Consider the following 72,089-nt stretch of genomic DNA (forward strand, 5'->3'; position numbering starts at 1 on the left):
TAAACTATCCCAAGCAAAGTCACCATCGGATTGGAGGTTACATTCGGGAAAAGCTTCAGGGTTACATTCGGGACTTTGTTTTACGAGTGTAACCTCCAAAAGGTTACAATCAATAATTTTTTTCCGAATGTAAATTCCAAAAAGTAACATTAGGAAAAATAAAACAGTATACTCGGAAAAAAAGGTATATCAATCTATCGAGCGCTATGCTCTATGTTAGAATCTACTTAATCAAGTTATCCAAGGAATCTAGTTAGTTCTTGTGTGCATAAAATATGTACAGGATCCTGAACAAAGCATGAGCACATCAAAGATGCTGAGAGTACATAAAAATGTCCCTATACCTTCTTTTTATGTCATGACACACCAAGAACAGTATAATTAAGTATCGATATTTAAAAAAAAATAATAAAGAAAAACAAAATAGGCTATCAGCGGGAATCGAACCCGGGTCGCTGCGTTAGTAGTCAAGTGCCCGCAACGAAAGACTAACGTGGCATTGCTGAAGGGAATTGTAATGAAAATTACTTTTAATACTATTGGTATCGTAAACTATCCCAAGCAAAGTCACCATCGGACTGGAGGTTACATTCGGGAAAAGCTTTAGAGTTACATTCGGGAATTTGTTTTACAAGTGTAACCTCCAAAAGGTTACAATCTATAATTTTTTTTCCGAAGGTAAATTCCAAAAAGTAACATTAGGAAAAATAAAACAGTATTCTCGGAAAAAAAGGTATATCAATCTATCGAGCGCTATGCTCTATGTTAGAATCTACTTAATCAAGTTATCCAAGGAATCTAGTTAGTTCTTGTGTGCATAAAATATGTACAGGATCCTGAACAAAGCATGAGCACATCAAAGATGCTGAGAGTACATAAAAATGTCCCTATACCTTCTTTTTATGTCATGACACACCAAGAACAGTATAATTAAGTATCGATATTTAAAAAAAAATAATAAAGAAAAACAAAATAGGCTATCAGCGGGAATCGAACCCGGGTCGCTGCGTTAGTAGTCAAGTGCCCGCAACGAAAGACTAACGTGGCATTGCTGAAGGGAATTGTAATGAAAATTACTTTTAATACTATTGGTATCGTAAACTATCCCAAGCAAAGTCACCATCGGACTGGAGGTTACATTCGGGAAAAGCTTTAGAGTTACATTCGGGAATTTGTTTTACAAGTGTAACCTCCAAAAGGTTACAATCTATAATTTTTTTTCCGAAGGTAAATTCCAAAAAGTAACATTAGGAAAAATAAAACAGTATTCTCGGAAAAAAAGGTATATCAATCTATCAATCGCTATGCTCTATGTTAGAATCTACTTAATCAAGTTATCCAAGGAATCTAGTTAGTTCTTGTGTGCATAAAATATGTACAGGATCCGGAACAAAGCATGAGCACATCAAAGATGCTGAGAGTACATAAAAATGTCCCTATACCTTCTTTTTATGTCATGACACAACAAGAACAGTATAATTAAGTATCGATATTTAAAAAAAAAATAAAGAAAAAAAAAATAGGCTATCAGCGGGAATCGAACCCGGGTCGCTGCGGTAGTAGTCAAGTGCCCGCAACGAAAGACTAACGTGGCATTGCTGAAGGGAATTGTAATGAAAATTACTTTTAATACTATTGGTATCGTAAACTATCCCAAGCAAAGTCACCATCGGACTGGAGGATACATTCAGGAAAAGCTTTAGGGTTACATTCGGGAATTTGTTTTACGAGTGTAACCTCCAAAAGGTTACAATCGATAATTTTTTTTCCGAATGTAAATTCCAAAAAGTAACATTAGGAAAAATAAAACAGTATACTCGGAAAAAAAGGTATATCAATCTATCGAGCGCTATGCTCTATGTTAGAATCTACTTAATCAAGTTATCCAAGGAATCTAGTTAGTTCTTGTGTGCATAAAATATGTACAGGATCCTGAACAAAGCATGAGCACATCAAAGATGCTGAGAGTACATAAAAATGTCCCTATACCTTCTTTTTATGTCATGACACACCAAGAACAGTATAATTAAGTATCGATATTTAAAAAAAAAATAAAAAAAAAAAAATAGGCTATCAGCGGGAATCGAACCCGGGTCGCTGCGGTAGTAGTCAAGTGCCCGCAACGAAAGACTAACGTGGCATTGCTGAAGGGAATTGTAATGAAAATTACTTTTAATACTATTGGTATCGTAAACTATCCCAAGCAAAGTCACAATCGGACTGGAGGTTACATTCGGGAAAAGCTTCAGGGTTACATTCGGGAATTTGTTTTACGAGTGTAATCTCCAAAAGGTTACAATCAATAATTTTTTTCCGAATGTAAATTCCAAAAAGTAACATTAGGAAAAATAAAACAGTATACTCGGAAAAAAAAGTATATCAATCTATCGAGCGCTATGCTCTATGTTAGAATCTACTTAATCAAGTTATCCAAGGAATCTAGTTAGTTCTTGTGTGCATAAAATATGTACAGGATCCTGAACAAAGCATGAGCACATCAAAGATGCTGAGAGTACATAAAAATGTCCCTATACCTTCTTTTTATGTCATGACACACCAAGAACAGTATAATTAAGTATCGATATTTAAAAAGAAATAATAAAGAAAAACAAAATAGGCTATCAGCGGGAATCGAACCCGGGTCGCTGCGTTAGTAGTCAAGTGCCCGCAACGAAAGACTAACGTGGAATTGCTGAAGGGAATTGTAATGAAAATTACTTTTAATACTATTGGTATCGTAAACTATCCCAAGCAAAGTCACCATCGGACTGGAGGTTACATTCGGGAAAAGCTATAGGGTTACATTCGGGAATTTGTTTTACGAGTGTAACCTCCAAAAGGTTACAATCGATAATTTTTTTTTTCCGAATGTAAATTCCAAAAAGTAACATTAGAAAAAATAAAACAGTATACTCGGAAAAAAAGGTATATCAATCTATCGAGAGCTATGCTCTATGTTAGAATCTACTTAATCAAGTTATCCAAGGAATCTAGTTAGTTCTTGTGTGCATAAAATATGTACAGGATCCTGAACAAAGCATGAGCACATCAAAGATGCTGAGAGTACATAAAAATGTCCCTATACCTTCTTTTTATGTCATGACACACCAAGAACAGTATAATTAAGTATCGATATTTAAAAAAAAATAATAAAGAAAAACAAAATAGGCTATCAGCGGGAATCGAACCCGGGTCGCTGCGTTAGTAGTCAAGTGCCCGCAACGAAAGACTAACGTGGCATTGCTGAAGGGAATTGTAATGAAAATTACTTTTAATACTATTGGTATCGTAAACTATCCCAAGCAAAGTCACCATCGGACTGGAGGTTACATTCGGGAAAAGCTTTAGAGTTACATTCGGGAATTTGTTTTACGAGTGTAACCTCCAAAAGGTTACAATCTATAATTTTTTTTCCGAAGGTAAATTCCAAAAAGTAACATTAGGAAAAATAAAACAGTATACTCGGAAAAAAAGGTATATCAATCTATCGAGCGCTATGCTCTATGTTAGAATCTACTTAATCAAGTTATCCAAGGAATCTAGTTAGTTCTTGTGTGAATAAAATATGTACAGGATCCTGAACAAAGCATGAGCACATCAAAGATGCTGAGAGTACATCAAAATGTCCCTATACCTTCTTTTTATGTCATGACACACCAAGAACAGTATAATTAAGTATCGATATTTAAAAAAAAAATAAAGAAAAAAAAATAGGCTATCAGCGGGAATCGAACCCGGGTCGCTGCGTTAGTAGTCAAGTGCCCGCAACGAAAGACTAACGTGGCATTGCTGAAGGGAATTGTAATGAAAATTACTTTTAATACTATTGGTATCGTAAACTATCTCAAGCAAAGTCACCATCGGACTGGAGGTTACATTCGGGAAAAGCTTCAGGGTTACATTCGGGAATTTGTTTTACGAGTGTAACCTCCAAAAGGTTACCATCGATAATTGTTTTTCCGAATGTAAATTCCAAAAAGTAACATTAGGGAAAATAAAACAGTATACTCGGAAAAAAAGGTATATCAATCTATCGAGCGCTATGCTCTATGTTAGAATCTACTTAATCAAGTTATCCAAGGAATCTAGTTAGTTCTTGTGTGCATAAAATATGTACAGGATCCTGAACAAAGCATGAGCACATCAAAGATTCTGAGAGTACATAAAAATGTCCCTATACCTTCTTTTTATGTCATGACACACCATGAACAGTATAATTAGGTATCGATATTTAAAAAAAAATAAAGAAAAAAAAATAGGCTATCAGCGGGAATCGAACCCGGGTCGCTGCGGTAGTAGTCAAGTGCCCGCAACGAAAGACTAACGTGGCATTGCTGAAGGGAATTGTAATGAAAATTACTTTTAATACTATTGGTATCGTAAACTATCCCAATCAAAGTTACCATCGGACTGGAGGTTACATTCGGGAAGAGCTTCAGGGTTACATTCGGGAATTTGTTTTACGAGTGTAACCTCCAAAAGGTTACAATCGATAATTTTTTTTCCGAATGTAAATTCCAAAAAGTAACATAAGGAAAAATAAAACAGTATACTCGGAAAAAAGGTATATCAATCTATCGAGCGCTATGCTCTATGTTAGAATCTACTTAATCAAGTTATCCAAGGAATCTAGTTAGTTCTTGTGTGCATAAAATATGTACAGGATCCTGAACAAAGCATGAGCACATCAAAGATTCTGAGAGTACATAAAAATGTCCCTATACCTTCTTTTTATGTCATGACACACCAAGAACAGTATAATTAAGTATCGATATTTAAAAAAAAAATAAAGAAAAAAAAATAGGCTATCAGCGGGAATCAAACCCGGGTCGCTGCGTTAGTAGTCATGTGCCCGCAACGAAAGACTAACTTGGCATTGCTGAAGGGAATTGTAATGAAAATTACTTTTAATACTATTGGTATCGTAAACTATCCCAAGCAAAGTCACCATCGGACTGGAGGTTACATTCGGGAAAAGCTTTAGGGTTACATTCGGGAATTTGTTTTACGAGTGTAACCTCCAAAAGGTTACAATCGATAATTTTTTTTCGAATGTAAATTCCAAAAAGTAACATTAGGAAAAATAAAACAGTATACTCGGAAAAAAAGGTATATCAATCTATCGAGCGCTATGCTCTATGTTAGAATCTACTTAATCAAGTTATCAAAGGAATCTAGTTAGTTCTTGTGTGCATAAAATATGTACAGGATCCTGAACAAAGCATGAGCACATCAAAGATGCTGAGAGTACATCAAAATGTCCCTATACCTTCTTTTTATGTCATGACACAACAAGAACAGTATAATTAAGTATCGATATTTAAAAAAAAAAATAAAGAAAAAAAAATAGGCTATCAGCGGGAATCGAACCCGGGTCGCTGCGTTAGTAGTCAAGTGCCCGCAACGAAAGACTAACGTGGCATTGCTGAAGGGAATTGTAATGAAAATTACTTTTAATACTATTGGTATCGTAAACTATCTCAAGCAAAGTCACCATCGGACTGGAGGTTACATTCGGGAAAAGCTTCAGGGTTACATTCGGGAATTTGTTTTACGAGTGTAACCTCCAAAAGGTTACCATCGATAATTGTTTTTCCGAATGTAAATTCCAAAAAGTAACATTAGGGAAAATAAAACAGTATACTCGGAAAAAAAGGTATATCAATCTATCGAGCGCTATGCTCTATGTTAGAATCTACTTAATCAAGTTATCCAAGGAATCTAGTTAGTTCTTGTGTGCATAAAATATGTACAGGATCCTGAACAAAGCATGAGCACATCAAAGATTCTGAGAGTACATAAAAATGTCCCTATACCTTCTTTTTATGTCATGACACACCATGAACAGTATAATTAAGTATCGATATTTAAAAAAAAATAATAAAGAAAAACAAAATAGGCTATCAGCGGGAATCGAACCCGGGTCGCTGCGTTAGTAGTCAAGTGCCCGCAACGAAAGACTAACGTGGCATTGCTGAAGGGAATTGTAATGAAAATTACTTTTAATACTATTGGTATCGTAAACTATCCCAATCAAAGTTACCATCGGACTGGAGGTTACATTCGGGAAGAGCTTCAGGGTTACATTCGGGAATTTGTTTTACGAGTGTAACCTCCAAAAGGTTACAATCGATAATTTTTTTTCCGAATGTAAATTCCAAAAAGTAACATAAGGAAAAATAAAACAGTATACTCGGAAAAAAGGTATATCAATCTATCGAGCGCTATGCTCTATGTTAGAATCTACTTAATCAAGTTATCCAAGGAATCTAGTTAGTTCTTGTGTGCATAAAATATGTACAGGATCCTGAACAAAGCATGAGCACATCAAAGATTCTGAGAGTACATAAAAATGTCCCTATACCTTCTTTTTATGTCATGACACACCAAGAACAGTATAATTAAGTATCGATATTTAAAAAAAAAATAAAGAAAAAAAAATAGGCTATCAGCGGGAATCAAACCCGGGTCGCTGCGTTAGTAGTCATGTGCCCGCAACGAAAGACTAACGTGGCATTGCTGAAGGGAATTGTAATGAAAATTACTTTTAATACTATTGGTATCGTAAACTATCCCAAGCAAAGTCACCATCGGACTGGAGGTTACATTCGGGAAAAGCTTTAGGGTTACATTCGGGAATTTGTTTTACGAGTGTAACCTCCAAAAGGTTACAATCGATAATTTTTTTTCGAATGTAAATTCCAAAAAGTAACATTAGGAAAAATAAAACAGTATACTCGGAAAAAAAGATATATCAATCTATCGAGCGCTATGCTCTATGTTAGAATCTACTTAATCAAGTTATCAAAGAAATCTAGTTAGTTCTTGTGTGCATAAAATATGTACAGGATCCTGAACAAAGCATGAGCACATCAAAGATGCTGAGAGTACATAAAAATGTCCCTATACCTTTTTTTTATGTCATGACACACCATGAACAGTATAATTAAGTATCGATATTTAAAAAAAATATAAAGAAAAAAAAATAGGCTATCAGCGGGAATCGAACCCGGGTCGCTGCGTTAGTAGTCAAGTGCCCGCAACGAAAGACTAACGTGGCATTGCTGAAGGGAATTGTAATGAAAATTACTTTTAATACTATTGGTATCGTAAACTATCCCAAGCAAAGTCACCATCGGACTGGAGGTTACATTCGGGAAAAGCTTCAGGGTTACATTCGGGAATTTGTTTTACGAGTGTAACCTCCAAAAGGTTACAATCGATATTTTTTTTCCGAATGTAAATTCCAAAAAGTAACATTAGGAAAATAAAACAGTATACTCGGAAAAAAAGCTATATCAATCTATCGAGCGCTATGCTTTATGTTAGAATCTACTTAATCAAGTTATCCAAGGAATCTAGTTAGTTCTTGTGTGCATAAAATATGTACAGGATCCTGAACAAAGCATGAGCACATCAAAGATTCTGAGAGTACATAAAAATGTCCCTATACCTTCTTTTTATGTCATGACACACCAAGAACAGTATAATTAAGTATCGATATTTAAAAAAAAATAAAGAAAAAAAAATAGGCTATCAGCGGGAATCGAACCCGGGTCGCTGCGGTAGTAGTCAAGTGCCCGCAACGAAAGACTAACGTGGCATTGCTGAAGGGAATTGTAATGAAAATTACTGTTAATACTATTGGTATCGTAAACTATCCCAAGCAAAGTCACCATCGGACTGGAGGTTACATTCGGGAAAAGCTTCAGGGTTACATTCGGGAATTTGTTTTACGAGTGTAACCTCCAAAAGGTTACAATCAATAATTTTTTTTCCGAATGTAAATTCCAAAAAGTAACATTAGGAAAAATAAAACAGTATACTCGGAAAAAAAGGTATATCAATCTATCGAGCGCTATGTTCTATGTTAGAATCTACTTAATCAAGTTTTCCAAGGAATCTAGTTAGTTCTTGTGTGCATAAAATATGTACATGATCCTGAACAAAGCATAAGCACATCAAAAATGCTGCGAGTACATAAAAATGTCCCTATACCTTCTTTTTATGTCATGAATGACACACCAAGAACAGTATAATTAAGTATCGATATTTAAAAAAAAAATAAAGAAAAAAAAAAGGCTATCAGCGGGAATCGAACCCGGGTCGCTGCGGTAGTAGTCAAGTGCCCGCTCGAAAGACTAACGTGGCATTGCTGAAGGGAATTGTAATGAAAATTACTTTTAATACTATTGGTATCGTAAACTATCCAAAGCAAAGTCACCATCGGACTGGAGGTTACATTCGGGAAAAGCTTCAGGGTTACATTCGGGAATTTGTTTTACGAGTGTAACCTCCAAAAGGTTACCATCGATAATTGTTTTTCCGAATGTAAATTCCAAAAAGTAACATTAGGAAAAATAAAACAGTATACTCGGAAAAAAAGGTATATCAATCTATCGAGCACTATGCTCTATTTTAGAATCTACTTAATCAAGTTATCCAAGGAATCTAGTTAGTTCTTGTGTGCATAAAATATGTACAGGATCCTGAACAAAGCATGAGCACATCAAAGATTCTGAGAGTACATAAAAATGTCCCTATACCTTCTTTTTATGTCATGACACACCATGAACAGTATAATTAAGTATCGATATTTAAAAAAAAATAAAGAAAAAAAACTAGGCTATCAGCGGGAATCGAACCCGGGTCGCTGCGTTAGTAGTCAAGTGCCCGCAACGAAAGACTAACGTGGCATTGCTGAAGGGAATTGTAATGAAAATTACTTTTAATACTATTGGTATCGTAAACTATCCCAAGCAAAGTCACCATCGGACTGGAGGTTACATTCGGGAATTTGTTTTACGAGTGTAACCTCCAAAAGGTTACAATCGATATTTTTTTTCCGAATGTAAATTCCAAAAATAACATTAGGAAAATAAAACAGTATACTCGGAAAAAAAGGTATATCAATCTATCGAGCGCTATGCTCTATGTTAGAATCTACTTAATCAAGTTATCCAAGGAATCTAGTTAGTTCTTGTGTGCATAAAATATGTACAGGATCCTGAACAAAGCATGAGCACATCAAAGATGCTGAGAGTACATAAAATGTCCCTATACCTTCTTTTTATGTCATGACACACCATGAACAGTATAATTAAGTATCGATATTTAAAAAAAAAATAAAGAAAAAAAAATAGGCTATCAGCTGGAATCGAACCCGGGTCGCTGCGTTAGTAGTCAAGTGCCCGCAACGAAAGACTAACGTGGCATTGCTGAAGGGAATTGTAATGAAAATTACTTTTAATACTATTGGTATCGTAAACTATCCCAAGCAAAGTCACCATCGGACTGGAGGTTACATTCGGGAAAAGCTTCAGGGTTACATTCGGGAATTTGTTTTACGAGTGTAACCTCCAAAAGGTTACAATCGATATTTTTTTTCCGAATGTAAATTCCAAAAAGTAACATTAGGAAAATAAAACAGTATACTCGGAAAAAAAGCTATATCAATCTATCGAGCGCTATGCTTTATGTTAGAATCTACTTAATCAAGTTATCCAAGGAATCTAGTTAGTTCTTGTGTGCATAAAATATGTACAGGATCCTGAACAAAGCATGAGCACATCAAAGATTCTGAGAGTACATAAAAATGTCCCTATACCTTCTTTTTATGTCATGACACACCAAGAACAGTATAATTAAGTATCGATATTTAAAAAAAAAAAAAATAGGCTATCAGCGGGAATCGAACCCGGGTCGCTGCGTTAGTAGTCAAGTGCCCGCAACGAAAGACTAACGTGGCATTGCTGAAGGGAATAGTAATGAAAATTACTTTTAATACTATTGGTATCGTAAACTATCCCAAGCAAAGTCACCATCGGACTGGAGGTTACATTCGGGAAAAGCTTCAGGGTTACATTCGGGAATTTGTTTTACGAGTGTAACCTCCAAAAGGTTACAATCAATATTTTTTTTTCCGAATGTAAATTCCAAAAAGTAACATTAGGAAAAATAAAACAGTATACTCGGAAAAAAAGGTATATCAATCTATCGAGCGCTATGCTCTATGTTAGAATCTACTTAATCAAGTTATCCAAGGAATCTAGTTAGTTTTTGTGTGCATAAAATATGTACAGGATCCTGAACAAAGCATGAGCACATCAAAGATGCTGAGAGTACATAAAAATGTCCCTATACCTTCTTTTTATGTCATGACACACCAAGAACAGTATAATTAAGTATCGATATTTAAAAAAAAAATAAAGAAAAAAAAATAGGCTATCAGCGGGAATCGAACCCGGGTCGCTGCGTTAGTAGTCAAGTGCCCGCAACGAAAGACTAACGTGGCATTGCTGAAGGGAATTGTAATAAAATTACTTTTAATACTATTGGTATCGTAAACTATCCCAAGCAAAGTCACCATCGGACTGGAGGTTACATTCGGGAAAAGCTTTAGGGTAACATTCGGGAATTTGTTTTACGAGTGTAACCTCCAAAAGGTTACAATCGATAATTTGTTTTCCGAATGTAAATTCCAAAAAGTAACATTAGGAAAATAAAACAGTATACTCGGAAAAAAAGGTATATCAATCTATCGAGCGCTATGCTCTATGTTAGAATCTACTTAATCAAGTTATCCAAGGAATCTAGTTAGTTCTTGTGTGCATAAAATATGTACAGGATCCTGAACAAAGCATGAGCACATCAAAGATGCTGAGAGTACATAAAAATGTCCCTATACCTTCTTTTTATGTCATGACACACCAAGAACAGTATAATTAAGTATCGATATTTAAAAAAAAAATAAAGAAAAAAAAATAGGCTATCAGCGGGAATCGAACCCGGGTCGCTGCGTTAGTAGTCAAGTGCCCGCAACGAAAGACTAACGTGGCATTGCTGAAGGGAATTGTAATGAAAATTACTTTTAATACTATTGGTATCGTAAACTATCCCAAGCAAAGTCACCATCGGACTGGAGGTTACATTCGGGAAAAGCTTCAGGGTTACATTCGGGAATTTGTTTTACGAGTGTAACCTCCAAAAGGTTACAATCGATATTTCTTTTCCGAATGTAAATTCCAAAAAGTAACATTAGGAAAATAAAACAGTATACTCGGAAAAAAAGCTATATCAATCTATCGAACGCTATGCTTTATGTTAGAATCTACTTAATCAAGTTATCAAAGGAATCTAGTTAGTTCTTGTGTGCATAAAATATGTACAGGATCCTGAACAAAGCATGAGCACATCAAAGATGCTGAGAGTACATAAAAATGTCCCTATACCTTCTTTTTATGTCATGACACACCAAGAACAGTATAATTAAGTATCGATATTTAAAAAAAAAATAAAGAAAAAAAAATAGGCTATCAGCGGGAATCGAACCCGGGTCGCTGCGTTAGTAGTCAAGTGCCCGCAACGAAAGACTAACGTGGCATTGCTGAAGGGAATTGTAATGAAAATTATTTTTAATACTATTGGTATCGTAAACTATCCCAAGCAAAGTCACCATCGGACTGGAGGTTACATTCGGGAAAAGCTTCAGGGTTACATTCGGGACTTTGTTTTACGAGTGTAACCTCCAAAAGGTTACAATCGATATTTTTTTTTCCGAATGTAAATTCCAAAAAGTAACATTAGGAAAATAAAACAGTATACTCGGTAAAAAAGGTATATCAATCTATCGAGCGCTATGCTCTATGTTAGAATCTACTTAATCAAGTTATCAAAGGAATCTAGTTAGTTCTTGTGTGCATAAAATATGTACAGGATCCTGAACAAAGCATGAGCACATCAAAGATGCTGAGAGTACATAAAAATGTCCCTATACCTTCTTTTTATGTCATGACACACCAAGAACAGTATAATTAAGTATCGATATTTAAAAAAAAAAATAAAGAAAAAAAAATAGGCTATCAGCGTGAATCGAACCCGGGTCGCTGCGTTAGTAGTCAAGTGCCCGCAACGAAAGACTAACGTGGCATTGCTGAAGGGAATAGTAATGAAAATTACTTTTAATACTATTGGTATCGTAAACTATCCAAAGCAAAGTCACCATCGGACTGGAGGTTACATTCGGGAAAAGCTTTAGGGTTACATTCGGGAATTTGTTTTACGAGTGTAACCTCCAAAAGGTTACAATCAATAATTTTTTTTCCGAATGTAAATTCCAAAAAGTAACATTAGGAAAAATAAAACAGTATACTCGGAAAAAAAGGTATATCAATCTATCGAGCGCTATGCTCTATGTTAGAATCTACTTAATCAAGTTATCCAAGGAATCTAGTTAGTTCTTGTGTGCATAAAATATGTACAGGATCCTGAACAAAGCATGAGCACATCAAAGATGCTGAGAGTACATAAAAATGTCCCTATACCTTCTTTTTATGTCATGACACACCAAGAACAGTATAATTAAGTATCGATATTAAAAAAAAAATAAAGAAAAAAAAGTAGGCTATCAGCGTGAATCGAACCCGGGTCGCTGCGTTAGTAGTCAAGTGCCCGCAACGAAAGACTAACGTGGCATTGCTGAAGGGAATAGTAATGAAAATTACTTTTAATACTATTGGTATCGTAAACTATCCCAAGCAAAGTCACCATCGGACTGGAGGTTACATTCGGGAAAAGCTTCAGGGTTACATTCGGGAATTTGTTTTACGAGTGTAACCTCCAAAAGGTTACAATCAATATTTTTTTTTTCCGAATGTAAATTCCAAAAAGTAACATTAGGAAAAATAAAACAGTATACTCGGAAAAAAAGGTATATCAATCTATCGAGCGCTATGCTCTATGTTAGAATCTACTTAATCAAGTTATCCAAGGAATCTAGTTAGTTTTTGTGTGCATAAAATATGTACAGGATCCTGAACAAAGCATGAGCACATCAAAGATGCTGAGAGTACATAAAAATGTCCCTATACCTTCTTTTTATGTCATGACACACCAAGAACAGTATAATTAAGTATCGATATTTAAAAAAAAAATAAAGAAAAAAAAAATAGGCTATCAGCGGGAATCGAACCCGGGTCGCTGCGTTAGTAGTCAAGTGCCCGCAACGAAAGACTAACGTGGCATTGCTGAAGGGAATTGTAATGAAAATTACTTTTAATACTATTGGTATCGTAAACTATCCCAAGCAAAGTCACCATCGGACTGGAGGTTACATTCGGGAAAAGCTTCAGGGTAACATTCGGGAATTTGTTTTACGAGTGTAACCTCCAAAAGGTTACAATCGATAATTTGTTTTCCGAATGTAAATTCCAAAAAGTAACATTAGGAAAATAAAACAGTATACTCGGAAAAAAAGGTATATCAATCTATCGAGCGCTATGCTCTATGTTAGAATCTACTTAATCAAGTTATCCAAGGAATCTAGTTAGTTCTTGTGCGCATAAAATATGTACAGGATCCTGAACAAAGCATGAGCACATCAAAGATGCTGAGAGTACATAAAAATGTCCCTATACCTTCTTTTTATGTCATGACACACCAAGAACAGTATAATTAAGTATCGATATTTAAAAAAAAAAATAAAGAAAAAAAAAATAGGCTATCAGCGGGAATCGAACCCGGGTCGCTGCGGTAGTATTCAAGTGCCCGGAACGAAAGACTAACGTGGCATTGCTGAAGGGAATTGTAATGAAAATTACTTTTAATACTATTGGTATCGTAAACTATCCCAAGCAAAGTCACCATCGGACTGGAGGTTACATTCGGGAAAAGCTTTAGGGTTACATTCGGGAATTTATTTTACGAGTGTAACCTCCAAAAGGTTACAATCGATAATTTGTTTTCCGAATGTAAATTCCAAAAAGTAACATTAGGAAAATAAAACAGTATACTCGGAAAAAAAAGGTATATCAATCTATCGAGCGCTATGCTCTATGTTAGAATCTACTTAATCAAGTTATCCAAGGAATCTAGTCAGGTCTTGTGTGCATAAAATATGTACAGGTTCCTGAACAAAGCATGAGCACATCAAAGATGCTGAGAGTACATAAAAATGTCCCTATACCTTCTTTTTATGTCATGACACACCAAGAACAGTATAATTAAGTATCGATATTTAAAAAAAAAAAATAAAGAAAAAAAAATAGGCTATCAGCGGGAATCGAACCCGGGTCGCTGCGTTAGTAGTCAAGTGCCCGCAACGAAAGACTAACGTGGCATTGCTGAAGGGAATTGTAATGAAAATTACTTTTAATACTATTGGTATCGTAAACTATCCCAAGCAAAGTCACCATCGGACTGGAGGTTACATTCGGGAAAAGCTTTAGGGTTACATTCGGGAATTTGTTTTACGAGTGTAACCTCCAAAAGGTTACAATCGATAATTTTTTTTCCGAATGTAAATTCCAAAAAGTAACATTGGGAAAAATAAAACAGTATACTCGGAAAAAATGGTATATCAATCTATCGTGCGCTATGCTCTATGTTAGAATCTACTTAATCAAGTTATCCAAGGAATCTAGTTAGTTCTTGTGTGCATAAAATATGTACAGGATCCTGAACAAAGCATGAGCACATCAAAGATGCTAAGAGTACATAAAAATGTCCCTATACCTTCTTTTTATGTCATGACACACCAAGAACAGTATAATTAAGTATCGATATTTAAAAAAAAAACAAATAAAGAAAAAAAATTAGGCTATCAGCGGGAATCGAACCCGGGTCGCTGCGTTAGTAGTCAAGTGCCCGCAACGAAAGACTAACGTGGCATTGCTGAAGGGAATTGTAATGAAAATTACTTTTAATACTATTGGTATCGTAAACTATCCCAAGCAAAGTCACCATCGGACTGGAGGTTACATTCGGGAAAAGCTTCAGGGTTACATTCGGGAATTTGTTTTACGAGTGTAACCTCCAAAAGGTTACAATCGATATTTTTTTTCCGAATGTAAATTCCAAAAAGTAACATTAGGAAAATAAAACAGTATACTCGGAAAAAAAGCTATATCAATCTATCGAGCGCTATGCTTTATGTTAGAATCTACTTAATCAAGTTATCAAAGGAATCTAGTTAGTTCTTGTGTGCATAAAATATGTACAGGATCCTGAACAAAGCATGAGCACATCAAAGATGCTGAGAGTACATAAAAATGTCCCTATACCTTCTTTTTATGTCATGACACACCAAGAACAGTATAATTAAGTATCGATATTTAAAAAAAAAAATAAAGAAAAAAAAATAGGCTATCAGAGGGAATCGAACCCGGGTCGCTGCGTTAGTAGTCAAGTGCCCGCAACGAAAGACTAACGTGGCATTGCTGAAGGGAATTGTAATGAAAATTACTTTTAATACTATTGGTATCGTAAACTATCCCAAGCAAAGTCACCATCGGACTGGAGGTTACATTCGGGAAAAGCTTCAGGGTTACATTCGGGACTTTGTTTTACGAGTGTAACCTCCAAAAGGTTACAATCGATATTTTTTTTTCCGAATGTAAATTCCAAAAAGTAACATTAGGAAAATAAAACAGTATACTCGGTAAAAAAGGTATATCAATCTATCGAGCGCTATGCTCTATGTTAGAATCTACTTAATCAAGTTATCAAAGGAATCTAGTTAGTTCTTGTGTGCATAAAATATGTACAGGATCCTGAACAAAGCATGAGCACATCAAAGATGCTGAGAGTACATAAAAATGTCCCTATACCTTCTTTTTATGTCATTACACACCAAGAACAGTATAATTAAGTATCGATATTTAAAAAAAAAAATAAAGAAAAAAAAATTGGCTATCAGCGTGAATCGAACCCGGGTCTCTGCGTTAGTAGTCAAGTGCCCGCAACGGAAGACTAACGTGGCATTGCTGAAGGGAATAGTAATGAAAATTACTTTTAATACTATTGGTATCGTAAACTATCCAAAGCAAAGTCACCATCGGACTGGAGGTTACATTCGGGAAAAGCTTTAGGGTTACATTCGGGAATTTGTTTTACGAGTGTAACCTCCAAAAGGTTACAATCAATAATTTTTTTTCCGAATGTAAATTCCAAAAAGTAACATTAGGAAAAATAAAACAGTATACTCGGAAAAAAAGGTATATCAATCTATCGAGCGCTATGCTCTATGTTAGAATCTACTTAATCAAGTTATCCAAGGAATCTAGTTAGTTCTTGTGTGCATAAAATATGTACAGGATCCTGAACAAAGCATGAGCACATCAAAGATGCTGAGAGTACATAAAAATGTCCCTATACCTTCTTTTTATGTCATGACACACCAAGAACAGTATAATTAATTATCGATATTTAAAAAAAAATAAAGAAAAAAAAGTAGGCTATCAGCGTGAATCGAACCCGGGTCGCTGCGTTAGTAGTCAAGTGCCCGCAACGAAAGACTAACGTGGCATTGCTGAAGGGAATAGTAATGAAAATTACTTTTAATACTATTGGTATCGTAAACTATCCCAAGCAAAGTCACCATCGGACTGGAGGTTACATTCGGGAAAAGCTTCAGGGTTACATTCGGGAATTTGTTTTACGAGTGTAACCTCCAAAAGGTTACAATCAATATTTTTTTTTCCGAATGTAAATTCCAAAAAGTAACATTAGGAAAAATAAAACAGTATACTCGGAAAAAAAGGTATATCAATCTATCGAGCGCTATGCTCTATGTTAGAATCTACTTAATCAAGTTATCCAAGGAATCTAGTTAGTTTTTGTGTGCATAAAATATGTACAGGATCCTGAACAAAGCATGAGCACATCAAAGATGCTGAGAGTACATAAAAATGTCCCTATACCTTCTTTTTATGTCATGACACACCAAGAACAGTATAATTAAGTATCGATATTTAAAAAAAAAATAAAGAAAAAAAAATAGGCTATCAGCGGGAATCGAACCCGGGTCGCTGCGTTAGTAGTCAAGTGCCCGCAACGAAAGACTAACGTGGCATTGCTGAAGGGAATTGTAATGAAAATTACTTTTAATACTATTGGTATCGTAAACTATCCCAAGCAAAGTCACCATCGGACTGGAGGTTACATTCGGGAAAAGCTTCAGGGTAACATTCGGGAATTTGTTTTACGAGTGTAACCTCCAAAAGGTTACAATCGATAATTTGTTTTCCGAATGTAAATTCCAAAAAGTAACATTAGGAAAATAAAACAGTATACTCGGAAAAAAAGGTATATCAATCTATCGAGCGCTATGCTCTATGTTAGAATCTACTTAATCAAGTTATCCAAGGAATCTAGTTAGTTCTTGTGTGCATAAAATATGTACAGGATCCTGAACAAAGCATGAGCACATCAAAGATGCTGAGAGTACATAAAAATGTCCCTATACCTTCTTTTTATGTCATGACACACCAAGAACAGTATAATTAAGTATCGATATTAAAAAAAAAAATAAAGAAAAAAAAAATAGGCTATCAGCGGGAATCAAACCCGGGTCGCTGCGTTAGTAGTCAAGTGCCCGCAACGAAAGACTAACGTGGCATTGCTGAAGGGAATTGTAATAAAAATTACTTTTAATACTATTGGTATCGTAAACTATCCCAAGCAAAGTCACCATCGGACTGGAGGTTACATTCGGGAAAAGCTTCAGGGTTACATTCGGGAATTTGTTTTACGAGTGTAACCTCCAAAAGGTTACAATCGATATTTTTTTTTCCGAATGTAAATTCCAAAAAGTAACATTAGGAAAAATAAAACAGTATACTCGGAAAAAAAGGTATATCAATCTATCGAGCGCTATGCTCTATGTTAGAATCTACTTAATCAAGTTATCCAAGGAATCTAGTTAGTTCTTGTGTGCATAAAATATGTACAGGATCCTGAACAAAGCATGAGCACATCAAAGATGCTGAGAGTACATCAAAATGTCCCTATACCTTCTTTTTATGTCATGACACACCAAGAACAGTATAATTAAGTATCGATATTTAAAAAAAAATAAAGAAAAGAAAATAGGCTATCAGCGGGAATCGAACCCGGGTCGTTGCGTTAGTAGTCAAGTGCCCGCAACGAAAGACTAACGTGGCATTGCTGAAGGGAATCGTAATGAAAATTACTTTTAATACTATTGGTATCGTAAACTATCCCAAGCAAAGTCAACATCGGACTGGAGGTTACATTCGGGAAAAGCTTCAGGGTTACATTCGGGAATTTGTTTTACGAGTGTAACCTCCAAAAGGTTACAATCAATAATTTTTTTTCCGAATGTAAATTCCAAAAAGTAACATTAGGAAAAATAAAACAGTATACTCGGAAAAAAAGGTATATCAATCTATCGAGCGCTATGCTCTATGTTAGAATCTACTTAATCAAGTTATCCAAGGAATCTAGTTAGTTCTTGTGCGCATAAAATATGTACAGGATCCTGAACAAAGCATGAGCACATCAAAGATGCTGAGAGTACATAAAAATGTCCCTATACCTTCTTTTTATGTCATGACACACCAAGAACAGTATAATTAAGTATCGATATTTAAAAAAAAAAATAAAGAAAAAAAAAATAGGCTATCAGCGGGAATCGAACCCGGGTCGCTGCGGTAGTATTCAAGTGCCCGGAACGAAAGACTAACGTGGCATTGCTGAAGGGAATTGTAATGAAAATTACTTTTAATACTATTGGTATCGTAAACTATCCCAAGCAAAGTCACCATCGGACTGGAGGTTACATTCGGGAAAAGCTTTAGGGTTACATTCGGGAATTTATTTTACGAGTGTAACCTCCAAAAGGTTACAATCGATAATTTGTTTTCCGAATGTAAATTCCAAAAAGTAACATTAGGAAAATAAAACAGTATACTCGGAAAAAAAAGGTATATCAATCTATCGAGCGCTATGCTCTATGTTAGAATCTACTTAATCAAGTTATCCAAGGAATCTAGTCAGGTCTTGTGTGCATAAAATATGTACAGGATCCTGAAGAAAACATGAGCACATCAAAGATGCTGAGAGTACATAAAAATGTCCCTATACCTTCTTTTTATGTCATGACACACCAAGAACAGTATAATTAAGTATCGATATTTAAAAAAAAAAATAAAGAAAAAAAAATAGGCTATCAGCGGGAATCGAACCCGGGTCGCTGCGTTAGTAGTCAAGTGCCCGCAACGAAAGACTAACGTGGCATTGCTGAAGGGAATTGTAATGAAAATTACTTTTAATACTATTGGTATCGTAAACTATCCCAAGCAAAGTCACCATCGGACTGGAGGTTACATTCGGGAAAAGCTTTAGGGTTACATTCGGGAATTTGTTTTACGAGTGTAACCTCCAAAAGGTTACAATCGATAATTTTTTTTCCGAATGTAAATTCCAAAAAGTAACATTGGGAAAAATAAAACAGTATACTCGGAAAAAAAGGTATATCAATCTATCGTGCGCTATGCTCTATGTTAGAATCTACTTAATCAAGTTATCCAAGGAATCTAGTTAGTTCTTGTGTGCATAAAATATGTACAGGATCCTGAACAAAGCATGAGCACATCAAAGATGCTAAGAGTACATAAAAATGTCCCTATACCTTCTTTTTATGTCATGACACACCAAGAACAGTATAATTAAGTATCGATATTTAAAAAAAAAACAAATAAAGAAAAAAAATTAGGCTATCAGCGGGAATCGAACCCGGGTCGCTGCGTTAGTAGTCAAGTGCCCGCAACGAAAGACTAACGTGGCATTGCTGAAGGGAATTGTAATGAAAATTACTTTTAATACTATTGGTATCGTAAACTATCCCAAGCAAAGTCACCATCGGACTGGAGGTTACATTCGGGAAAAGCTTTAGGGTTACATTCGGGAATTTGTTTTACGAGTGTAACCTCCAAAAGGTTACAATCGATAATTTTTTTTCCGAATGTAAATTCCAAAAAGTAACATTAGGAAAAATAAAACAGTATACTCGGTAAAAAAGGTATATCAATCTTTCGAGCGCTATGCTCTATGTTAGAATCTACTTAATCAAGTTATCCAAGGAATCTAGTTAGTTCTTGTGTGCATAAAATATGTACAGGATCCTGAACAAAGCATGAGCACATCAAAGATGCTGAGAGTACATAAAAATGTCCCTATACCTTCTTTTTATGTCATGACACACCAAGAACAGTATAATTAAGTATCGATATTTAAAAAAAAAAAAATAAAGAAAAAAAAATAGGCTATCAGCGGGAATCGAACCCGGGTCGCTGCGTTAGTAGTCAAGTGCCCGCAACGAAAGACTAACGTGGCATTGCTGAAGGGAATTGTAATGAAAATTACTTTTAATACTATTGGTATCGTAAACTATCCCAAGCAAAGTCACCATCGGACTGGAGGTTACATTCGGGAAAAGCTTTAGGGTTACATTCGGGAATTTGTTTTACGAGTGTAACCTCCAAAAGGTTACAATCGATAATTTTTTTTCCGAATGTAAATTCCAAAAAGTAACATTGGGAAAAATAAAACAGTATACTCGGAAAAAAAGGTATATCAATCTATCGTGCGCTATGCTCTATGTTAGAATCTACTTAATCAAGTTATCCAAGGAATCTAGTTAGTTCTTGTGTGCATAAAATATGTACAGGATCCTGAACAAAGCATGAGCACATCAAAGATGCTAAGAGTACATAAAAATGTCCCTATACCTTCTTTTTATGTCATGACACACCAAGAACAGTATAATTAAGTATCGATATTAAAAAAAAAAAAAATAAAGAAAAAAAATTAGGCTATCAGCGGGAATCGAACCCGGGTCGCTGCGTTAGTAGTCAAGTGCCCGCAACGAAAGACTAACGTGGCATTGCTGAAGGGAATTGTAATGAAAATTACTTTTAATACTATTGGTATCGTAAACTATCCCAAGCAAAGTCACCATCGGACTGGAGGTTACATTCGGGAAAAGCTTTAGGGTTACATTCGGGAATTTGTTTTACGAGTGTAACCTCCAAAAGGTTACAATCGATAATTTTTATTCCGAATGTAAATTCCAAAAAGTAACATTAGGAAAAATAAAACAGTATACTCGGTAAAAAAGGTATATCAATCTTTCGAGCGCTATGCTCTATGTTAGAATCTACTTAATCAAGTTATCCAAGGAATCTAGTTAGTTCTTGTGTGCATAAAATCTGTACAGGATCCTGAACAAAGCATGAGCACATCAAAGATGCTGAGAGTACATAAAAATGTCCCTATACCTTCTTTTTATGTCATGACACACCAAGAACAGTATAATTAAGTATCGATATTTAAAAAAAAAAAAAAGAAAAAAAAGTAGGCTATCAGCGGGAATCGAACCCGGGTCGCTGCGTTAGTAGTCAAGTGCCCGCAACGAAAGACTAACGTGGCATTGCTGAAGGGAATTGTAATGAAAATTACTTTTAATACTATTGGTATCGTAAACTATCCCAAGCAAAGTCACCATCGGACTGGAGGTTACATTCGGGAAAAGCTTCAGGGTTACATTCGGGAATTTGTTTTACGAGTGTAACCTCCAAAAGGTTACAATCGATAACTTTTTTTCCGAATGTAAATTCCAAAAAGTAACATTAGGAAAAATAAAACAGTATACTCGGAAAAAAAGGTATATCAATCTTTCGAGCGCTATGCTCTATGTTAGAATCTACTTAATCAAGTTATCCAAGGAATCTAGTTAGTTCTTGTGTGCATAAAATATGTACAGGATCCTGAACAAAGCATGAGCACATCAAAGATGCTGAGAGTACATAAAAATGTCCCTATACCTTCTTTTTATGTCATGACACACCATGAACAGTATAATTAAGTATCGATATCTAAAAAAAAATAAAGAAAAAAAAATAGGCTATCAGCGGGAATCGAACCCGGGTCGCTGCGTTAGTAGTCAAGTGCCCGCAACGAAAGATTAACGTGGCATTGCTGAAGGGAATTGTAATGAAAATTACTTTTAATACTATTGGTATCGTAAACTATCCCAAGCAAAGTCACCATCGGACTGGAGGTTACATTCGGGAAAAGCTTCAGGGTTACATTCGGGAATTTGTTTTACGAGTGTAACCTCCAAAAGTTTACAATCGATATTTTTTTTCCGAATGTAAATTCCAAAAAGTAACATTAGGAAAATAAAACAGTATACTCGGAAAAAAAGGTATATCAATCTATCGAGCGCTATGCTCTATGTTAGAATCTACTTAATCAAGTTATCCAAGGAATCTAGTTAGTTCTTGTGTGCATAAAATATGTACAGGATCCTGAACAAAGCATGAGCACATCAAAGATGCTGAGAGTACATAAAAATGTCCCTATACCTTCTTTTTATGTCATGACACACCATGAACAGTATAATTAAGTATCGATATTTAAAAAAAAAATAAAGAAAAAAAAATAGGCTATCAGCGGGAATCGAACCCGGGTCGCTGCGTTAGTAGTCAAGTGCCCGCAACGAAAGACTAACGTGGCATTGCTGAAGGGAATTGTAATGAAAATTACTTTTAATACTATTGGTATCGTAAACTATCCCAAGCAAAGTCACCATCGGACTGGAGGTTACATTCGGGAAAAGCTTCAGGGTTACATTCGGGAATTTGTTTTACGAGTGTAACCTCCAAAAGGTTACAATCCAAATTTTTTTTCCGAATGTAAATTCCAAAAAGTAACATTAGGAAAATAAAACAGTATACTCGGAAAAAAAGCTATATCAATCTATCGAGCGCTATGCTTTATGTTAGAATCTACTTAATCAAGTTATCAAAGGAATCTAGTTAGTTCTTGTGTGCATAAAATATGTACAGGATCCTGAACAAAGCATGAGCACATCAAAGATGCTGAGAGTACATAAAAATGTCCCTATACCTTCTTTTTATGTCATGACACACCAAGAACAGTATAATTAAGTATCGATATTTAAAAAAAAAATAAAGAAAAAAAAATAGGCTATCAGCGGGAATCGAACCCGGGTCGCTGCGTTAGTAGTCAAGTGCCCGCAACGAAAGACTAACGTGGCATTGCTGAAGGGAATTGTAATGAAAATTACTTTTAATACTATTGGTATCGTAAACTATCCCAAGCAAAGTCACCATCGGACTGGAGGTTACATTCGGGAAAAGCTTCAGGGTTACATTCGGGACTTTGTTTTACGAGTGTAACCTCCAAAAGGTTACAATCGATATTTTTTTTTCCGAATGTAAATTCCAAAAAGTAACATTAGGAAAATAAAACAGTATACTCGGTAAAAAAGGTATATCAATCTATCGAGCGCTATGCTCTATGTTAGAATCTACTTAATCAAGTTATCAAAGGAATCTAGTTAGTTCTTGTGTGCATAAAATATGTACAGGATCCTGAACAAAGCATGAGCACATCAAAGATGCTGAGAGTACATAAAAATGTCCCTATACCTTCTTTTTATGTCATGACACACCAAGAACAGTATAATTAAGTATCGATATTTAAAAAAAAAAATAAAGAAAAAAAAATAGGCTATCAGCGTGAATCGAACCCGGGTCGCTGCGTTAGTAGTCAAGTGCCCGCAACGAAAGACTAACGTGGCATTGCTGAAGGGAATAGTAATGAAAATTACTTTTAATACTATTGGTATCGTAAACTATCCAAAGCAAAGTCACCATCGGACTGGAGGTTACATTCGGGAAAAGCTTTAGGGTTACATTCGGGAATTTGTTTTACGAGTGTAACCTCCAAAAGGTTACAATCAATAATTTTTTTTCCGAATGTAAATTCCAAAAAGTAACATTAGGAAAAATAAAACAGTATACTCGGAAAAAAAGGTATATCAATCTATCGAGCGCTATGCTCTATGTTAGAATCTACTTAATCAAGTTATCCAAGGAATCTAGTTAGTTCTTGTGTGCATAAAATATGTACAGGATCCTGAACAAAACATGAGCACATCAAAGATGCTGAGAGTACATAAAAATGTCCCTATACCTTCTTTTTATGTCATGACACACCAAGAACAGTATAATTAAGTATCGATATTTAAAAAAAAATAAAGAAAAAAAAGTAGGCTATCAGCGTGAATCGAACCCGGGTCGCTGCGTTAGTAGTCAAGTGCCCGCAACGAAAGACTAACGTGGCATTGCTGAAGGGAATAGTAATGAAAATTACTTTTAATACTATTGGTATCGTAAACTATCCCAAGCAAAGTCACCATCGGACTGGAGGTTACATTCGGGAAAAGCTTCAGGGTTACATTCGGGAATTTGTTTTACGAGTGTAACCTCCAAAACGTTACAATCAATATTTTTTTTTCCGAATGTAAATTCCAAAAAGTAACATTAGGAAAAATAAAACAGTATACTCGGAAAAAAAGGTATATCAATCTATCGAGCGCTATGCTCTATGTTAGAATCTACTTAATCAAGTTACCCAAGGAATCTAGTTAGTTTTTGTGTGCATAAAATATGTACAGGATCCTGAACAAAGCATGAGCACATCAAAGATGCTGAGAGTACATAAAAATGTCCCTATACCTTCTTTTTATGTCATGACACACCAAGAACAGTATAATTAAGTATCGATATTTAAAAAAAAAATAAAGAAAAAAAAATAGGCTATCAGCGGGAATCGAACCCGGGTCGCTGCGTTAGTAGTCAAGTGCCCGCAACGAAAGACTAACGTGGCATTGCTGAAGGGAATTGTAATGAAAATTACTTTTAATACTATTGGTATCGTAAACTATCCCAAGCAAAGTCACCATCGGACTGGAGGTTACATTCGGGAAAAGCTTCAGGGTAACATTCGGGAATTTGTTTTACGAGTGTAACCTCCAAAAGGTTACAATCGATAATTTGTTTTCCGAATGTAAATTCCAAAAAGTAACATTAGGAAAATAAAACAGTATACTCGGAAAAAAAGGTATATCAATCTATCGAGCGCTATGCTCTATGTTAGAATCTACTTAATCAAGTTATCCAAGGAATCTAGTTAGTTCTTGTGTGCATAAAATATGTACAGGATCCTGAACAAAGCATGAGCACATCAAAGATGCTGAGAGTACATAAAAATGTCCCTATACCTTCTTTTTATGTCATGACACACCAAGAACAGTATAATTAAGTATCGATATTAAAAAAAAAAAATAAAGAAAAAAGAAATAGGCTATCAGCGGGAATCAAACCCGGGTCGCTGCGTTAGTAGTCAAGTGCCCGCAACGAAAGACTAACGTGGCATTGCTGAAGGGAATTGTAATGAAAATTACTTTTAATACTATTGGTATCGTAAACTATCCCAAGCAAAGTCACCATCGGACTGGAGGTTACATTCGGGAAAAGCTTTAGGGTTACATTCGGGAATTTGTTTTACGAGTGTAACCTCCAAAAGGTTACAATCGATATTTTTTTTTTCCGAATGTAAATTCCAAAAAGTAACATTAGGAAAAATAAAACAGTATACTCGGAAAAAAAGGTATATCAATCTATCGAGCGCTATGCTCTATGTTAGAATCTACTTAATCAAGTTATCCAAGGAATCTAGTTAGTTCTTGTGTGCATAAAATATGTACAGGATCCTGAACAAAGCATGAGCACATCAAAGATGCTGAGAGTACATCAAAATGTCCCTATACCTTCTTTTTATGTCATGACACACCAAGAACAGTATAATTAAGTATCGATATTTAAAAAAAAATAAAGAAAAGAAAATAGGCTATCAGCGGGAATCGAACCCGGGTCGCTGCGGTAGTATTCAAGTGCCCGGAACGAAAGACTAACGTGGCATTGCTGAAGGGAATTGTAATGAAAATTACTTTTAATACTATTGGTATCGTAAACTATCCCAAGCAAAGTCACCATCGGACTGGAGGTTACATTCGGGAAAAGCTTTAGGGTTACATTCGGGAATTTATTTTACGAGTGTAACCTCCAAAAGGTTACAATCGATAATTTGTTTTCCGAATGTAAATTCCAAAAAGTAACATTAGGAAAATAAAACAGTATACTCGGAAAAAAAAGGTATATCAGTCTATCGAGCGCTATGCTCTATGTTAGAATCTACTTAATCAAGTTATCCAAGGAATCTAGTCAGGTCTTGTGTGCATAAAATATGTACAGGATCCTGAACAAAGCATGAGCACATCAAAGATGCTGAGAGTACATAAAAATGTCCCTATACCTTCTTTTTATGTCATGACACACCAAGAACAGTATAATTAAGTATCGATATTTAAAAAAAAAAAATAAAGAAAAAAAAATAGGCTATCAGCGGGAATCGAACCCGGGTCGCTGCGTTAGTAGTCAAGTGCCCGCAACGAAAGACTAACGTGGCATTGCTGAAGGGAATTGTAATGAAAATTACTTTTAATACTATTGGTATCGTAAACTATCCCAAGCAAAGTCACCATCGGACTGGAGGTTACATTCGGGAAAAGCTTTAGGGTTACATTCGGGAATTTGTTTTACGAGTGTAACCTCCAAAAGGTTACAATCGATAATTTTTTTTCCGAATGTAAATTCCAAAAAGTAACATTGGGAAAAATAAAACAGTATACTCGGAAAAAAAGGTATATCAATCTATCGTGCGCTATGCTCTATGTTAGAATCTACTTAATCAAGTTATCCAAGGAATCTAGTTAGTTCTTGTGTGCATAAAATATGTACAGGATCCTGAACAAAGCATGAGCACATCAAAGATGCTAAGAGTACATAAAAATGTCCCTATACCTTCTTTTTATGTCATGACACACCAAGAACAGTATAATTAAGTATCGATATTAAAAAAAAAAAAAAATAAAGAAAAAAAATTAGGCTATCAGCGGGAATCGAACCCGGGTCGCTGCGTTAGTAGTCAAGTGCCCGCAACGAAAGACTAACGTGGCATTGCTGAAGGGAATTGTAATGAAAATTACTTTTAATACTATTGGTATCGTAAACTATCCCAAGCAAAGTCACCATCGGACTGGAGGTTACATTCGGGAAAAGCTTTAGGGTTACATTCGGGAATTTGTTTTACGAGTGTAACCTCCAAAAGGTTACAATCGATAATTTTTATTCCGAATGTAAATTCCAAAAAGTAACATTAGGAAAAATAAAACAGTATACTCGGTAAAAAAGGTATATCAATCTTTCGAGCGCTATGCTCTATGTTAGAATCTACTTAATCAAGTTATCCAAGGAATCTAGTTAGTTCTTGTGTGCATAAAATCTGTACAGGATCCTGAACAAAGCATGAGCACATCAAAGATGCTGAGAGTACATAAAAATGTCCCTATACCTTCTTTTTATGTCATGACACACCAAGAACAGTATAATTAAGTATCGATATTTAAAAAAAAAAAAAAGAAAAAAAAGTAGGCTATCAGCGGGAATCGAACCCGGGTCGCTGCGTTAGTAGTCAAGTGCCCGCAACGAAAGACTAACGTGGCATTGCTGAAGGGAATTGTAATGAAAATTACTTTTAATACTATTGGTATCGTAAACTATCCCAAGCAAAGTCACCATCGGACTGGAGGTTACATTCGGGAAAAGCTTCAGGGTTACATTCGGGAATTTGTTTTACGAGTGTAACCTCCAAAAGGTTACAATCGATAACTTTTTTTCCGAATGTAAATTCCAAAAAGTAACATTAGGAAAAATAAAACAGTATACTCGGAAAAAAAGGTATATCAATCTTTCGAGCGCTATGCTCTATGTTAGAATCTACTTAATCAAGTTATCCAAGGAATCTAGTTAGTTCTTGTGTGCATAAAATATGTACAGGATCCTGAACAAAGCATGAGCACATCAAAGATGCTGAGAGTACATAAAAATGTCCCTATACCTTCTTTTTATGTCATGACACACCATGAACAGTATAATTAAGTATCGATATCTAAAAAAAAATAAAGAAAAAAAAATAGGCTATCAGCGGGAATCGAACCCGGGTCGCTGCGTTAGTAGTCAAGTGCCCGCAACGAAAGATTAACGTGGCATTGCTGAAGGGAATTGTAATGAAAATTACTTTTAATACTATTGGTATCGTAAACTATCCCAAGCAAAGTCACCATCGGACTGGAGGTTACATTCGGGAAAAGCTTCAGGGTTACATTCGGGAATTTGTTTTACGAGTGTAACCTCCAAAAGTTTACAATCGATATTTTTTTTCCGAATGTAAATTCCAAAAAGTAACATTAGGAAAATAAAACAGTATACTCGGAAAAAAAGGTATATCAATCTATCGAGCGCTATGCTCTATGTTAGAATCTACTTAATCAAGTTATCCAAGGAATCTAGTTAGTTCTTGTGTGCATAAAATATGTACAGGATCCTGAACAAAGCATGAGCACATCAAAGATGCTGAGAGTACATAAAAATGTCCCTATACCTTCTTTTTATGTCATGACACACCATGAACAGTATAATTAAGTATCGATATTTAAAAAAAAAATAAAGAAAAAAAAATAGGCTATCAGCGGGAATCGAACCCGGGTCGCTGCGTTAGTAGTCAAGTGCCCGCAACGAAAGACTAACGTGGCATTGCTGAAGGGAATTGTAATGAAAATTACTTTTAATACTATTGGTATCGTAAACTATCCCAAGCAAAGTCACCATCGGACTGGAGGTTACATTCGGGAAAAGCTTCAGGGTTACATTCGGGAATTTGTTTTACGAGTGTAACCTCCAAAAGGTTACAATCCAAATTTTTTTTCCGAATGTAAATTCCAAAAAGTAACATTAGGAAAATAAAACAGTATACTCGGAAAAAAAGCTATATCAATCTATCGAGCGCTATGCTTTATGTTAGAATCTACTTAATCAAGTTATCAAAGGAATCTAGTTAGTTCTTGTGTGCATAAAATATGTACAGGATCCTGAACAAAGCATGAGCACATCAAAGATGCTGAGAGTACATAAAAATGTCCCTATACCTTCTTTTTATGTCATGACACACCAAGAACAGTATAATTAAGTATCGATATTTAAAAAAAAAATAAAGAAAAAAAAATAGGCTATCAGCGGGAATCGAACCCGGGTCGCTGCGTTAGTAGTCAAGTGCCCGCAACGAAAGACTAACGTGGCATTGCTGAAGGGAATTGTAATGAAAATTACTTTTAATACTATTGGTATCGTAAACTATCCCAAGCAAAGTCACCATCGGACTGGAGGTTACATTCGGGAAAAGCTTCAGGGTTACATTCGGGACTTTGTTTTACGAGTGTAACCTCCAAAAGGTTACAATCGATATTTTTTTTTCCGAATGTAAATTCCAAAAAGTAACATTAGGAAAATAAAACAGTATACTCGGTAAAAAAGGTATATCAATCTATCGAGCGCTATGCTCTATGTTAGAATCTACTTAATCAAGTTATCAAAGGAATCTAGTTAGTTCTTGTGTGCATAAAATATGTACAGGATCCTGAACAAAGCATGAGCACATCAAAGATGCTGAGAGTACATAAAAATGTCCCTATACCTTCTTTTTATGTCATGACACACCAAGAACAGTATAATTAAGTATCGATATTTAAAAAAAAAAATAAAGAAAAAAAAATAGGCTATCAGCGTGAATCGAACCCGGGTCGCTGCGTTAGTAGTCAAGTGCCCGCAACGAAAGACTAACGTGGCATTGCTGAAGGGAATAGTAATGAAAATTACTTTTAATACTATTGGTATCGTAAACTATCCAAAGCAAAGTCACCATCGGACTGGAGGTTACATTCGGGAAAAGCTTTAGGGTTACATTCGGGAATTTGTTTTACGAGTGTAACCTCCAAAAGGTTACAATCAATAATTTTTTTTCCGAATGTAAATTCCAAAAAGTAACATTAGGAAAAATAAAACAGTATACTCGGAAAAAAAGGTATATCAATCTATCGAGCGCTATGCTCTATGTTAGAATCTACTTAATCAAGTTATCCAAGGAATCTAGTTAGTTCTTGTGTGCATAAAATATGTACAGGATCCTGAACAAAACATGAGCACATCAAAGATGCTGAGAGTACATAAAAATGTCCCTATACCTTCTTTTTATGTCATGACACACCAAGAACAGTATAATTAAGTATCGATATTTAAAAAAAAATAAAGAAAAAAAAGTAGGCTATCAGCGTGAATCGAACCCGGGTCGCTGCGTTAGTAGTCAAGTGCCCGCAACGAAAGACTAACGTGGCATTGCTGAAGGGAATAGTAATGAAAATTACTTTTAATACTATTGGTATCGTAAACTATCCCAAGCAAAGTCACCATCGGACTGGAGGTTACATTCGGGAAAAGCTTCAGGGTTACATTCGGGAATTTGTTTTACGAGTGTAACCTCCAAAACGTTACAATCAATATTTTTTTTTTCCGAATGTAAATTCCAAAAAGTAACATTAGGAAAAATAAAACAGTATACTCGGAAAAAAAGGTATATCAATCTATCGAGCGCTATGCTCTATGTTAGAATCTACTTAATCAAGTTACCCAAGGAATCTAGTTAGTTTTTGTGTGCATAAAATATGTACAGGATCCTGAACAAAGCATGAGCACATCAAAGATGCTGAGAGTACATAAAAATGTCCCTATACCTTCTTTTTATGTCATGACACACCAAGAACAGTATAATTAAGTATCGATATTTAAAAAAAAAATAAAGAAAAAAAAATAGGCTATCAGCGGGAATCGAACCCGGGTCGCTGCGTTAGTAGTCAAGTGCCCGCAACGAAAGACTAACGTGGCATTGCTGAAGGGAATTGTAATGAAAATTACTTTTAATACTATTGGTATCGTAAACTATCCCAAGCAAAGTCACCATCGGACTGGAGGTTACATTCGGGAAAAGCTTCAGGGTAACATTCGGGAATTTGTTTTACGAGTGTAACCTCCAAAAGGTTACAATCGATAATTTGTTTTCCGAATGTAAATTCCAAAAAGTAACATTAGGAAAATAAAACAGTATACTCGGAAAAAAAGGTATATCAATCTATCGAGCGCTATGCTCTATGTTAGAATCTACTTAATCAAGTTATCCAAGGAATCTAGTTAGTTCTTGTGTGCATAAAATATGTACAGGATCCTGAACAAAGCATGAGCACATCAAAGATGCTGAGAGTACATAAAAATGTCCCTATACCTTCTTTTTATGTCATGACACACCAAGAACAGTATAATTAAGTATCGATATTAAAAAAAAAAAAATAAAGAAAAAAGAAATAGGCTATCAGCGGGAATCAAACCCGGGTCGCTGCGTTAGTAGTCAAGTGCCCGCAACGAAAGACTAACGTGGCATTGCTGAAGGGAATTGTAATGAAAATTACTTTTAATACTATTGGTATCGTAAACTATCCCAAGCAAAGTCACCATCGGACTGGAGGTTACATTCGGGAAAAGCTTTAGGGTTACATTCGGGAATTTGTTTTACGAGTGTAACCTCCAAAAGGTTACAATCGATATTTTTTTTTTCCGAATGTAAATTCCAAAAAGTAACATTAGGAAAAATAAAACAGTATACTCGGAAAAAAAGGTATATCAATCTATCGAGCGCTATGCTCTATGTTAGAATCTACTTAATCAAGTTATCCAAGGAATCTAGTTAGTTCTTGTGTGCATAAAATATGTACAGGATCCTGAACAAAGCATGAGCACATCAAAGATGCTGAGAGTACATCAAAATGTCCCTATACCTTCTTTTTATGTCATGACACACCAAGAACAGTATAATTAAGTATCGATATTTAAAAAAAAATAAAGAAAAGAAAATAGGCTATCAGCGGGAATCGAACCCGGGTCGCTGCGGTAGTATTCAAGTGCCCGGAACGAAAGACTAACGTGGCATTGCTGAAGGGAATTGTAATGAAAATTACTTTTAATACTATTGGTATCGTAAACTATCCCAAGCAAAGTCACCATCGGACTGGAGGTTACATTCGGGAAAAGCTTTAGGGTTACATTCGGGAATTTATTTTACGAGTGTAACCTCCAAAAGGTTACAATCGATAATTTGTTTTCCGAATGTAAATTCCAAAAAGTAACATTAGGAAAATAAAACAGTATACTCGGAAAAAAAAGGTATATCAGTCTATCGAGCGCTATGCTCTATGTTAGAATCTACTTAATCAAGTTATCCAAGGAATCTAGTCAGGTCTTGTGTGCATAAAATATGTACAGGATCCTGAACAAAGCATGAGCACATCAAAGATGCTGAGAGTACATAAAAATGTCCCTATACCTTCTTTTTATGTCATGACACACCAAGAACAGTATAATTAAGTATCGATATTTAAAAAAAAAAAATAAAGAAAAAAAAATAGGCTATCAGCGGGAATCGAACCCGGGTCGCTGCGTTAGTAGTCAAGTGCCCGCAACGAAAGACTAACGTGGCATTGCTGAAGGGAATTGTAATGAAAATTACTTTTAATACTATTGGTATCGTAAACTATCCCAAGCAAAGTCACCATCGGACTGGAGGTTACATTCGGGAAAAGCTTTAGGGTTACATTCGGGAATTTGTTTTACGAGTGTAACCTCCAAACGGTTACAATCGATATTTTTTTTTTCCGAATGTAAATTCCAAAAAGTAACATTAGGAAAAATAAAACAGTATACTCGGAAAAAAAGGTATATCAATCTATCGAGCGCTATGCTCTATGTTAGAATCTACTTAATCAAGTTATCCAAGGAATCTAGTTAGTTCTTGTGTGCATAAAATATGTACAGGATCCTGAACAAAGCATGAGCATCAAAGATGCTGAGAGTACATCAAAATGTCCCTATACCTTCTTTTTATGTCATGACACACCAAGAACAGTATAATTAAGTATCGATATTTAAAAAAAAATAAAGAAAAGAAAATAGGCTATCAGCGGGAATCGAACCCGGGTCGTTGCGTTAGTAGTCAAGTGCCCGCAACGAAAGACTAACGTGGCATTGCTGAAGGGAATCGTAATGAAAATTACTTTTAATACTATTGGTATCGTAAACTATCCCAAGCAAAGTCAACATCGGACTGGAGGTTACATTCGGGAAAAGCTTCAGGATTACATTCGGGAATTTGTTTTACGAGTGTAACCTCCAAAAGGTTACAATCAATAATTTTTTTTCCGAATGTAAATTCCAAAAAGTAACATTAGGAAAAATAAAACAGTATACTCGGAAAAAAAGGTATATCAATCTATCGAGCGCTATGCTCTATGTTAGAATCTACTTAATCAAGTTATCCAAGGAATCTAGTTAGTTCTTGTGCGCATAAAATATGTACAGGATCCTGAACAAAGCATGAGCACATCAAAGATGCTGAGAGTACATAAAAATGTCCCTATACCTTCTTTTTATGTCATGACACACCATGAACAGTATAATTAAGTATCGATATTTAAAAAAAAAAATAAAGAAAAAAAAAATAGGCTATCAGCGGGAATCGAACCCGGGTCGCTGCGGTAGTATTCAAGTGCCCGGAACGAAAGACTAACGTGGCATTGCTGAAGGAAATTGTAATGAAAATTACTTTTAATACTATTGGTATCGTAAACTATCCCAAGCAAAGTCACCATCGGACTGGAGGTTACATTCGGGAAAAGCTTTAGGGTTACATTCGGGAATTTATTTTACGAGTGTAACCTCCAAAAGGTTACAATCGATAATTTGTTTTCCGAATGTAAATTCCAAAAAGTAACATTAGGAAAATAAAACAGTATACTCGGAAAAAAAAGGTATATTAATCTATCGAGCGCTATGCTCTATGTTAGAATCTACTTAATCAAGTTATCCAAGGAATCTAGTCAGGTCTTGTGTGCATAAAATATGTACAGGATCCTGAACAAAGCATGATCACATCAAAGATGCTGAGAGTACATAAAAATGTCCCTATACCTTCTTTTTATGTCATGACACACCAAGAACAGTATAATTAAGTATCGATATTTAAAAAAAAAAAATAAAGAAAAAAAAATAGGCTATCAGCGGGAATCGAACCCGGGTCGCTGCGTTAGTAGTCAAGTGCCCGCAACGAAAGACTAACGTGGCATTGCTGAAGGGAATTGTAATGAAAATTACTTTTAATACTATTGGTATCGTAAACTATCCCAAGCAAAGTCACCATCGGACTGGAGGTTACATTCGGGAAAAGCTTTAGGGTTACATTCGGGAATTTGTTTTACGAGTGTAACCTCCAAAAGGTTACAATCGATAATTTTTTTTCCGAATGTAAATTCCAAAAAGTAACATTGGGAAAAATAAAACAGTATACTCGGAAAAAAAGGTATATCAATCTATGGAGCGCTATGCTCTATGTTAAAATCTACTTAATCAAGTTATCCAAGGAATCTAGATAGTTCTTGTGTGCATAAAATATGTACAGGATCCTGAACAAAGCATGAGCACATCAAAGATGCTAAGAGTACATAAAAATGTCCCTATACCTTCTTTTTATGTCATGACACACCAAGAACAGTATAATTAAGTATCGATATTTAAAAAAAAAACAAATAAAGAAAAAAAATTAGGCTATCAGCGGGAATCGAACCCGGGTCGCTGCGTTAGTAGTCAAGTGCCCGCAACGAAAGACTAACGTGGCATTGCTGAAGGGAATTGTAATGAAAATTACTTTTAATACTATTGGTATCGTAAACTATCCCAAGCAAAGTCACCATCGGACTGGAGGTTACATTCGGGAAAAGCTTTAGGGTTACATTCGGGAATTTGTTTTACGAGTGTAACCTCCAAAAGGTTACAATCGATAACTTTTTTTCCGAATATAAATTCCAAAAAGTAACATTAGGAAAATAAAACAGTATACTCGGAAAAAAAGGTATATCAATCTATCGAGCGCTATGCTCTATGTTAGAATCTACTTAATCAAGTTATCCAAGGAATCTAGTTAGTTCTTGTGTGCATAAAATATGTACAGGATCCTGAACAAAGCATGAGCACATCAAAGATGCTGAGAGTACATAAAAATGTCCCTATACCTTCTTTTTATGTCATGACACACCAAGAACAGTATAATTAAGTATCGATATTAAAAAATAAAAATAAAGAAAAAAAAAATAGGCTATCAGCGGGAATCGAACCCGGGTCGTTGCGTTAGTAGTCAAGTGCCCGCAACGAAAGACTATCGTGGCATTGCTGAAGGGAATCGTAATGAAAATTACTTTTAATACTATTGGTATCGTAAACTATCCCAAGCAAAGTCAACATTGGACTGGAGGTTACATTCGGGAAAAGCTTCAGGCTTACATTCGGGAATTTGTTTTACGAGTGTAACCTCCAAAAGGTTACAATCAATAATTTTTTTTCCGAATGTAAATTCCAAAAAGTAACATTAGGAAAAATAAAACAGTATACTCGGAAAAAAAGGTATATCAATCTATCGAGCGCTATGCTCTATGTTAGAATCTACTTAATCAAGTTATCCAAGGAATCTAGTTAGTTCTTGTGCGCATAAAATATGTACAGGATCCTGAACAAAGCATGAGCACATCAAAGATGCTGAGAGTACATAAAAATGTCCCTATACCTTCTTTTTATGTCATGACACACCAAGAACAGTATAATTAAGTATCGATATTAAAAAAAAAAAATAAAGAAAAAAAAATAGGCTATCAGCGGGAATCGAACCCGGGTCGTTGCGTTAGTAGTCAAGTGCCCGCAACGTAAGACTAACGTGGCATTGCTGAAGGGAATCGTAATGAAAATTACTTTTAATACTATTGGTATCGTAAACTATCCCAAGCAAAGTCAACATCGGACTGGAGGTTACATTCAGGAAAAGCTTCAGGGTTACATTCGGGAATTTGTTTTACGAGTGTAACCTCCAAAAGGTTACAATCAATAATTTTTTTTCCGAATGTAAATTCCAAAAAGTAACATTAGGAAAAATAAAACAGTATACTCGGAAAAAAGGTATATCAATCTATCGAGCGCTATGCTCTATGTTAGAATCTACTTAATCAAGTTATCCAAGGAATCTAGTTAGTTCTTGTGCGCATAAAATATGTACAGGATCCTGAACAAAGCATGAGCACATCAAAGATGCTGAGAGTACATAAAAATGTCCCTATACCTTCTTTTTATATCATGACACACCAAGAACAGTATAATCAAGTATCGATATTTAAAAAAAAAAATTAAGACAAAAAAAATAGGCTATCAGCGGGAATCTAACCCGGGTCGCTACGGCTGTAGTCAAGTGCCCGCAACGAAAGACTAACGTGGCATTGCTGAAGAGAATTGTAATGAAAATTACTTTTAATACTATTGGTATCGTAAGCTATCCCAAGCAAAGTCACCATCGGACTGGAGGTTACATTCGGGAAAAGCTTTAGGGTTACATTCGGGAATTTGTTTTACGAGTGTAACCTCCAAAAGGTTACAATCGATAATTTTTTTTCCGAATGTAAATTCCAAAAAGTAACATTAGGAAAAATAAAACAGTATACTCGGAAAAAAAGGTATATCAATCTATCGAGCGCTATGCTCTATGTTAGAATCTACTTAATCAAGTTATCCAAGGAATCTAGTTAGTTCTTGTGTGCATAAAATATGTACAGGATCCTGAACAAAGCATGAGCACATCAAAGATGCTGAGAGTACATCAAAATGTCCCTATACCTTCTTTTTATGTCATGACACACCAAGAACAGTATAATTAAGTATCGATATTTAAAAAAAAAAATAAAGAAAAAAAAATAAGCTATCAGCGGGAATCGAACCCGGGTCGCTGCGTTAGTAGTCAAGTGCCCGCAACGAAAGACTAACGTGGCATTGCTGAAGGGAATTGTAATAAAAATTACTTTTAATACTATTGGTATCGTAAACTATCCCAAGCAAAGTCACCATCCGACTGGAGGTTACATTCGGGAAAAGCTTTAGGGTTACATTCGGGAATTTGTTTTACGAGTGTAACCTCCAAAAGGTTACAATCGATAATTTTTTTTCCGAATGTAAATTCCAAAAAGTAACATTAGGAAAAATAAAACAGTATACTCGGAAAAAAGGTATATCAATCTATCGAGCGCTATGCTCTATGTTAGAATCTACTTAATCAAGTTATCCAAGGAATCTAGTTAGTTCTTGTGTGCATAAAATATGTACAGGATCCTGAACAAAGCATGAGCACATCAAAGATTCTGAGAGTACATCAAAATGTCCCTATACCTTCTTTTTATGTCATGACACACCAAGAACAGTATAATTAAGTATCGATATTAAAAAAAAAATAAAGAAAAAAAAATAGGCTATCAGCGGGAATCGAACCCGGGTCGCTGCTTTAGTAGTCAAGTGCCCGCAACGAAAGACTAACGTGGCATTGCTGAAGGGAATTGTAATGAAAATTACTTTTAATACTATTGGTATCGTAAACTATCAAAAGCAAAGTCACCATCGGACTGGAGGTTACATTCGGGAAAAGCTTCAGGGTTACATTCGGGAATTTGTTTTACGAGTGTAACCTCCAAAAGGTTACAATCGATAATTTTTTTCCGAATGTAAATTCCAAAAAGTAACATTAGGAAAAAATAAAACAGTATACTCGGAAAAAAAGGTATATCAATCTATCGAGCGCTATGCTCTATGTTAGAATCTACTTAATCAAGTTATCCAAGGAATCTAGTTAGTTCTTGTGTGCATAAAATCTGTACAGGATCCTGAACAAAGCATGAGCACATCAAAGATGCTGAGAGTACATCAAAATGTCCCTATACCTTCTTTTTATGTCATGACACAACAGGAACAGTATAATTAAGTATCGATATTTTAAAAACGAAAATAAAGAAAAAAAAATAGGCTATCAGCGGGAATCAAACCCGGGTCGCTGCGTTAGTAGTCAAGTGCCCGCAACGAAAGACTAACGTGGCATTGCTGAAGGGAATTGTAATGAAAATTACTTTTAATACTATTGGTATCGTAAACTATCCCAAGCAAAGTCACCATCGGACTGGAGGTTACATTCGGGAAAAGCTTCAGGGTTACATTCGGGAATTTATTTTACGAGTGTAACCTCCAAAAGGTTACAATCGATAATTTGTTTTCCGAATGTAAATTCCAAAAAGTAACATTAGGAAAATAAAACAGTATACTCGGAAAAAAAAGGTATATCAATCTATCGAGCGCTATGCTCTATGTTAGAATCTACTTAATCAAGTTATCCAAGGAATCTAGTCAGGTCTTGTGTGCATAAAATATGTACAGGATCCTGAACAAAGCATGAGCACATCAAAGATGCTGAGAGTACATAAAAATGTCCCTATACGTTCTTTTTATGTCATGACACACCAAGAACAGTATAATTAAGTATCGATATTTAAAAAAAAAAAATAAAGAAAAAAAAATAGGCTATCAGCGGGAATCGAACCCGGGTAGCTGCGTTAGTAGTCAAGTGCCCGCAACGAAAGACTAACGTGGCATTGCTGAAGGGAATTGTAATGAAAATTACTTTTAATACTATTGGTATCGTAAACTATCCCAAGCAAAGTCACCATCGGACTGGAGGTTACATTCGGGAAAAGCTTTAGGGTTACATTCGGGAATTTGTTTTACGAGTGTAACCTCCAAAAGGTTACAATCGATAATTTTTTTTCCGAATGTAAATTCCAAAAAGTAACATTGGGAAAAATAAAACAGTATACTCGGAAAAAAAGGTATATCAATCTATCGAGCGCTATGCTCTATGTTAAAATCTACTTAATCAAGTTATCCAAGGAATCTAGATAGTTCTTGTGTGCATAAAATATGTACAGGATCCTGAACAAAGCATGAGCACATCAAAGATGCTAAGAGTACATAAAAATGTCCCTATACCTTCTTTTTATGTCATGACACACCAAGAACAGTATAATTAAGTATCGATATTTAAAAAAAAAACAAATAAAGAAAAAAAATTAGGCTATCAGCGGGAATCGAACCCGGGTCGCTGCGTTAGTAGTCAAGTGCCCGCAACGAAAGACTAACGTGGCATTGCTGAAGGGAATTGTAATGAAAATTACTTTTAATACTATTGGTATCGTAAACTATCCCAAGCAAAGTCACCATCGGACTGGAGGTTACATTCGGGAAAAGCTTTAGGGTTACATTCGGGAATTTGTTTTACGAGTGTAACCTCCAAAAGGTTACAATCGATAACTTTTTTTCCGAATGTAAATTCCAAAAAGTAACATTAGGAAAATAAAACAGTATACTCGGAAAAAAAGGTATATCAATCTATCGAGCGCTATGCTCTATGTTAGAATCTACTTAATCAAGTTATCCAAGGAATCTAGTTAGTTCTTGTGTGCATAAAATATGTACAGGATCCTGAACAAAGCATGAGCACATCAAAGATGCTGAGAGTACATCAAAATGTCCCTATACCTTCTTTTTATGTCATGACACACCAAGAACAGTATAATTAAGTATCGATATTAAAAAATAAAAATAAAGAAAAAAAAAATAGGCTATCAGCGGGAATCGAACCCGGGTCGTTGCGTTAGTAGTCAAGTGCCCGCAACGAAAGACTATCGTGGCATTGCTGAAGGGAATCGTAATGAAAATTACTTTTAATACTATTGGTATCGTAAACTATCCCAAGCAAAGTCAACATTGGACTGGAGGTTACATTCGGGAAAAGCTTCAGGCTTACATTCGGGAATTTGTTTTACGAGTGTAACCTCCAAAAGGTTACAATCAATAATTTTTTTTCCGAATGTAAATTCCAAAAAGTAACATTAGGAAAAATAAAACAGTATACTCGGAAAAAAAGGTATATCAATCTATCGAGCGCTATGCTCTATGTTAGAATCTACTTAATCAAGTTATCCAAGGAATCTAGTTAGTTCTTGTGCGCATAAAATATGTACAGGATCCTGAACAAAGCATGAGCACATCAAAGATGCTGAGAGTACATAAAAATGTCCCTATACCTTCTTTTTATGTCATGACACACCAAGAACAGTATAATTAAGTATCGATATTAAAAAAAAAAAATAAAGAAAAAAAAATAGGCTATCAGCGGGAATCGAACCCGGGTCGTTGCGTTAGTAGTCAAGTGCCCGCAACGTAAGACTAACGTGGCATTGCTGAAGGGAATCGTAATGAAAATTACTTTTAATACTATTGGTATCGTAAACTATCCCAAGCAAAGTCAACATCGGACTGGAGGTTACATTCAGGAAAAGCTTCAGGGTTACATTCGGGAATTTGTTTTACGAGTGTCACCTCCAAAAGGTTACAATCAATAATTTTTTTTCCGAATGTAAATTCCAAAAAGTAACATTAGGAAAAATAAAACAGTATACTCGGAAAAAAGGTATATCAATCTATCGAGCGCTATGCTCTATGTTAGAATCTACTTAATCAAGTTATCCAAGGAATCTAGTTAGTTCTTGTGCGCATAAAATATGTACAGGATCCTGAACAAAGCATGAGCACATCAAAGATGCTGAGAGTACATAAAAATGTCCCTATACCTTCTTTTTATATCATGACACACCAAGAACAGTATAATTAAGTATCGATATTTAAAAAAAAAAATTAAGACAAAAAAAATAGGCTATCAGCGGGAATCTAACCCGGGTCGCTACGGCTGTAGTCAAGTGCCCGCAACGAAAGACTAACGTGGCATTGCTGAAGAGAATTGTAATGAAAATTACTTTTAATACTATTGGTATCGTAAACTATCCCAAGCAAAGTCACCATCGGACTGGAGGTTACATTCGGGAAAAGCTTTAGGGTTACATTCGGGAATTTGTTTTACGAGTGTAACCTCCAAAAGGTTACAATCGATAATTTTTTTTCCGAATGTAAATTCCAAAAAGTAACATTAGGAAAAATAAAACAGTATACTCGGAAAAAAAGGTATATCAATCTATCGAGCGCTATGCTCTATGTTAGAATCTACTTAATCAAGTTATCCAAGGAATCTAGTTAGTTCTTGTGTGCATAAAATATGTACAGGATCCTGAACAAAGCATGAGCACATCAAAGATGCTGAGAGTACATCAAAATGTCCCTATACCTTCTTTTTATGTCATGACACACCAAGAACAGTATAATTAAGTATCGATATTTAAAAAAAAAAATAAAGAAAAAAAAATAAGCTATCAGCGGGAATCGAACCCGGGTCGCTGCGTTAGTAGTCAAGTGCCCGCAACGAAAGACTAAAGTGGCATTGCTGAAGGGAATTGTAATGAAAATTACTTTTAATACTATTGGTATCGTAAACTATCCCAAGCAAAGTCACCATCCGACTGGAGGTTACATTCGGGAAAAGCTTCAGGGTTACACTCGGGAATTTGTTTTACGAGTGTAACCTCCAAAAGGTTACAATCGATAATTTTTTTTCCGAATGTAAATTCCAAAAAGTAACATTAGGAAAAATAAAACAGTATACTCGGAAAAAAGGTATATTAATCTATCGAGCGCTATGCTCTATGTTAGAATCTACTTAATCAAGTTATCCAAGGAATCTAGTTAGTTCTTGTGTGCATAAAATATGTACAGGATCCTGAACAAAGCATGAGCACATCAAAGATTCTGAGAGTACATAAAAATGTCCCTATACCTTCTTTTTATGTCATGACACACCAAGAACAGTATAATTAAGTATCGATATTAAAAAAAAAATAAAGAAAAAAAAATAGGCTATCAGCGGGAATCGAACCCGGGGCGCTGCTTTAGTAGTCAAGTGCCCGCAACGAAAGACTAACGTGGCATTGCTGAAGGGAATTGTAATGAAAATTACTTTTAATACTATTGGTATCGTAAACTATCCCAAGCAAAGTCACCATCGGACTGGAGGTTACATTCGGGAAAAGCTTCAGGGTTACATTCGGGAATTTGTTTTACGAGTGTAACCTCCAAAAGGTTACAATCGATAATTTTTTTCCGAATGTAAATTCCAAAAAGTAACATTAGGAAAAAATAAAACAGTATACTCGGAAAAAAAGGTATATCAATCTATCGAGCGCTATGCTCTATGTTAGAATCTACTTAATCAAGTTATCCAAGGAATCTAGTTAGTTCTTGTGTGCATAAAATCTGTACAGGATCCTGAACAAAGCATGAGCACATCAAAGATGCTGAGAGTACATCAAAATGTCCCTATACCTTCTTTTTATGTCATGACACAACAGGAACAGTATAATTAAGTATCGATATTTTAAAAACGAAAATAAAGAAAAAAAAATAGGCTATCAGCGGGAATCAAACCCGGGTCGCTGCGTTAGTAGTCAAGTGCCCGCAACGAAAGACTAACGTGGCATTGCTGAAGGGAATTGTAATGAAAATTACTTTTAATACTATTGGTATCGTAAACTATCCCAAGCAAAGTCACCATCGGACTGGAGGTTACATTCGGGAAAAGCTTTAGGGTTACATTCGGGAATTTGTTTTACGAGTGTAACCTCCAAAAGGTTACAATCGATAATTTTTTTTCCGAATGTAAATTCCAAAAAGTAACATTAGGAAAAATAAAACAGTATACTCGGAAAAAAAGGTATATCAATCTATCGAGCGCTATGCTCTATGTTAGAATCTACTTAATCAAGTTATCCAAGGAATCTAGTTAGTTCTTGTGTGCATAAAATATGTACAGGATCCTGAACAAAGCATGAGCACATCAAAGATGCTGAGAGTACATCAAAATGTCCCTATACCTTCTTTTTATGTCATGACACACCAAGAACAGTATAATTAAGTATCGATATTTAAAAAAAAAAATAAAGAAAAAAAAATAGGCTATCAGCGGGAATCGAACCCGGGGCGCTGCTTTAGTAGTCAAGTGCCCGCAACGAAAGACTAACGTGGCATTGCTGAAGGGAATTGTAATGAAAATTACTTTTAATACTATTGGTATCGTAAACTATCCCAAGCAAAGTCACCATCGGACTGGAGGTTACATTCGGGAAAAGCTTCAGGGTTACATTCGGGAATTTGTTTTACGAGTGTAACCTCCAAAAGGTTACAATCGATAATTTTTTTTCCGAATGTAAATTCCAAAAAGTAGCATTAGGAAAATAAAACAGTATACTCGGAAAAAAAGGTATATCAATTTATCGAGCGCTATGCTCTTTGTTAGAATCTACTTAATCAAGTTATCCAAGGAATCTAGTTAGTTCTTGTGTGCATAAAATATGTACAGGATCCTGAACAAAGCATGAGCACATCAAAGATGCTGAGAGTACATAAAAATGTCCCTATACCTTCTTTTTATGTCATGACACACCAAGAACAGTATAATTAAGTATCGATATTTAAAAAAAAATAAAGAAAAAAAAAATAGGCTATCAGCGGGAATCGAACCCGGGTCGCTGCGTTAGTAGTGAAGTGCCCGCAACGAAAGACTAACGTGGCATTGCTGAAGTGAATTGTAATGAAAATTACTTTTAATACTATTGGTATCGTAAACTATCCCAAGCAAAGTCACCATCGGACTGGAGGTTACATTCGGGAAAAGCTTCAGGGTTACATTCGGGATTTGTTTTACGAGTGTAACCTCCAAAAGGTTACCATCGATAATTTTTTTTCCGAATGTAAATTCCAAAAAGTAACATTAGGAAAGATAAAACAGTATACTCGGAAAAAAAGGTATATCAATCTATCGAGCGCTATGCTCTATGTTAGAATCTACTTAATCAAGTTATCCAAGGAATCTAGTTAGTTCTTGTGTGCATGAAATATGTACAGGATCCTGAACAAAGCATGAGCACATCAAAGATACTGAGAGTACATAAAAATGTCCCTATACCTTCTTTTTATGTCATGACACACCAAGAACAGTATAATTAAGTATCCTTTAACCTTTAAACCTTTAACCTTTAAATACAATAATTGCCACTAGCGAGCTAATCCGGCAATGAGAGTGTAACCTCGGTTAGTAAGCACTGTCACTGGGGGTGGTCACTGCCAGAGGGTTTATTGCGTCCCCAGTGGTTCTTTTACGTCCCTTCGGTTCAGGTTTAGTGTAGTACAGCTTGAAGAGACGGGACCTCCGGTTTAGTGTCCTTATCCGAGAAGACTGGAAACACGGGAGAATAACTTCAACTCACTTGTGACAAATTCGATTCAAGGCAGGAACCCGGAAAAATCCCCAGTTTGAGCCAGGATTCGAACCTGGGCCACAGCGGTGAGAGGCCGACGCGCTAACACACTAGGCCACCCGTGCTTCCCAATCGATATTTAATAAAAAAAAAAAAAGAAAGAAAAATAGGCTATCAGCGGGAATCGAACCCGGGTAGCTGCGTTAGTATTCAAGTGCCCGCAACGAAAGACTAACGTGGCATTGCTGAAGGGAATTGTAATGAAAATTACTTTTAATACTATTGGTATCGTAAACTATCCCAAGCAAAGTCACCATCGGACTGGAGGTTACAGTCGGGAAAAGCTTCAGGGTTACATTCGGGAATTTGTTTTACGAGTGTAACCTCCAAAAGGTTACAATCGATAATTTTTTTTCCGAATGTAAATTCCAAAAAGTAACATTAGGAAAAATAAAACAGTATACTCGGAAAAAAAGGTATATCAATCTATCGAGCGCTATGCTCTATGTTAGAATCTACTTAATCAAGTTATCCAAGGAATCTAGTTAGTTCTTGTGTGCATAAAATATGTACAGGATCCTAAACAAAGCATAAGCACATCAAAGATGCTGAGAGTACATAAAATGTCCCTATACCTTCTTTTTATGTCATGACACACCAAGAACAGTATAATTAAATATCGATATTTGAAAAAAAAAATAAAGAAAAAAAATAGGCTATCAGCGGGAATCGAACCCGGGTCGCTGCGTTAGTAGTCAAGTGCCTGCAACGAAAGACTAACGTGGCATTGCTGAAGGGAATTGTAATGAAAATTACTTTTAATACTATTGGCATCGTAAACTATCCCAAGCAAAGTCACCATCGGACTGGAGGTTACATTCGGGAAAAGCTTCGGGTTACATTCGGGAATTTGTTTTACGAGTGTAACCTCCAAAAGGTTACCATAGATAATTTTTTTTCGAATGTAAATTCCAAAAAGTAACATTAGGAAAAATAAAACAGTATACTCGGGAAAAAAGGTATATCAATCTATCGAGCGCTATGCTCTATGTTAGAATCTACTTAATCAAGTTATCCAAGGAATCTAGTTAGTTCTTGTGTGCATAAAATATGTACAGGATCCTGAACAAAGCATAAGCACATCAAAGATGCTGAGAGTACATAAAAATGTCCCTATACCTTCTTTTTATGTCATGACACACCAAGAACAGTATAATTAAATATCGATATTTGAAAAAAAAATAAAGAAAAAAAATAGGCTATCAGCGGGAATCGAACCCGGGTCGCTGCGTTAGTAGTCAAGTGCCTGCAACGAAAGACTAACGTGGCATTGCTGAAGGGAATTGTAATGAAAATTACTTTTAATACTATTGGCATCGTAAACTATCCCAAGCAAAGTCACCATCGGACTGGAGGTTACATTCGGGAAAAGCTTCGGGTTACATTCGGGAATTTGTTTTACGAGTGTAACCTCCAAAAGGTTACCATAGATAATTTTTTTCCGAATGTAAATTCCAAAAAGTAACATTAGGAAAAATAAAACAGTATACTCGGGAAAAAAGGTATATCAATCTATCGAGCGCTATGCTCTATGTTAGAATCTACTTAATCAAGTTATCCAAGGAATCTAGTTAGTTCTTGTGTGCATAAAATATGTACAGGATCCTGAACAAAGCATGAGCACATCAAAGATGCTGAGAGTACATTAAAATGTCCCTATACCTTCTTTTTATGTCATGACACACCAAGAACAGTATAATTAAGTATCGATATTTAAAAAAAAAAAATAAAGAAAAAAAAAAGGTTATCAGCGGGAATCGAACCCGGGTCGCTGCGTTAGTAGTCAAGTGCCCGCAACGAAAGACTAACGTGGCATTGCTGAAGGGAATTGTAATGAAAATTACTTTTAATACTATTGGCATCGTAAACTATCCCAAGCAAAGTCACCATCGGACTGGAGGTTACATTCGGGAAAAGCTTCGGGTTACATTCGGGAATTTGTTTTACGAGTGTAACCTCCAAAAGGTTACCATAGATAATTTTTTTCCGAATGTAAATTCCAAAAAGTAACATTAGGAAAAATAAAACAGTATACTCGGGAAAAAAGGTATATCAATCTATCGAGCGCTATGCTCTATGTTAGAATCTACTTAATCAAGTTATCCAAGGAATCTAGTTAGTTCTTGTGTGCATAAAATATGTACAGGATCCTGAACAAAGCATGAGCACATCAAAGATGCTGAGAGTACATAAAAATGTCCCTATACCTTCTTTTTATGTCATGACACACCAAGAACAGTATAATTAAGTATCGATATTTAAAAAAAAATAAAGAAAAAAAAATAGGCTATCAGCGGGAATCGAACCCGGGTCGCTGCGTTAGTAGTCAAGTGCCCGCAACGAAAGACTAACGTGGCATTTCTGAAGGGAATTGTAATGAAAATTACTTTTAATACTATTGGTATCGTACACTTTCCCAAGCAAAGTCACCATCGGACTGGAGGTTACATTCGGGAAAAGCTTCAGGGTTACATTCGGGAATTTGTTTTACGAGTGTAACCTCCAAAAGGTTACAATCGATAATTTTTTTTCCGAATGTAAATTCCAAAAAGTAGCATTAGGAAAATAAAACAGTATACTCGGAAAAAAAGGTATATCAATTTATCGAGCGCTATGCTCTTTGTTAGAATCTACTTAATCAAGTTATCCAAGGAATCTAGTTAGTTCTTGTGTGCATAAAATATGTACAGGATCCTGAACAAAGCATGAGCACATCAAAGATGCTGAGAGTACATAAAAATGTCCCTATACCTTCTTTTTATGTCATGACACACCAAGAACAGTATAATTAAGTATCGATATTTAAAAAAAAATAAAGAAAAAAAAATAGGCTATCAGCGGGAATCGAACCCGGGTCGCTGCGTTAGTAGTGAAGTGCCCGCAACGAAAGACTAACGTGGCATTGCTGAAGGGAATTGTAATGAAAATTACTTTTAATACTATTGGTATCGTAAACTATCCCAAGCAAAGTCACCATCGGACTGGAGGTTACATTCGGGAAAAGCTTCAGGGTTACATTCGGGATTTGTTTTACGAGTGTAACCTCCAAAAGGTTACCATCGATAATTTTTTTTCCGAATGTAAATTCCAAAAAGTAACATTAGGAAAGATAAAACAGTATACTCGGAAAAAAAGGTATATCAATCTATCGAGCGCTATGCTCTATGTTAGAATCTACTTAATCAAGTTATCCAAGGAATCTAGTTAGTTCTTGTGTGCATGAAATATGTACAGGATCCTGAACAAAGCATGAGCACATCAAAGATACTGAGAGTACATAAAAATGTCCCTATACCTTCTTTTTATGTCATGACACACCAAGAACAGTATAATTAAGTATCCTTTAACCTTTAAACCTTTAACCTTTAAATACAATAATTGCCACTAGCGAGCTAATCCGGCAATGAGAGTGTAACCTCGGTTAGTAAGCACTGTCACTGGGGGTGGTCACTGCCAGAGGGTTTATTGCGTCCCCAGTGGTTCTTTTACGTCCCTTCGGTTCAGGTTTAGTGTAGTACAGCTTGAAGAGACGGGACCTCCGGTTTAGTGTCCTTATCCGAGAAGACTGGAAACACGGGAGAATAACTTCAACTCACTTGTGACAAATTCGATTCAAGGCAGGAACCCGGAAAAATCCCCAGTTTGAGCCAGGATTCGAACCTGGGCCACAGCGGTGAGAGGCCGACGCGCTAACACACTAGGCCACCCGTGCTTCCCAATCGATATTTAATAAAAAAAAAAAAAAGAAAGAAAAATAGGCTATCAGCGGGAATCGAACCCGGGTAGCTGCGTTAGTATTCAAGTGCCCGCAACGAAAGACTAACGTGGCATTGCTGAAGGGAATTGTAATGAAAATTACTTTTAATACTATTGGTATCGTAAACTATCCCAAGCAAAGTCACCATCGGACTGAAGGTTACAGTCGGGAAAAGCTTCAGGGTTACATTCGGGAATTTGTTTTACGAGTGTAACCTCCAAAAGGTTACAATCGATAATTTTTTTTCCGAATGTAAATTCCAAAAAGTAACATTGGGAAAAATAAAACAGTATACTCGTAAAAAAAGGTATATCAATCTATCGAGCGCTATGCTCTATGTTAGAATCTACTTAATCAAGTTATCCAAGGAATCTAGTTAGTTCTTGTGTGCATAAAATATGTACAGGATCCTGAACAAAGCATAAGCACATCAAAGATGCTGAGAGTACATAAAAATGTCCCTATACCTTCTTTTTATGTCATGACACACCAAGAACAGTATAATTAAATATCGATATTTGAAAAAAAAAATAAAGAAAAAAAATAGGCTATCAGCGGGAATCGAACCCGGGTCGCTGCGTTAGTAGTCAAGTGCCTGCAACGAAAGACTAACGTGGCATTGCTGAAGGGAATTGTAATGAAAATTACTTTTAATACTATTGGCATCGTAAACTATCCCAAGCAAAGTCACCATCGGACTGGAGGTTACATTCGGGAAAAGCTTCGGGTTACATTCGGGAATTTGTTTTACGAGTGTAACCTCCAAAAGGTTACCATAGATAATTTTTTTTCGAATGTAAATTCCAAAAAGTAACATTAGGAAAAATAAAACAGTATACTCGGGAAAAAAGGTATATCAATCTATCGAGCGCTATGCTCTATGTTAGAATCTACTTAATCAAGTTATCCAAGGAATCTAGTTAGTTCTTGTGTGCATAAAATATGTACAGGATCCTGAACAAAGCATGAGCACATCAAAGATGCTGAGAGTACATCAAAATGTCCCTATACCTTCTTTTTATGTCATGACACACCAAGAACAGTATAATTAAGTATCGATATTTAAAAAAAAAAATAAAGAAAAAAAAATAAGCTATCAGCGGGAATCGAACCCGGGTCGCTGCGTTAGTAGTCAAGTGCCCGCAACGAAAGACTAACGTGGCATTGCTGAAGGGAATTGTAATAAAAATTACTTTTAATACTATTGGTATCGTAAACTATCCCAAGCAAAGTCACCATCCGACTGGAGGTTACATTCGGGAAAAGCTTTAGGGTTACATTCGGGAATTTGTTTTACGAGTGTAACCTCCAAAAGGTTACAATCGATAATTTTTTTTCCGAATGTAAATTCCAAAAAGTAACATTAGGAAAAATAAAACAGTATACTCGGAAAAAAGGTATATCAATCTATCGAGCGCTATGCTCTATGTTAGAATCTACTTAATCAAGTTATCCAAGGAATCTAGTTAGTTCTTGTGTGCATAAAATATGTACAGGATCCTGAACAAAGCATGAGCACATCAAAGATTCTGAGAGTACATCAAAATGTCCCTATACCTTCTTTTTATGTCATGACACACCAAGAACAGTATAATTAAGTATCGATATTAAAAAAAAAATAAAGAAAAAAAAATAGGCTATCAGCGGGAATCGAACCCGGGTCGCTGCTTTAGTAGTCAAGTGCCCGCAACGAAAGACTAACGTGGCATTGCTGAAGGGAATTGTAATGAAAATTACTTTTAATACTATTGGTATCGTAAACTATCAAAAGCAAAGTCACCATCGGACTGGAGGTTACATTCGGGAAAAGCTTCAGGGTTACATTCGGGAATTTGTTTTACGAGTGTAACCTCCAAAAGGTTACAATCGATAATTTTTTTCCGAATGTAAATTCCAAAAAGTAACATTAGGAAAAAATAAAACAGTATACTCGGAAAAAAAGGTATATCAATCTATCGAGCGCTATGCTCTATGTTAGAATCTACTTAATCAAGTTATCCAAGGAATCTAGTTAGTTCTTGTGTGCATAAAATCTGTACAGGATCCTGAACAAAGCATGAGCACATCAAAGATGCTGAGAGTACATCAAAATGTCCCTATACCTTCTTTTTATGTCATGACACAACAGGAACAGTATAATTAAGTATCGATATTTTAAAAACGAAAATAAAGAAAAAAAAATAGGCTATCAGCGGGAATCAAACCCGGGTCGCTGCGTTAGTAGTCAAGTGCCTGCAACGAAAGACTAACGTGGCATTGCTGAAGGGAATTGTAATGAAAATTACTTTTAATACTATTGGTATCGTAAACTATCCCAAGCAAAGTCACCATCGGACTGGAGGTTACATTCGGGAAAAGCTTCAGGGTTACATTCGGGAATTTATTTTACGAGTGTAACCTCCAAAAGGTTACAATCGATAATTTGTTTTCCGAATGTAAATTCCAAAAAGTAACATTAGGAAAATAAAACAGTATACTCGGAAAAAAAAGGTATATCAATCTATCGAGCGCTATGCTCTATGTTAGAATCTACTTAATCAAGTTATCCAAGGAATCTAGTCAGGTCTTGTGTGCATAAAATATGTACAGGATCCTGAACAAAGCATGAGCACATCAAAGATGCTGAGAGTACATAAAAATGTCCCTATACGTTCTTTTTATGTCATGACACACCAAGAACAGTATAATTAAGTATCGATATTTAAAAAAAAAAAATAAAGAAAAAAAAATAGGCTATCAGCGGGAATCGAACCCGGGTAGCTGCGTTAGTAGTCAAGTGCCCGCAACGAAAGACTAACGTGGCATTGCTGAAGGGAATTGTAATGAAAATTACTTTTAATACTATTGGTATCGTAAACTATCCCAAGCAAAGTCACCATCGGACTGGAGGTTACATTCGGGAAAAGCTTTAGGGTTACATTCGGGAATTTGTTTTACGAGTGTAACCTCCAAAAGGTTACAATCGATAATTTTTTTTCCGAATGTAAATTCCAAAAAGTAACATTGGGAAAAATAAAACAGTATACTCGGAAAAAAAGGTATATCAATCTATCGAGCGCTATGCTCTATGTTAAAATCTACTTAATCAAGTTATCCAAGGAATCTAGATAGTTCTTGTGTGCATAAAATATGTACAGGATCCTGAACAAAGCATGAGCACATCAAAGATGCTAAGAGTACATAAAAATGTCCCTATACCTTCTTTTTATGTCATGACACACCAAGAACAGTATAATTAAGTATCGATATTTAAAAAAAAAACAAATAAAGAAAAAAAATTAGGCTATCAGCGGGAATCGAACCCGGGTCGCTGCGTTAGTAGTCAAGTGCCCGCAACGAAAGACTAACGTGGCATTGCTGAAGGGAATTGTAATGAAAATTACTTTTAATACTATTGGTATCGTAAACTATCCCAAGCAAAGTCACCATCGGACTGGAGGTTACATTCGGGAAAAGCTTTAGGGTTACATTCGGGAATTTGTTTTACGAGTGTAACCTCCAAAAGGTTACAATCGATAACTTTTTTTCCGAATGTAAATTCCAAAAAGTAACATTAGGAAAATAAAACAGTATACTCGGAAAAAAAGGTATATCAATCTATCGAGCGCTATGCTCTATGTTAGAATCTACTTAATCAAGTTATCCAAGGAATCTAGTTAGTTCTTGTGTGCATAAAATATGTACAGGATCCTGAACAAAGCATGAGCACATCAAAGATGCTGAGAGTACATCAAAATGTCCCTATACCTTCTTTTTATGTCATGACACACCAAGAACAGTATAATTAAGTATCGATATTAAAAAATAAAAATAAAGAAAAAAAAAATAGGCTATCAGCGGGAATCGAACCCGGGTCGTTGCGTTAGTAGTCAAGTGCCCGCAACGAAAGACTATCGTGGCATTGCTGAAGGGAATCGTAATGAAAATTACTTTTAATACTATTGGTATCGTAAACTATCCCAAGCAAAGTCAACATTGGACTGGAGGTTACATTCGGGAAAAGCTTCAGGCTTACATTCGGGAATTTGTTTTACGAGTGTAACCTCCAAAAGGTTACAATCAATAATTTTTTTTCCGAATGTAAATTCCAAAAAGTAACATTAGGAAAAATAAAACAGTATACTCGGAAAAAAAGGTATATCAATCTATCGAGCGCTATGCTCTATGTTAGAATCTACTTAATCAAGTTATCCAAGGAATCTAGTTAGTTCTTGTGCGCATAAAATATGTACAGGATCCTGAACAAAGCATGAGCACATCAAAGATGCTGAGAGTACATAAAAATGTCCCTATACCTTCTTTTTATGTCATGACACACCAAGAACAGTATAATTAAGTATCGATATTAAAAAAAAAAAATAAAGAAAAAAAAATAGGCTATCAGCGGGAATCGAACCCGGGTCGTTGCGTTAGTAGTCAAGTGCCCGCAACGTAAGACTAACGTGGCATTGCTGAAGGGAATCGTAATGAAAATTACTTTTAATACTATTGGTATCGTAAACTATCCCAAGCAAAGTCAACATCGGACTGGAGGTTACATTCAGGAAAAGCTTCAGGGTTACATTCGGGAATTTGTTTTACGAGTGTCACCTCCAAAAGGTTACAATCAATAATTTTTTTTCCGAATGTAAATTCCAAAAAGTAACATTAGGAAAAATAAAACAGTATACTCGGAAAAAAGGTATATCAATCTATCGAGCGCTATGCTCTATGTTAGAATCTACTTAATCAAGTTATCCAAGGAATCTAGTTAGTTCTTGTGCGCATAAAATATGTACAGGATCCTGAACAAAGCATGAGCACATCAAAGATGCTGAGAGTACATAAAAATGTCCCTATACCTTCTTTTTATATCATGACACACCAAGAACAGTATAATTAAGTATCGATATTTAAAAAAAAAAATTAAGACAAAAAAAATAGGCTATCAGCGGGAATCTAACCCGGGTCGCTACGGCTGTAGTCAAGTGCCCGCAACGAAAGACTAACGTGGCATTGCTGAAGAGAATTGTAATGAAAATTACTTTTAATACTATTGGTATCGTAAACTATCCCAAGCAAAGTCACCATCGGACTGGAGGTTACATTCGGGAAAAGCTTTAGGGTTACATTCGGGAATTTGTTTTACGAGTGTAACCTCCAAAAGGTTACAATCGATAATTTTTTTTCTGAATGTAAATTCCAAAAAGTAACATTAGGAAAAATAAAACAGTATACTCGGAAAAAAAGGTATATCAATCTATCGAGCGCTATGCTCTATGTTAGAATCTACTTAATCAAGTTATCCAAGGAATCTAGTTAGTTCTTGTGTGCATAAAATATGTACAGGATCCTGAACAAAGCATGAGCACATCAAAGATGCTGAGAGTACATCAAAATGTCCCTATACCTTCTTTTTATGTCATGACACACCAAGAACAGTATAATTAAGTATCGATATTTAAAAAAAAAAATAAAGAAAAAAAAATAAGCTATCAGCGGGAATCGAACCCGGGTCGCTGCGTTAGTAGTCAAGTGCCCGCAACGAAAGACTAAAGTGGCATTGCTGAAGGGAATTGTAATGAAAATTACTTTTAATACTATTGGTATCGTAAACTATCCCAAGCAAAGTCACCATCCGACTGGAGGTTACATTCGGGAAAAGCTTCAGGGTTACACTCGGGAATTTGTTTTACGAGTGTAACCTCCAAAAGGTTACAATCGATAATTTTTTTTCCGAATGTAAATTCCAAAAAGTAACATTAGGAAAAATAAAACAGTATACTCGGAAAAAAGGTATATTAATCTATCGAGCGCTATGCTCTATGTTAGAATCTACTTAATCAAGTTATCCAAGGAATCTAGTTAGTTCTTGTGTGCATAAAATATGTACAGGATCCTGAACAAAGCATGAGCACATCAAAGATTCTGAGAGTACATAAAAATGTCCCTATACCTTCTTTTTATGTCATGACACACCAAGAACAGTATAATTAAGTATCGATATTAAAAAAAAAATAAAGAAAAAAAAATAGGCTATCAGCGGGAATCGAACCCGGGGCGCTGCTTTAGTAGTCAAGTGCCCGCAACGAAAGACTAACGTGGCATTGCTGAAGGGAATTGTAATGAAAATTACTTTTAATACTATTGGTATCGTAAACTATCCCAAGCAAAGTCACCATCGGACTGGAGGTTACATTCGGGAAAAGCTTCAGGGTTACATTCGGGAATTTGTTTTACGAGTGTAACCTCCAAAAGGTTACAATCGATAATTTTTTTCCGAATGTAAATTCCAAAAAGTAACATTAGGAAAAAATAAAACAGTATACTCGGAAAAAAAGGTATATCAATCTATCGAGCGCTATGCTCTATGTTAGAATCTACTTAATCAAGTTATCCAAGGAATCTAGTTAGTTCTTGTGTGCATAAAATCTGTACAGGATCCTGAACAAAGCATGAGCACATCAAAGATGCTGAGAGTACATCAAAATGTCCCTATACCTTCTTTTTATGTCATGACACAACAGGAACAGTATAATTAAGTATCGATATTTTAAAAACGAAAATAAAGAAAAAAAAATAGGCTATCAGCGGGAATCAAACCCGGGTCGCTGCGTTAGTAGTCAAGTGCCCGCAACGAAAGACTAACGTGGCATTGCTGAAGGGAATTGTAATGAAAATTACTTTTAATACTATTGGTATCGTAAACTATCCCAAGCAAAGTCACCATCGGACTGGAGGTTACATTCGGGAAAAGCTTTAGGGTTACATTCGGGAATTTGTTTTACGAGTGTAACCTCCAAAAGGTTACAATCGATAATTTTTTTTCCGAATGTAAATTCCAAAAAGTAACATTAGGAAAAATAAAACAGTATACTCGGAAAAAAAGGTATATCAATCTATCGAGCGCTATGCTCTATGTTAGAATCTACTTAATCAAGTTATCCAAGGAATCTAGTTAGTTCTTGTGTGCATAAAATATGTACAGGATCCTGAACAAAGCATGAGCACATCAAAGATGCTGAGAGTACATCAAAATGTCCCTATACCTTCTTTTTATGTCATGACACACCAAGAACAGTATAATTAAGTATCGATATTTAAAAAAAAAAATAAAGAAAAAAAAATAAGCTATCAGCGGGAATCGAACCCGGGTCGCTGCGTTAGTAGTCAAGTGCCCGCAACGAAAGACTAAAGTGGCATTGCTGAAGGGAATTGTAATGAAAATTACTTTTAATACTATTGGTATCGTAAACTATCCCAAGCAAAGTCACCATCCGACTGGAGGTTACATTCGGGAAAAGCTTCAGGGTTACATTCGGGAATTTGTTTTACGAGTGTAACCTCCAAAAGGTTACAATCGATAATTTTTTTTCCGAATGTAAATTCCAAAAAGTAACATTAGGAAAAATAAAACAGTATACTCGGAAAAAAAGGTATATCAATCTATCGAGCGCTATGCTCTATGTTAGAATCTACTTAATCAAGTTATCCAAGGAATCTAGTTAGTTCTTGTGTGCATAAAATATGTACAGGATCCTGAACAAAGCATGAGCACATCAAAGATTCTGAGAGTACATAAAAATGTCCCTATACCTTCTTTTTATGTCATGACACACCAAGAACAGTATAATTAAGTATCGATATTAAAAAAAAAATAAAGAAAAAAAAATAGGCTATCAGCGGGAATCGAACCCGGGGCGCTGCTTTAGTAGTCAAGTGCCCGCAACGAAAGACTAACGTGGCATTGCTGAAGGGAATTGTAATGAAAATTACTTTTAATACTATTGGTATCGTAAACTATCCCAAGCAAAGTCACCATCGGACTGGAGGTTACATTCGGGAAAAGCTTCAGGGTTACATTCGGGAATTTGTTTTACGAGTGTAACCTCCAAAAGGTTACAATCGATAATTTTTTTTCCGAATGTAAATTCCAAAAAGTAGCATTAGGAAAATAAAACAGTATACTCGGAAAAAAAGGTATATCAATTTATCGAGCGCTATGCTCTTTGTTAGAATCTACTTAATCAAGTTATCCAAGGAATCTAGTTAGTTCTTGTGTGCATAAAATATGTACAGGATCCTGAACAAAGCATGAGCACATCAAAGATGCTGAGAGTACATAAAAATGTCCCTATACCTTCTTTTTATGTCATGACACACCAAGAACAGTATAATTAAGTATCGATATTTAAAAAAAAATAAAGAAAAAAAAAATAGGCTATCAGCGGGAATCGAACCCGGGTCGCTGCGTTAGTAGTGAAGTGCCCGCAACGAAAGACTAACGTGGCATTGCTGAAGTGAATTGTAATGAAAATTACTTTTAATACTATTGGTATCGTAAACTATCCCAAGCAAAGTCACCATCGGACTGGAGGTTACATTCGGGAAAAGCTTCAGGGTTACATTCGGGATTTGTTTTACGAGTGTAACCTCCAAAAGGTTACCATCGATAATTTTTTTTCCGAATGTAAATTCCAAAAAGTAACATTAGGAAAGATAAAACAGTATACTCGGAAAAAAAGGTATATCAATCTATCGAGCGCTATGCTCTATGTTAGAATCTACTTAATCAAGTTATCCAAGGAATCTAGTTAGTTCTTGTGTGCATGAAATATGTACAGGATCCTGAACAAAGCATGAGCACATCAAAGATACTGAGAGTACATAAAAATGTCCCTATACCTTCTTTTTATGTCATGACACACCAAGAACAGTATAATTAAGTATCCTTTAACCTTTAAACCTTTAACCTTTAAATACAATAATTGCCACTAGCGAGCTAATCCGGCAATGAGAGTGTAACCTCGGTTAGTAAGCACTGTCACTGGGGGTGGTCACTGCCAGAGGGTTTATTGCGTCCCCAGTGGTTCTTTTACGTCCCTTCGGTTCAGGTTTAGTGTAGTACAGCTTGAAGAGACGGGACCTCCGGTTTAGTGTCCTTATCCGAGAAGACTGGAAACACGGGAGAATAACTTCAACTCACTTGTGACAAATTCGATTCAAGGCAGGAACCCGGAAAAATCCCCAGTTTGAGCCAGGATTCGAACCTGGGCCACAGCGGTGAGAGGCCGACGCGCTAACACACTAGGCCACCCGTGCTTCCCAATCGATATTTAATAAAAAAAAAAAAGAAAGAAAAATAGGCTATCAGCGGGAATCGAACCCGGGTAGCTGCGTTAGTATTCAAGTGCCCGCAACGAAAGACTAACGTGGCATTGCTGAAGGGAATTGTAATGAAAATTACTTTTAATACTATTGGTATCGTAAACTATCCCAAGCAAAGTCACCATCGGACTGGAGGTTACAGTCGGGAAAAGCTTCAGGGTTACATTCGGGAATTTGTTTTACGAGTGTAACCTCCAAAAGGTTACAATCGATAATTTTTTTTCCGAATGTAAATTCCAAAAAGTAACATTAGGAAAAATAAAACAGTATACTCGGAAAAAAAGGTATATCAATCTATCGAGCGCTATGCTCTATGTTAGAATCTACTTAATCAAGTTATCCAAGGAATCTAGTTAGTTCTTGTGTGCATAAAATATGTACAGGATCCTAAACAAAGCATAAGCACATCAAAGATGCTGAGAGTACATAAAATGTCCCTATACCTTCTTTTTATGTCATGACACACCAAGAACAGTATAATTAAATATCGATATTTGAAAAAAAAAATAAAGAAAAAAAATAGGCTATCAGCGGGAATCGAACCCGGGTCGCTGCGTTAGTAGTCAAGTGCCTGCAACGAAAGACTAACGTGGCATTGCTGAAGGGAATTGTAATGAAAATTACTTTTAATACTATTGGCATCGTAAACTATCCCAAGCAAAGTCACCATCGGACTGGAGGTTACATTCGGGAAAAGCTTCGGGTTACATTCGGGAATTTGTTTTACGAGTGTAACCTCCAAAAGGTTACCATAGATAATTTTTTTTCGAATGTAAATTCCAAAAAGTAACATTAGGAAAAATAAAACAGTATACTCGGGAAAAAAGGTATATCAATCTATCGAGCGCTATGCTCTATGTTAGAATCTACTTAATCAAGTTATCCAAGGAATCTAGTTAGTTCTTGTGTGCATAAAATATGTACAGGATCCTGAACAAAGCATAAGCACATCAAAGATGCTGAGAGTACATAAAAATGTCCCTATACCTTCTTTTTATGTCATGACACACCAAGAACAGTATAATTAAATATCGATATTTGAAAAAAAAATAAAGAAAAAAAATAGGCTATCAGCGGGAATCGAACCCGGGTCGCTGCGTTAGTAGTCAAGTGCCTGCAACGAAAGACTAACGTGGCATTGCTGAAGGGAATTGTAATGAAAATTACTTTTAATACTATTGGCATCGTAAACTATCCCAAGCAAAGTCACCATCGGACTGGAGGTTACATTCGGGAAAAGCTTCGGGTTACATTCGGGAATTTGTTTTACGAGTGTAACCTCCAAAAGGTTACCATAGATAATTTTTTTCCGAATGTAAATTCCAAAAAGTAACATTAGGAAAAATAAAACAGTATACTCGGGAAAAAAGGTATATCAATCTATCGAGCGCTATGCTCTATGTTAGAATCTACTTAATCAAGTTATCCAAGGAATCTAGTTAGTTCTTGTGTGCATAAAATATGTACAGGATCCTGAACAAAGCATGAGCACATCAAAGATGCTGAGAGTACATTAAAATGTCCCTATACCTTCTTTTTATGTCATGACACACCAAGAACAGTATAATTAAGTATCGATATTTAAAAAAAAAAAATAAAGAAAAAAAAAAGGTTATCAGCGGGAATCGAACCCGGGTCGCTGCGTTAGTAGTCAAGTGCCCGCAACGAAAGACTAACGTGGCATTGCTGAAGGGAATTGTAATGAAAATTACTTTTAATACTATTGGCATCGTAAACTATCCCAAGCAAAGTCACCATCGGACTGGAGGTTACATTCGGGAAAAGCTTCGGGTTACATTCGGGAATTTGTTTTACGAGTGTAACCTCCAAAAGGTTACCATAGATAATTTTTTTCCGAATGTAAATTCCAAAAAGTAACATTAGGAAAAATAAAACAGTATACTCGGGAAAAAAGGTATATCAATCTATCGAGCGCTATGCTCTATGTTAGAATCTACTTAATCAAGTTATCCAAGGAATCTAGTTAGTTCTTGTGTGCATAAAATATGTACAGGATCCTGAACAAAGCATGAGCACATCAAAGATGCTGAGAGTACATAAAAATGTCCCTATACCTTCTTTTTATGTCATGACACACCAAGAACAGTATAATTAAGTATCGATATTTAAAAAAAAATAAAGAAAAAAAAATAGGCTATCAGCGGGAATCGAACCCGGGTCGCTGCGTTAGTAGTGAAGTGCCCGCAACGAAAGACTAACGTGGCATTGCTGAAGGGAATTGTAATGAAAATTACTTTTAATACTATTGGTATCGTAAACTATCCCAAGCAAAGTCACCATCGGACTGGAGGTTACATTCGGGAAAAGCTTCAGGGTTACATTCGGGAATTTGTTTTACGAGTGTAACCTCCAAAAGGTTACCATCGATAATTTTTTTTCCGAATGTAAATTCCAAAAAGTAACATTAGGAAAATAAAACAGTATACTCGGAAAAAAAGGTATATCAATCTATCGAGCGCTATGCTCTATGTTAGAATCTACTTAATCAAGTTATCCAAGGAATCTAGTTAGTTCTTGTGTGCATAAAATATGTACAGGATCCTGAACAAAGCATGAGCACATCAAAGATGCTGAGAGTACATAAAAATGTCCCTATACCTTCTTTTTATGTCATGACACACCAAGAACAGTATAATTAAGTATCGATATTTAAAAAAAAAAATAAAGAAAAAAAAATAGGCTATCAGCTGGAATCGAACCCGGGTCGCTGCGTTAGTAGTCAAGTGCCCGCAACGAAAGACTAACGTGGCATTTCTGAAGGGAATTGTAATGAAAATTACTTTTAATACTATTGGTATCGTACACTTTCCCAAGCAAAGTCACCATCGGACTGGAGGTTACATTCGGGAAAAGCTTCAGGGTTACATTCGGGAATTTGTTTTACGAGTGTAACCTCCAAAAGGTTACAATCGATAATTTTTTTTCCGAATGTAAATTCCAAAAAGTAGCATTAGGAAAATAAAACAGTATACTCGGAAAAAAAGGTATATCAATTTATCGAGCGCTATGCTCTTTGTTAGAATCTACTTAATCAAGTTATCCAAGGAATCTAGTTAGTTCTTGTGTGCATAAAATATGTACAGGATCCTGAACAAAGCATGAGCACATCAAAGATGCTGAGAGTACATAAAAATGTCCCTATACCTTCTTTTTATGTCATGACACACCAAGAACAGTATAATTAAGTATCGATATTTAAAAAAAAATAAAGAAAAAAAAATAGGCTATCAGCGGGAATCGAACCCGGGTCGCTGCGTTAGTAGTGAAGTGCCCGCAACGAAAGACTAACGTGGCATTGCTGAAGGGAATTGTAATGAAAATTACTTTTAATACTATTGGTATCGTAAACTATCCCAAGCAAAGTCACCATCGGACTGGAGGTTACATTCGGGAAAAGCTTCAGGGTTACATTCGGGATTTGTTTTACGAGTGTAACCTCCAAAAGGTTACCATCGATAATTTTTTTTCCGAATGTAAATTCCAAAAAGTAACATTAGGAAAGATAAAACAGTATACTCGGAAAAAAAGGTATATCAATCTATCGAGCGCTATGCTCTATGTTAGAATCTACTTAATCAAGTTATCCAAGGAATCTAGTTAGTTCTTGTGTGCATGAAATATGTACAGGATCCTGAACAAAGCATGAGCACATCAAAGATACTGAGAGTACATAAAAATGTCCCTATACCTTCTTTTTATGTCATGACACACCAAGAACAGTATAATTAAGTATCCTTTAACCTTTAAACCTTTAACCTTTAAATACAATAATTGCCACTAGCGAGCTAATCCGGCAATGAGAGTGTAACCTCGGTTAGTAAGCACTGTCACTGGGGGTGGTCACTGCCAGAGGGTTTATTGCGTCCCCAGTGGTTCTTTTACGTCCCTTCGGTTCAGGTTTAGTGTAGTACAGCTTGAAGAGACGGGACCTCCGGTTTAGTGTCCTTATCCGAGAAGACTGGAAACACGGGAGAATAACTTCAACTCACTTGTGACAAATTCGATTCAAGGCAGGAACCCGGAAAAATCCCCAGTTTGAGCCAGGATTCGAACCTGGGCCACAGCGGTGAGAGGCCGACGCGCTAACACACTAGGCCACCCGTGCTTCCCAATCGATATTTAATAAAAAAAAAAAAAAGAAAGAAAAATAGGCTATCAGCGGGAATCGAACCCGGGTAGCTGCGTTAGTATTCAAGTGCCCGCAACGAAAGACTAACGTGGCATTGCTGAAGGGAATTGTAATGAAAATTACTTTTAATACTATTGGTATCGTAAACTATCCCAAGCAAAGTCACCATCGGACTGAAGGTTACAGTCGGGAAAAGCTTCAGGGTTACATTCGGGAATTTGTTTTACGAGTGTAACCTCCAAAAGGTTACAATCGATAATTTTTTTTCCGAATGTAAATTCCAAAAAGTAACATTAGGAAAAATAAAACAGTATACTCGGAAAAAAAGGTATATCAATCTATCGAGCGCTATGCTCTATGTTAGAATCTACTTAATCAAGTTATCCAAGGAATCTAGTTAGTTCTTGTGTGCATAAAATATGTACAGGATCCTGAACAAAGCATAAGCACATCAAAGATGCTGAGAGTACATAAAAATGTCCCTATACCTTCTTTTTATGTCATGACACACCAAGAACAGTATAATTAAATATCGATATTTGAAAAAAAAAATAAAGAAAAAAAATAGGCTATCAGCGGGAATCGAACCCGGGTCGCTGCGTTAGTAGTCAAGTGCCTGCAACGAAAGACTAACGTGGCATTGCTGAAGGGAATTGTAATGAAAATTACTTTTAATACTATTGGCATCGTAAACTATCCCAAGCAAAGTCACCATGGGACTGGAGGTTACATTCGGGAAAAGCTTCGGGTTACATTCGGGAATTTGTTTTACGAGTGTAACCTCCAAAAGGTTACCATAGATAATTTTTTTTCGAATGTAAATTCCAAAAAGTAACATTAGGAAAAATAAAACAGTATACTCGGGAAAAAAGGTATATCAATCTATCGAGCGCTATGCTCTATGTTAGAATCTACTTAATCAAGTTATCCAAGGAATCTAGTTAGTTCTTGTGTGCATAAAATATGTACAGGATCCTGAACAAAGCATAAGCACATCAAAGATGCTGAGAGTACATAAAAATGTCCCTATACCTTCTTTTTATGTCATGACACACCAAGAACAGTATAATTAAATATCGATATTTGAAAAAAAAATAAAGAAAAAAAATAGGCTATCAGCGGGAATCGAACCCGGGTCGCTGCGTTAGTAGTCAAGTGCCTGCAACGAAAGACTAACGTGGCATTGCTGAAGGGAATTGTAATGAAAATTACTTTTAATACTATTGGCATCGTAAACTATCCCAAGCAAAGTCACCATCGGACTGGAGGTTACATTGGGGAAAAGCTTCGGGTTACATTCGGGAATTTGTTTTACGAGTGTAACCTCCAAAAGGTTACCATAGATAATTTTTTTCCGAATGTAAATTCCAAAAAGTAACATTAGGAAAAATAAAACAGTATACTCGGGAAAAAAGGTATATCAATCTATCGAGCGCTATGCTCTATGTTAGAATCTACTTAATCAAGTTATCCAAGGAATCTAGTTAGTTCTTGTGTGCATAAAATATGTACAGGATCCTGAACAAAGCATGAGCACATCAAAGATGCTGAGAGTACATTAAAATGTCCCTATACCTTCTTTTTATGTCATGACACACCAAGAACAGTATAATTAAGTATCGATATTTAAAAAAAAAAAATAAAGAAAAAAAAAAGGTTATCAGCGGGAATCGAACCCGGGTCGCTGCGTTAGTAGTCAAGTGCCCGCAACGAAAGACTAACGTGGCATTGCTGAAGGGAATTGTAATGAAAATTACTTTTAATACTATTGGCATCGTAAACTATCCCAAGCAAAGTCACCATCGGACTGGAGGTTACATTCGGAAAAAGCTTCGGGTTACATTCGGGAATTTGTTTTACGAGTGTAACCTCCAAAAGGTTACCATAGATAATTTTTTTCCGAATGTAAATTCCAAAAAGTAACATTAGGAAAAATAAAACAGTATACTCGGGAAAAAAGGTATATCAATCTATCGAGCGCTATGCTCTATGTTAGAATCTACTTAATCAAGTTATCCAAGGAATCTAGTTAGTTCTTGTGTGCATAAAATATGTACAGGATCCTGAACAAAGCATGAGCACATCAAAGATGCTGAGAGTACATAAAAATGTCCCTATACCTTCTTTTTATGTCATGACACACCAAGAACAGTATAATTAAGTATCGATATTTAAAAAAAAATAAAGAAAAAAAAATAGGCTATCAGCGGGAATCGAACCCGGGTCGCTGCGTTAGTAGTGAAGTGCCCGCAACGAAAGACTAACGTGGCATTGCTGAAGGGAATTGTAATGAAAATTACTTTTAATACTATTGGTATCGTAAACTATCCCAAGCAAAGTCACCATCGGACTGGAGGTTACATTCGGGAAAAGCTTCAGGGTTACATTCGGGATTTGTTTTACGAGTGTAACCTCCAAAAGGTTACCATCGATAATTTTTTTTCCGAATGTAAATTCCAAAAAGTAACATTAGGAAAGATAAAACAGTATACTCGGAAAAAAAGGTATATCAATCTATCGAGCGCTATGCTCTATGTTAGAATCTACTTAATCAAGTTATCCAAGGAATCTAGTTAGTTCTTGTGTGCATGAAATATGTACAGGATCCTGAACAAAGCATGAGCACATCAAAGATACTGAGAGTACATAAAAATGTCCCTATACCTTCTTTTTATGTCATGACACACCAAGAACAGTATAATTAAGTATCCTTTAACCTTTAAACCTTTAACCTTTAAATACAATAATTGCCACTAGCGAGCTAATCCGGCAATGAGAGTGTAACCTCGGTTAGTAAGCACTGTCACTGGGGGTGGTCACTGCCAGAGGGTTTATTGCGTCCCCAGTGGTTCTTTTACGTCCCTTCGGTTCAGGTTTAGTGTAGTACAGCTTGAAGAGACGGGACCTCCGGTTTAGTGTCCTTATCCGAGAAGACTGGAAACACGGGAGAATAACTTCAACTCACTTGTGACAAATTCGATTCAAGGCAGGAACCCGGAAAAATCCCCAGTTTGAGCCAGGATTCGAACCTGGGCCACAGCGGTGAGAGGCCGACGCGCTAACACACTAGGCCACCCGTGCTTCCCAATCGATATTTAATAAAAAAAAAAAAAGAAAGAAAAATAGGCTATCAGCGGGAATCGAACACGGGTAGCTGCGTTAGTATTCAAGTGCCCGCAACGAAAGACTAACGTGGCATTGCTGAAGGGAATTGTAATGAAAATTACTTTTAATACTATTGGTATCGTAAACTATCCCAAGCAAAGTCACCATCGGACTGGAGGTTACAGTCGGGAAAAGCTTCAGGGTTACATTCGGGAATTTGTTTTACGAGTGTAACCTCCAAAAGGTTACAATCGATAATTTTTTTTCCGAATGTAAATTCCAAAAAGTAACATTAGGAAAAATAAAACAGTATACTCGGAAAAAAAGGTATATCAATCTATCGAGCGCTATGCTCTATGTTAGAATCTACTTAATCAAGTTATCCAAGGAATCTAGTTAGTTCTTGTGTGCATGAAATATGTACAGGATCCTGAACAAAGCATGAGCACATCAAAGATACTGAGAGTACATAAAAATGTCCCTATACCTTCTTTTTATGTCATGACACACCAAGAACAGTATAATTAAGTATCCTTTAACCTTTAAACCTTTAACCTTTAAATACAATAATTGCCACTAGCGAGCTAATCCGGCAATGAGAGTGTAACCTCGGTTAGTAAGCACTGTCACTGGGGGTGGTCACTGCCAGAGGGTTTATTGCGTCCCCAGTGGTTCTTTTACGTCCCTTCGGTTCAGGTTTAGTGTAGTACAGCTTGAAGAGACGGGACCTCCGGTTTAGTGTCCTTATCCGAGAAGACTGGAAACACGGGAGAATAACTTCAACTCACTTGTGACAAATTCGATTCAAGGCAGGAACCCGGAAAAATCCCCAGTTTGAGCCAGGATTCGAACCTGGGCCACAGCGGTGAGAGGCCGACGCGCTAACACACTAGGCCACCCGTGCTTCCCAATCGATATTTAATAAAAAAAAAAAAAGAAAGAAAAATAGGCTATCAGCGGGAATCGAACCCGGGTAGCTGCGTTAGTATTCAAGTGCCCGCAACGAAAGACTAACGTGGCATTGCTGAAGGGAATTGTAATGAAAATTACTTTTAATACTATTGGTATCGTAAACTATCCCAAGCAAAGTCACCATCGGAATGGAGGTTACAGTCGGGAAAAGCTTCAGGGTTACATTCGGGAATTTGTTTTACGAGTGTAACCTCCAAAAGGTTACAATCGATAATTTTTTTTCCGAATGTAAATTCCAAAAAGTAACATTAGGAAAAATAAAACAGTATACTCGGAAAAAAAGGTATATCAATCTATCGAGCGCTATGCTCTATGTTAGAATCTACTTAATCAAGTTATCCAAGGAATCTAGTTAGTTCTTGTGTGCATAAAATATGTACAGGATCCTGAACAAAGCATAAGCACATCAAAGATGCTGAGAGTACATAAAATGTCCCTATACCTTCTTTTTATGTCATGACACACCAAGAACAGTATAATTAAATATCGATATTTGAAAAAAAAAATAAAGAAAAAAAATAGGCTATCAGCGGGAATCGAACCCGGGTCGCTGCGTTAGTAGTCAAGTGCCTGCAACGAAAGACTAACGTGGCATTGCTGAAGGGAATTGTAATGAAAATTACTTTTAATACTATTGGCATCGTAAACTATCCCAAGCAAAGTCACCATCGGACTGGAGGTTACATTCGGGAAAAGCTTCGGGTTACATTCGGGAATTTGTTTTACGAGTGTAACCTCCAAAAGGTTACCATAGATAATTTTTTTTCGAATGTAAATTCCAAAAAGTAACATTAGGAAAAATAAAACAGTATACTCGGGAAAAAAGGTATATCAATCTATCGAGCGCTATGCTCTATGTTAGAATCTACTTAATCAAGTTATCCAAGGAATCTAGTTAGTTCTTGTGTGCATAAAATATGTACAGGATCCTGAACAAAGCATAAGCACATCAAAGATGCTGAGAGTACATAAAAATGTCCCTATACCTTCTTTTTATGTCATGACACACCAAGAACAGTATAATTAAATATCGATATTTGAAAAAAAAATAAAGAAAAAAAATAGGCTATCAGCGGGAATCGAACCCGGGTCGCTGCGTTAGTAGTCAAGTGCCTGCAACGAAAGACTAACGTGGCATTGCTGAAGGGAATTGTAATGAAAATTACTTTTAATACTATTGGCATCGTAAACTATCCCAAGCAAAGTCACCATCGGACTGGAGGTTACATTCGGGAAAAGCTTCGGGTTACATTCGGGAATTTGTTTTACGAGTGTAACCTCCAAAAGGTTACCATAGATAATTTTTTTCCGAATGTAAATTCCAAAAAGTAACATTAGGAAAAATAAAACAGTATACTCGGGAAAAAAGGTATATCAATCTATCGAGCGCTATGCTCTATGTTAGAATCTACTTAATCAAGTTATCCAAGGAATCTAGTTAGTTCTTGTGTGCATAAAATATGTACAGGATCCTGAACAAAGCATGAGCACATCAAAGATGCTGAGAGTACATTAAAATGTCCCTATACCTTCTTTTTATGTCATGACACACCAAGAACAGTATAATTAAGTATCGATATTTAAAAAAAAAAAATAAAGAAAAAAAAAAGGTTATCAGCGGGAATCGAACCCGGGTCGCTGCGTTAGTAGTCAAGTGCCCGCAACGAAAGACTAACGTGGCATTGCTGAAGGGAATTGTAATGAAAATTACTTTTAATACTATTGGCATCGTAAACTATCCCAAGCAAAGTCACCATCGGACTGGAGGTTACATTCGGGAAAAGCTTCGGGTTACATTCGGGAATTTGTTTTACGAGTGTAACCTCCAAAAGGTTACCATAGATAATTTTTTTCCGAATGTAAATTCCAAAAAGTAACATTAGGAAAAATAAAACAGTATACTCGGGAAAAAAGGTATATCAATCTATCGAGCGCTATGCTCTATGTTAGAATCTACTTAATCAAGTTATCCAAGGAATCTAGTTAGTTCTTGTGTGCATAAAATATGTACAGGATCCTGAACAAAGCATGAGCACATCAAAGATGCTGAGAGTACATAAAAATGTCCCTATACCTTCTTTTTATGTCATGACACACCAAGAACAGTATAATTAAGTATCGATATTTAAAAAAAAATAAAGAAAAAAAAATAGGCTATCAGCGGGAATCGAACCCGGGTCGCTGCGTTAGTAGTGAAGTGCCCGCAACGAAAGACTAACGTGGCATTGCTGAAGGGAATTGTAATGAAAATTACTTTTAATACTATTGGTATCGTAAACTATCCCAAGCAAAGTCACCATCGGACTGGAGGTTACATTCGGGAAAAGCTTCAGGGTTACATTCGGGAATTTGTTTTACGAGTGTAACCTCCAAAAGGTTACCATCGATAATTTTTTTTCCGAATGTAAATTCCAAAAAGTAACATTAGGAAAATAAAACAGTATACTCGGAAAAAAAGGTATATCAATCTATCGAGCGCTATGCTCTATGTTAGAATCTACTTAATCAAGTTATCCAAGGAATCTAGTTAGTTCTTGTGTGCATAAAATATGTACAGGATCCTGAACAAAGCATGAGCACATCAAAGATGCTGAGAGTACATAAAAATGTCCCTATACCTTCTTTTTATGTCATGACACACCAAGAACAGTATAATTAAGTATCGATATTTAAAAAAAAAAATAAAGAAAAAAAAATAGGCTATCAGCTGGAATCGAACCCGGGTCGCTGCGTTAGTAGTCAAGTGCCCGCAACGAAAGACTAACGTGGCATTTCTGAAGGGAATTGTAATGAAAATTACTTTTAATACTATTGGTATCGTACACTATCCCAAGCAAAGTCACCATCGGACTGGAGGTTACATTCGGGAAAAGCTTCAGGGTTACATTCGGGAATTTGTTTTACGAGTGTAACCTCCAAAAGGTTACAATCGATAATTTTTTTTCCGAATGTAAATTCCAAAAAGTAGCATTAGGAAAATAAAACAGTATACTCGGAAAAAAAGGTATATCAATTTATCGAGCGCTATGCTCTTTGTTAGAATCTACTTAATCAAGTTATCCAAGGAATCTAGTTAGTTCTTGTGTGCATAAAATATGTACAGGATCCTGAACAAAGCATGAGCACATCAAAGATGCTGAGAGTACATAAAAATGTCCCTATACCTTCTTTTTATGTCATGACACACCAAGAACAGTATAATTAAGTATCGATATTTAAAAAAAAATAAAGAAAAAAAAATAGGCTATCAGCGGGAATCGAACCCGGGTCGCTGCGTTAGTAGTGAAGTGCCCGCAACGAAAGACTAACGTGGCATTGCTGAAGGGAATTGTAATGAAAATTACTTTTAATACTATTGGTATCGTAAACTATCCCAAGCAAAGTCACCATCGGACTGGAGGTTACATTCGGGAAAAGCTTCAGGGTTACATTCGGGATTTGTTTTACGAGTGTAACCTCCAAAAGGTTACCATCGATAATTTTTTTTCCGAATGTAAATTCCAAAAAGTAACATTAGGAAAGATAAAACAGTATACTCGGAAAAAAAGGTATATCAATCTATCGAGCGCTATGCTCTATGTTAGAATCTACTTAATCAAGTTATCCAAGGAATCTAGTTAGTTCTTGTGTGCATGAAATATGTACAGGATCCTGAACAAAGCATGAGCACATCAAAGATACTGAGAGTACATAAAAATGTCCCTATACCTTCTTTTTATGTCATGACACACCAAGAACAGTATAATTAAGTATCCTTTAACCTTTAAACCTTTAACCTTTAAATACAATAATTGCCACTAGCGAGCTAATCCGGCAATGAGAGTGTAACCTCGGTTAGTAAGCACTGTCACTGGGGGTGGTCACTGCCAGAGGGTTTATTGCGTCCCCAGTGGTTCTTTTACGTCCCTTCGGTTCAGGTTTAGTGTAGTACAGCTTGAAGAGACGGGACCTCCGGTTTAGTGTCCTTATCCGAGAAGACTGGAAACACGGGAGAATAACTTCAACTCACTTGTGACAAATTCGATTCAAGGCAGGAACCCGGAAAAATCCCCAGTTTGAGCCAGGATTCGAACCTGGGCCACAGCGGTGAGAGGCCGACGCGCTAACACACTAGGCCACCCGTGCTTCCCAATCGATATTTAATAAAAAAAAAAAAAAGAAAGAAAAATAGGCTATCAGCGGGAATCGAACCCGGGTAGCTGCGTTAGTATTCAAGTGCCCGCAACGAAAGACTAACGTGGCATTGCTGAAGGGAATTGTAATGAAAATTACTTTTAATACTATTGGTATCGTAAACTATCCCAAGCAAAGTCACCATCGGACTGAAGGTTACAGTCGGGAAAAGCTTCAGGGTTACATTCGGGAATTTGTTTTACGAGTGTAACCTCTAAAAGGTTACAATCGATAATTTTTTTTCCGAATGTAAATTCCAAAAAGTAACATTAGGAAAAATAAAACAGTATACTCGGAAAAAAAGGTATATCAATCTATCGAGCGCTATGCTCTATGTTAGAATCTACTTAATCAAGTTATCCAAGGAATCTAGTTAGTTCTTGTGTGCATAAAATATGTACAGGATCCTGAACAAAGCATGAGCACATCAAAGATGCTGAGAGTACATTAAAATGTCCCTATACCTTCTTTTTATGTCATGACACACCAAGAACAGTATAATTAAGTATCGATATTAAAAAAAAAAAAATAAAGAAAAAAAAAAGGTTATCAGCGGGAATCGAACCCGGGTCGCTGCGTTAGTAGTCAAGTGCCCGCAACGAAAGACTAACGTGGCATTGCTGAAGGGAATTGTAATGAAAATTACTTTTAATACTATTGGTATCGTAAACTATCAAAAGCAAAGTCACCATCGGACTGGAGGTTACATTCGGGAAAAGCTTCAGGGTTACATTCGGGAATTTGTTTTACGAGTGTAACCTCCAAAAGGTTACAATCGATAATTTTTTCCCGAATGTAAATTCCAAAAAGTAACATTAGGAAAATAAAACAGTATACTCGGAAAAAAAGGTATATCAATCTATCGAGCGCTATGCTCTATGTTAGAATCTACTTAATCAAGTTATGCAAGGAATCTAGTTAGTTCTTGTGTGCATAAAATATGTGCAGGATCCTGAACAAAGCATGAGCACATCAAAGATGCTGAGAGTACATAAAAATGTCCCTATACCTTCTTTTTATGTCATGACACACCAAGAACAGTATAATTAAGTATCGATATTTAAAAAAAAATTAAAGAAAAAAAAAATAGGCTATCAGCGGGAATCGAACCCGGGTCGCTGCGTTAGTTGCAAGTGCCCGCAACGAAAGACTAACGTGGCATTGCTGAAAGGAATTGTAATGAAAATTACTTTTAATACTATTGGTATCGTACACTATCCCAAGCAAAGTCACCATCGGACTGGAGGTTACATTCGAGAAAAGCTTCAGGGTTACATTCGGGAATTTGTTTTACGAGTGTAACCTCCAAAAGGTTACAATCGATATTTTTTTTTCCGAATGTAAATTCCAAAAAGTAACATTAGGAAAATAAAACAGTATACTCGGAAAAAAAGGTATATCAATCTATCGAGCGCTATGCTCTATGTTAGAATCTACTTAATCAAGTTATCCAAGGAATCTAGTTAGTTCTTGTGTGCATAAAATATGTACAGGATCCTGAACAAAGCATGAGCACATCAAAGATGCTGAGAGTACATAAAAATGTCCCTATACCTTCTTTTTATGTCATGACACACCAAGAACAGTATAATTAAGTATCGATATTTAAAAAAAAATAAAGAAAACATAATAGGCTATCAGCGGGAATCGAACCCGGGTCGCTGCGTTAGAAGTGAAGTGCCCGCAACGAAAGACTAACGTGGCATTGCTGAAGGGAATTGTAATGAAAATTACTTTTAATACTATTGGTATCGTAAACTATCCCAAGCAAAGTCACCATCGGACTGGAGGTTACATTCGGGAAAAGCTTCAGGGTTACATTCGGGATTTGTTTTACGAGTGTAACCTCCAAAAGGTTACAATCGATATTTTTTTTTCCGAATGTAAATTCCAAAAAGTAACATTAGGAAAAATAAAACAGTATACTCGGAAAAAAGGTATATCAATCTATCGAGCGCTATGCTCTATGTTAGAATCTACTTAATCAAGTTATCCAAGAAATCTAGTTAGTTCTTGTGTGCATAAAATATGTACAGGATCCTGAACAAAGCATGAGCACATCAAAGATGCTGAGAGTACATAAAAATGTCCCTATACCTTCTTTTTATGTCATGACACACCAAGAACAGTATAATTAAGTATCGATATTAAAAAAAAAATAATAAAGAAAAAAAAATAGGCTATCAGAGGGAATCGAACCCGGGTCGCTGCGTTAGTAGTCAAGTGCCCGCAACAAAAGACAAACGTGGCATTGCTGAAGGGAATTGTAATGAAAATTACTTTTAATACTATTGGTATCGTAAACTATCCCAAGCAATGTCACCATCGGACTGGAGGTTACATTCGGGAAAAGCTTCCGGGTACATTCGGGAATTTGTTTTACGAGTGTAACCTCCAAAAGGTTACAATCGATAATTTTTTTTTCGAATGTAAATTCCAAAAAGTAACATTAGGAAAAATAAAACAGTATACTCGGAAAAAAGGTATATCAATCTATCGAGCGCTATGCTCTATGTTAGAATCTACTTAATCAAGTTATCCAAGAAATCTAGTTAGTTCTTGTGTGCATAAAATATGTACAGGATCCTGAACAAAGCATGAGCACATCAAAGATGCTGAGAGTACATAAAAATGTCCCTATACCTTCTTTTTATGTCATGACACACCAAGCACAGTATAATTAAGTATCGATATTAAAAAAAAATAAATAAAGAAAAAAAAAAATAGGCTATCAGCGGGAATCGAACCCGGGTCGCTGCGTTAGTAGTCAAGTGCCCGCAACGAAAGACAACCGTGGCATTACTGAAGGGAATTGTAATGAAAATTACTTTTAATACTATTGGTATCGTAAACTATCCCAAGCAATGTCACCATCGGACTGGAGGTTACATTTTGGAAAAGCTTCAGGGTTACATTCGGGAATTTGTTTTACGAGTGTAACCTCCAAAAGG

Source organism: Nematostella vectensis, chromosome 12 (assembly GCF_932526225.1).
Source record: "Nematostella vectensis chromosome 12, jaNemVect1.1, whole genome shotgun sequence".
NCBI lineage: Eukaryota > Metazoa > Cnidaria > Anthozoa > Actiniaria > Edwardsiidae > Nematostella > Nematostella vectensis.